We start from the raw sequence: 72,089 nt of genomic DNA on the forward strand, positions 1-72,089 counted from the left end.
GCTAACCGATCTACCACCACCTAGTGCTCTCATAACGATTGGACTTGGGCAGTGTTACAATGAAGTCCATGGTAATGCTATCCCAAGGCTCTTTGGAGATGGGTATTGGTTCTAATAGGCTCATGGGGTGCGGTTGTTCCACCTTGTCTTGTTGGCAGACTAGGCAAGTCCTTACATAAGCCTCTACATCGTCTTGAATTCGTGGCCAATAATATTTGTCTTTGACGAGGGTAAGAGTACAATTCATATCGGGGTGCCCTGCCCAGAGAGAGTCATGTCATTCCTTCAAGATGTCTCTCAGTAGGTTTCCCCATATTGGTACTAAGACTTGGTTGCTAAACATGAGGAGAATGCCATCATTTTCTCAAAATCTTTGGGTCTTCCTTTCCTTGGCTATTGATGACATGTAGAAATGCATGTCATCTTAGGCCTTTTACTTAGAATTATAAAGGTTGTTAGGCAGGATATGCGTCGATCATGGTAGGAATTCACGAGAATATGAGTTTGCGTCAATCAGTATGACGAATCTCAGCTAACCCGTCATTTTGCATTAATTATGCGTTCAATGTTCTATCTTTATAGCTAATGCAGGAAATGAACACAAACACGGAAACCGGACCACCGCATAGACGACCGCATGTGGAGAAACACTCCATCGCAAAGGCAAATGCATCGATCAAAACATGGATGTTGTGGTAATCAGCCGTATGCATCCATCGCATAAGAGTTGTGCTCGTCAAGCGATTGCGGTCATCATGAAGAGTTGTGGTATTAAACGAATGCGGCTACGCGACAACGCACACTAATGGATCAACACAAGGTAGGTGAAATGAACGCATCAACGCATCTACCTCGAGAAAATCCAAAGCTGATGTTGAATTTCACCTACCACGTCGTTAGTGGTAGAGGTTCAGAAAGGACGAACGCGCCGAACGTTAGACTCAGAGCAGTCCAATTAATGTTGTTGGCGACCCAAGCTCTATAAATAGAGGCCGATGAGTTGAAACACAAACCATCCGGGGAGGATCCTTGTGATCCGGAGATTATCCCTCATTCTGGGGGTTTTCCCCGCGATCCAAACGAACTGCATGAGAAGATGGCTGAGAGTTCTTCACCTCCTTCATCCATTACGAGTGACGATCGGAGCCTTCGATCGGAGCTAGATCTCGAGAGAGTCAGCTCCTCCACCCATCAATGGCACCACCGACAGCCTTGACGCACATCCGCTAGAAGCAAAGCTTTGCTTCCAGCCGGTCATTTCCTTTTCCTTTCTTTTCCTATATTGTATTGTATGAAATTTTATGATTATGGAATTAATACAACTTGCTTTCAATGCATTTCTCTGTTTCCTTCAACTCCATCTCCATCTTCTTTGCTTAGCATCTTTACTTTCATTGCAACACTTAGTGAGATTTCTTGGGTATTGCATACTTAGTCACGTGGATTAGGGATATGAAGCATGTAACAACCCATCGAGAGGTGTGCGTTGCGTGAGTGTGTGAGTAACCTTATTTGCTTAGTGTGAAGCTGCTGCAAGGCCTGTCTATAGGCTAATGCATTGCTTGTCTATGAGTAAAGTTAGCAACAACCAACTGCCTGAGAGGGTAAGTGGTTGGACGCGTTAAGCAATGTATGTATTGTTCACTAGAGATAGTAACAATCTTGCGTCAACCAAGTTCATGCGTTTTTCTTGTTTTATGTTGTGCTCAACACCCCTTTAGAGTTACTCGAGAGAGTGTCTAAAGAAAGAACCTAATGACTCAAGAGAGCTAGGTTAGAATCTAGACTCGAGAGAGCGATATTAGATTGACATAAACAAGAGATATGGACTTAGAGATAAGCTCTGTTTGCCAACACTGCATCGCATGCACCCTAGGAATAGAAATGATATTATTTGGTCGCCTTATTTGTGTGTGTGTCACTTTGTCATCGCATAAATAAGAATAGAGGCTTATGTGTAGAACCTATGGACTGATCGCATATATCGCATGCGTTCTAGCATTAGAAGCTTTAGCATTCGCACCGATAGGTGGTTTACTATTGTATGAGTGTTGCATGTTTGCATTGGCTTGCGTTGACTACGGTTGCCCTTGCGGTCACTCTTAAGGGTTGCAATGAAATCATTTCCGCATTTTATCTATTTTTCCATACATTTATTTCATGTCAAGGTCTGTCGTACCTCTACCTCTCATGCATATTCTCATTGTGTTGTCTGTTAGATAGGAGTAGGAGTAGGATTAACTTAGCAACATCCCCTCCATTCTTTTATTTAAACCGCCCCATGCACATCACTGCAAACATATAGCTACAAGTCCCTGAGTTCGACCTCGGTTTACCCAAGAAACTTACGTTTGCGTTATACTTGGCGTGAACGTAAGAAAACTTGTGGCAGGACGCATGGTCATCGCATACATCCGTTAACGCATTATCATTCCAACGTATGACCATCGACGCATGACTATCAATGCATATCTTAAAAACATGCATCACATACCGCATCCAAGGGAATTTGGTTGACGAGTAAAAATTGACTTTCAAATTTCCGTCACCAAGTTTTTGGCGCCGTTGCCAGGGACTTGGCAGCTAAATGTTTGTTAAGTTTTGTGTCTCTGCGAGCAAAATTTTTATCTTGGGAGTATTGCAGCTTGTGCGACTAGGTTGCAAATAATATTGAAGTGTAGGCGATACGCTGAAAAATCAATGTTGACCTCAAGGTAGAAGGTCAATCAGTCGCAAAAGAGCTAAAGGCAGTTCTAAGCTCATGGTGGCCCACATGCGCCCAACAATTGTCGGAAGTTCCAATGGTTAAGGTAACTTGACCCAAGCAGTTGAGAGCAATCTCCTACATGGAAGACTCCTTGTGGTGACAACACTCTTATTTTTCCATGGACATCTTCTACTCTATCTTTACATTGCTTTCTTAGTATAGGTTATTTATTTTATTTTTATTGTTATTTTGGTTGTTTCCTTGGTTGTGGTACGTTCGCTCTTGTAGGTGCAGCAATAAGTCTCCTCGGTTCGTAGTTCAACGGAAGAATTCCTTTCACCCTTCAACACAAGGCTTCGAACGCATAGATTCCAATGCATGGGTGCATGCGTTGTTCCGCCTAAGGTCTTTTCTTGCTGTCTCTTATACACATCTAGATGTGTATAAGAGACAGCTTCAACACAATGGGGAAACCCATGTTGATAAGAGTTAAGTTGTGAAAGGCACTTGCTCATAGTTGGATGTCCACATGACACACGTGGGGGCAAGCCAAAATGAAGGCAAGTTGCCAGGATCAATGCATTAGCATAACTCCTCTGTCTGGCGCAAGCCAAAACAAACGAACAAGAGTTGAGTTGAATATGGAACGCAACCGAAGTTAGATACCCGCATGACACACGTGGGGGTAAGCCAAAACTAAAGGCGTAACCAGTTTCGACACCGCATTTGAATAAGCCATCGCAAAGTTTTGAAGTATTTTTGAATGAATGCATTCTCAAAACCTAAACACAAAGTTGCGGTGAATGAATAAAAATTTTTGAGCAAAGGCTTGCCGGATCTAAACTAAGACAATATCTTTTTGAAGAAGCAGCCAAAATGGAGGAGAGCATTGCGATGATGGTCGAAGATGTGTGTAAATTATATTCTGAGAAGCTGATCATCACAAAAGAAAGCATGAAGGTGAGTTAGAATTTTTTGAGTATAACGAATGCTTGAGGACAAGCATGATTTTAAGTTTGGGGGTGTGATGACATGCAGAAATGCATGTCATCTTAGGTCTTTTACTTAGAATTATGAAAGTTGTTAGGCAAAATATGCGTCGATCATGATAGCAATTCACAAGAATATGAGTTTGCATCGATCAGTATGACAAATCTCAGCTAGCCCGTTATTTTGTGTTAATTATGCGTTCACTATTCTATATTTATAGCTAATGCAGAAAATGAACGCAAACGCGAAAACCGAACCACCCCATAGACGACCACCTGTGGAGAAACACTCAATCCGAAAGGTAAACGCATCGATCAACGCATGGATGTTGTGGTAATCAGCCGTATGCGTCCATCGCATGGGAGTTGCGCTCTTCAAGTGATTGCGGTTATCATGTAGAGTTGCAGTATTAAGCGAATGCGGCCATTGAATGATTGTGGCTACACAACAACGCAAACTAATGGATCAATGCAAGGTAGGTGAAATGAACGCATCAACGCATCTACCTCGAGAAAATCCAAAGCTGATGTTGACATTTCACCTACCACGCCGTTAGTGGCAGAGGTTTAGAAAGAACGAACGCGCTGAACGTCAGACTCAGAGCAGTCCAATTAATGTTGTCGACGACCCAAGCTCTATAAATAGAGGTTGATGAGTTGAAATTCAAACCATCCGGGGAGGATCCTTGTGATCCGGAGATTATCCCTCATTCCGGGGGTTTTCCTCGCGATCCAAACGAACTGTGTGAAAAGATGGCTGAGAGTTCTTCACCTCCTTCATCCATTCTGAGTGATGACCGGAGCCTTCGACCGGAGCTAGATCTCGAGAGAGTCTGCTCCTCCGCCTATCCATGGCACCACCGACAGCCTTAACGCACATCCGCTGGAAGCAAAGTTTTACTTCCAGCCGATCATTTCCTTTTCCTTTCTTTTCCTATATTGTATTGTATGAAATTTTGTGATTAAGGAATTAATACAACTTGCTTTCAATGCATTTCTCTGTTTCCTTCAACTCCATCTCCATCTTCTTTGCTTAGCATCTTTACTTTCATTGTAACACTTAGTGAGATTTCTTAGGTATTGCATACTTAGTCACGTGGATTAGGGATATGAAGCATGTAGCAACCCATCGAGAGGTGTGCGTTGCGTGAGTGTGTGAGTAACCTTATTTGCTTAGTGTGAAGCTGCTGCAAGGCCTGTCTATAGGCTAACGCATTGCTTGTTTAGGTTAGAATATAGACTCGAGAGAGCGAGATTAGATCGACATAAGCAAGAGATAGGGACTTAGAGATAAGCTCTGTTTGCCAACACTGCATCGCATGCACCCTAAGAATAGGAATGATATTATTTGGTTGCCTTATTTGTGTGTGTGTCACTTTGTCATCGCATAAATAAGAATAGAGGCTTATGTGTAAGACCTATGGACTTATCGCATATATCGCATGCAATCTAGCATTAGAAGCTTTAGCATTCGCACTGAGAGGTGGTTTAGTATTGTATGAGTGTTGCATGATCGCGTTGGCTTGCATTGACTAGGGTTGCCCTTGTGGTCACTTTGAAGGGTTGCAATGAAATCATTTCCGCATTTTATCTATTTTCCCATACATTTATTTCATGTCAAGGTCTGTCGTACCTCTACCTCTCATGCATATTCTCATTGCATTGTCTGTTAGATAGGAGTAGGAGTAGGATTAACTTAGCAACATCCCCTCCATTCTTTTATTTAAACCGCCGCATGCACATCACCGCAAACATATAACTACAAGTCCCTGAGTTCGACCTCGGATTACCCGAGAAACTTGCGTTCACGTTATGCTTGGCGTGAGCGTAAGAAAACTTGTGGCAGGACGCATGGTCATCGCATACATCCGTTAACACATTATCATTCCAATGCATGACCATCGGCGCATGACTATCAACGTATATCTTAGGAACATGCATCGCATACCGCGTCCAAGGGAATTTTGTTGATGAGTAAAAATTGACTTCCAAATTTCAGTCACCAGCTATCTTTAGTAGGCTCTTAGCCATCGTACATTATTCCATGCCTTCCTTGATTCGCTCAAGGATTTCTGTTGCAGGTATACTCATAAGAGGAGCAAGCTCAGCCTTGCAGCTGAGTGCATCAGCTAGTACATTGGACTGCTCTGCCTAATTCTCGAGTTTATAATCAAACTCTTCCAAGAAATCTTGCCATCGAGATTTCTTTGGGGTCTGCTTCTTTTGTGTTTGGAAGTAGCTCGTCGCAATGTTGTTGGTCATCATAGTAAACTGACTTCTAAGTAGGTAATGCCTGCAAGTCCGCAAGTAATGTATAATGACCGTCATTTCCTTTTCCTGCACAATGTCCCACCGCTCTATTTCATTTAGCTTGTAGCTCTCGTATACAATCGGATGTCCTTCTTGTATCAGAACACCGTCAATAGCATAATCGGATGCATTAGTGTGCACCTCAAACGGTTTGAAGTAGTTTGGAAGTATCATGACTGGGTCCTGCGAGACAGCTTCCTCGAGACCATCAAAGGCTCGTTGGCACTCTTCTATCAACTTCCATGGTTGATTCTCTTTCAACAGACTTGTGAAAGCAGTAGCTATGATAAACCGACAAATAATTCATAAAGGCCAAAAAGGAATGCAACTTAGGTATTTTGGAATTAGGTTTCCACTCTTGAATAGCACGTACCTTGGTTGTGTCCATCATCAACTTCCCTTCTTTGACCCAATGCCCAAGGAATTCTACCTTTGGTTGAGCAAACAAACATTTTTCTTATTTGATATAAGGCTCATTATCACTGAGTACTTGAAAGACTTGCCTCAGGTACTGTACATGCTCTTCGAGTGTCTGGCTATACACCATGATATCATCAAAGTACTCCACCAAGAACCAATCTAGGAATAGGTGGAATAGCTTATTCATGAGTGTACAAAAGGTAGTTGAGGCATTTGTTAAGCTGCTCGAGGAATTCGTATGCACCATTTGGCCTCACATGCGGTTTCGGCTTCATCTTCAGCTTTGATCTTGACTTTGTGGATTTATCTCGCTGAAATATCGAGCCTATCCAAGTTAATCACAGAGATTAACTATCAAGGGTATTGGGTACTCGTTCTTGATAGTGATCTTGTTGAGTGTTCTGTAGTCAATGCATAATCTCAAGGCATCAAGTAAATCCTTTAGTTTCTTCCTTAACTCCTCAAGTTCTGGAAGGGCCATATAATATGGAGCCATGGCTGGAGGCTTGGCGCCAAGCTCTAGTCCCATCTCATGGTCTACTTCATGCCGCTGGTGTAACTTTTTTGAAAACTCAGTAGGCATGATGTCTTCATACTTTTCAAGGACATTTTGTATGCATACTAGCATCGAGGACTGACTTAGGACCTCTTCTTTATCACCTCGAAGGTCCCTTACTGAGGCCAACATGTAGTTTTGGCACTTCGTGATCCCTCTTTTGAATTGCAAGGCAAAAACCATAGTGATTGATCTCTCCATGCTTCTTAAGGGAACCACACAGAGCTTGTGTTCATCTAGCATCACAAGGGACTTCGAGATAGAAAGCTAGACCAAGTACTACTTTGAAGTCATCCATGGGCACAACAGTAAAGTCTAGCATACCTTGTTAGTCACCGACTTTGGCTGGGACATTTTTGGCTATGCCCTTGATGGGTATGGCCTCCGAGTTGACAGCCTTAATGGTGCCTTGTTCCTTTGTGAGACTTAGATCAAGTCTTTTGGCTTCCTGCTCATCCATGAAATTATGTGTGGCACTAGTATCGAGCATGATCCTCACAGTCTTCCTATTTAGTGAGGCATCAATGTAGAGTAGATCATTATCTTTCTTTCTTTCGGGGAAAGGATCTTTGTAAGAGCGCCCAATTGTTGGAGTGACCTCATCATGGCTTTAGGCTCTCTTGCTCCCTTTTTTGTTTCATTGAGCTTAGCCACAAGGGCAATTGTGGCTTTATGGTTTGGAAAATCGCTTGTTCAATATGACCAATCACATATGAAGCATGGCTTAGAAGGTTTAGAGGATTGACCTTTGTTCCCATTATGGGGCTTTTCATGCTTTAGAAGTCTTTAAGCTTTCACCATCCCACTTATGATGATCTTTCTGTGGATGGGACTTGTCTCCCTCACTCTTATTCGGACCAACCCTCTTTCCCTTGTCTTAGGAAGAGTAATTGACGAGCACTTTAGCAGTAGCAATAGCACCTTCAAGCGTTTAGACATTTCTCCTATCCAACTCCACCCTAGCCCAATCTTTCAAGCCATCTTTAAAGTTGAAGAGGGTGTCCTTTTCAGAAAGGTCCTCTATTTCAAGCATGAGAGTGGTAAACTCCTTGACGTAGTCAAGCATGCTACCAGTTTTCCTTAATTGTTTAAGCTTTACTCATACTTCCATATCGACATTATGAGGGACAAAATGTTTATGAATCTCCGACTTGAATTTTTCCCATGTGCTAATGTTGCACATGCCATTCTCATGTTCAGTGTGTTTTGTTCGCCACTATAGTTTGGTAACATCCCATAGGTGTTGGGGTTGATACCCTAAATCTCGTAGGGTCCTGTAGTTTGTAATTGTATTGTACAAACATCTTATTTATTTAATAAAATATAAGATGTTTTATTTGACATTTAGTAGCATTAAACCCACAAAAAAATAAATTAACATCCAAGGTTATCATCTGTAGCTTAAACATGTATATAGAGACATATAGGTGGATCATGTTTAAATGATAACCTAAATGCTTTTTAGTAGATGGATAAGGCTGGATACTTTATCCTGGTAACACTACGAATGCGACCCGCTTTGTAGATGTTACAATTGTTGTAAAGTTCTACAAATGATCTGATCCTGATCATTCACGTGGAGACATGTGAGCGAGGGTATTCTATACTAAAAAGATTGTATAAGATGGACCACGAAATTACTAGTCTCATTATATAACGACATTCATGATTGAAACTTACATTTCACCAGGATAACCATAGGTGACATGACTTGAATCCTGAGTGAGTAACTCCTACCTATGAAGGCGGTCCTTTGATTTGTATTGGTGAGAGTGGCCAGATCACCAACTCAACAAGCATATCTTTTTGGGGATTCATCTGATTGAGGAGTTGGGAGCACAGCTACACAAGACGAAATTCACTTCTTCCCCAAGGTCGTGGTAAGTAGATAAATTACTCCCTTAAGGATTGATTCTGGGGCTTGAACAATGTGGCGCCACACCCTCTCCTAGCCCAAAGAGGTTTGGTCATAGTTGAACTATGACTTATTTTCATTAGAGGGATAAGTGGTATTTAAGGAGTTAGATGTAACTACAAGGGCAAAATGGTAATTTTGGCTTAGTTGTACTTACGAGCAACTTGTGAAAGGTCATCGCCCTGTTGACTGGTTATATCCAATGGACATAGAAATATATCTATAATGCGAAGAGTGCAACTGTTGGTCTTTTGTGAATTGCTCGATAGTTAATGGATGTTGAATAATTTAATTAAAGAAGTTTAATTAATTATTCAAGTTCCATTGGAGCTTTAAGCTACAAGTTCATGAGGTGCCCTCTGTAGCTCAACAGGGATTAAATGAGAATCAATTTTGGATTAATTTGAATTCTTCAAATTAATTGATGGAATTAATTATATGTGATATAATAAATTTAATTTAATTATATATGATATAATTACTATAATATATATGATAAATTATAATATAAAGTTTATTTGAGAGAAAATAAATATTTGAATATGATTCAAATATTAATTATGTGAATTGGATTCATATAATTAAATTTAATATAAATGAGTTTTATATTAAATACCATGCATTAATGAGACAATGAAAATTATAGGTTATATTGTATTTGATACAATATCAAACTATAGATTATGTGTTATATTTGATATAACATAAAGTTTAATATATATTATATGATCGAGTGGTTAACATATAAATATATATTAATTTCTTATTAAAATATTTTTTTTAATTAATTTAAATTTTTGAAAAATTATTTTGGGAACTCCCTCTTTTTCTCTCTACAACGTGCATGTATGAGTGGGGAGCAAATTTGTTCGTTTTCTCCTTTTTCCATTTTTTGAGTTTTACAGAGAACTCTAGGTGAAAAACTGACAGAAGATTTCCCTAAGAAGAGTTCTCAAGATCTCACCCTCTCATTCCTCTCAATCTTAATTTTCCTCTCTTCTAAAATACCAAGAGCACACAATTCCTTGATTTTCATCCTAGAGAATACAGAGGAAACTTTTGTGGTGGTGGTCAGTTAGGGTTCCGAGCACGTCACAATTCTTGACTTTTTTTGGAGAAAAGAATTACGTGAAGAAGATTAGATCTTCGAGGGAGAGTTTTCTATTTACATCTTCTTTCTTCTCTATTTTATAATTAGCATGTTATAATCTTAATTAAATGCATAATATTTCTGTATGTTTCTTTAGAATTTATGGTTCTGTAAAAATTAGGATCTGCTCCTACTGCGAACCTTCACCGGTTCTTTCAATAGGAACATAGGGCATTACTTATTTAGGCTCTGTCATCAAACAGCCTTAGAGCTTCAAAATATTGTTCAAGTCTGCACAAGAAGTTCTCTACTAGAATGGCACTGCGAGTGCCATTATAGGTGTCCGATTTGGGCATCTTGAGGCCAGAGGCACTATGTGTACCGGGGTTATTGCTAGTGGAAGTTGGGCCACTAGCATTTCAAGGTGTTCCACTCTCATTTCTAACAATGTTTTTTTCATTATGAAGGCCATGGAACTTACCTTCAACAAAATTGCAAAGATCAGCTACCTCAGTCACCAATGCATTGAGCTCCCTCTTGAACTATCGTCTAAACTCCTCGATCATTTCCTTAGCTACCGAGGTGATCTCGACATTCTCTTAGACTAGTGCTTCATAGTCATCGCTAAGCCTACCAACCGTGAGTCGAAAATCCTCCAATCCTTGCTCAAGGTTGGCAAGTCGAGCATCGGCATGCTCTCCTACTGCAAGACCCTTAGATTTTGAGTATTTGGTTGGAGAATGATGCTATTTGCATCTTCAAGTGCTTGATCCCTCGATGACTTGCTCTGCGGGTGAAGTATATCCTTCCTCAGTGGCCATATGCGTAGCAAGAGCGTAGGAGGTAACTAGGTCTTGAAACCATTGCTCTGATACCACCTATCACGTGGTTGTTGTTTGCAAGCAACCAAACATGCAACACTTGAGTGAACTCAGTAGCTAAGACACTCCAAGTAAGCTTTTAGAGGGTTTGAGCCTTACTATAGCACAAGAAAATTCGAAAAGGGACAAAAAAGGGTAGGCACACGAGTTTGAGAGAATGTGTTTATTGCTTGAGAGATTTCAACTGATGGTCTGTACAAATGAGCCCCCTAGGCTATATATAGACATGGACACCAACTCTAAGGGGCCTCCACCGACTTGGTGGGAGGTTCCAACTGCCCTAGAAGGTCGGTTATGGGCCTATCTAGGTGCTTCTACTTATCTCTTTGTACGTTCAAGCCTTCTCTAGAAGTTTCTAGACATATCTAGACAATGTTTGCCTATGACCGTCATTAAAGGGTCCAGAACATTCCAGAGTATACCACCATCTTCTAGTATGTCCTCGTGCCTTCCAAATGGGTCTAGGGCCTTCTAGAGGCTTCTGGCGTGTATGGGGCCGCGTAGGCTCTTCTAGACATGGTTGGGGCCTTCTAGTGCTAACTGGCATTGTCTAGGGCATTTCGGATGCTTGGCATAGGCATTGGCATTGTCGAGTGCCTTCTAGATGTTTTTGGGCTAGTCTATAACATCAATGAGGTGTCTAGGATGTTCATCGTGCGTCTGAAGCTCAGACGCACACATGCACACCTGCGACAGAGACACGCGCGATAGAACACACCTGGCATGGTACGCGCCCGTATGTTGTGCGCACAAGGGTCGTGGCTGCACATCTTTTGGACTTCGTGGAGCTCCGAGGCTCCCCCTTGGCTGATGCTAGAGAGCTTTTGCAAAAATTTTAGGGACTTTTTGTGGGGCATGACATTACGCTTTAATTAATATTTAGGATGTTTGCTTGGTTTAATTGAATGATTTGGCTGCTTGGTTTAATTGAATGATTTGGCTGCCATTTCGTCGATGAGTTTAGTTAGATCAAGTAAATAATTGTGCACAAATAAATCGAATGCATGTTGATTAATGGAAGTCGATAATAAAAGTTACAAAGGAATCCCACTTGCTCCTGAAACTAGATTCTCCTATCATAAGTTACATTTATCTGCTGCTTTTACATTCCTGCTTATATTTTCTCGCATATTATCACTATCCTCGCCAACCCCCTCCTCCCTATTTACTGCTCCAACTGGAGAATTAGAATAAGGAAAACTCATGCTAGCACTTCCCTACGGATTGATCTGACCTTGCCACTATTGCTATGTCATCATAGTAGTAGTTGTACAACTCGGTATTATAAATTTTAGTTGATTAATAGGGGTTTGCAAGCGATTGTAAATCTCTTATGTCAAATCATTTGCATACTTATTTAGAACTTCCCTACGACCTTGTTCTACTTTTCTTTTGGAATAACAAAATTCTAAGTTTAGGGTGGTGAAAAGCACTTAAAAACTGCTTTTATTTAACTGTTATTTAAAGTTGTTTATACTTAATCTTATTAGATTTGATGTTGTTTGCTAGTGAATTTCGGTATTTGAGCTTGAGAACACAAGATTTGGAGTTAAAAAGAGTTAAAATAGTTCAATTGTGCATAACTAAGACATACTGGGGCCAAATCTACGAAAAGGATGAAAAAAAGAGCAAAAACTGCTCAAACGAAGCAGCGAATAGTGTTTTTTTAGCAGAGTACTGAGGTCCTTGATGTCGAAGTTTATTAGAGAACGTGGAAGGGTCGATTCTACCGCAGAGACGAGACATAAAGCAAGAATATGCCCTCTTTCCCTTTGATATCATGGATTATTTTTTGTATATTTATGCATTAATTTTAATGTTGATTCTACCTAAGAAAGCCATGTTCGTTAAATTCTCATATATCACTACAAGAATTTTGGGCTTTAATGTCGGTTGGAAAAAGTGAAACCAGATGTATAATGTCGTTTTTGTTTTTTTTAAAAAAACGGATCTTTAATGTCGGTTTTAAACCGACATTGTAGGTATACCTTTAATTTCGGTTTAAAACCGACATTAAAGATCCACATTTCTTTAACAAAAAAAAAACCCATTCCCCCCATTTTTTCATTTCCCGCTTCACTCCCCCCCCCCCCCCCCCTCCCCCCCCCCCCCCCCCCACGGCTTCCCCCAATTTTTTTTTATTTCTTTTTCTAAACCCTATTTTCCCCATCAGCCACCTCCTCCCTCCCATTACCAGCCACTGCACCTCGTCCCGCCGCTCGCCGTTCCTGCTCGACACCATCTTATCGACTACCGCCGCACGCTGCACTCTCAAATCTTGCCGTGGAAGATTTGAGGTTGCTGGAGAGGAGTTGATGAAGTGGGAGAAAGTGAAGGGGATAAATGCTCCTGGAGAGAAAATTATTGTTTTAGTAAGGTTGAGACCCTTGAATGAGAAGGAGATTACGATGAATGAGGTAGCAGATTAGGAGTGCATCAATGATACTAGTATCTTGTACCGAAATACCTTACAGGAGGGGTCCACATTTCCAAGTGCCTATACTTTTGGTGAGAAATGCTAATCTCTCTTGGTTTTCAAAATCCTCTGTAAGACGTCTGTAAACATGTAACTTTTTGGGTTAGTATTGATGAGGATTCCTTTCACACATTTTTATTGAATGTTTTGATAGTTTCTTTTGTTTGAGCTTGAAGGATTTCGCTTCATCACTTGATGGTATTCTTATATACATGTTGTTTGTTATATGAATTATATATATTTTAGTGATTATGACGTTTTTTCCTGACTGTGGCTTTGTACATTAAATCCATGTTTCGAAGTATTTTTATGCCTGTACATTACGCTGTGGAAGGAGGCCATTAATATGAATATAATTTTTGACTTAATGATATTGTATAAGAGGTTTATTTAATTTTTTGCTCACTTTTTCCAGTGATAGATAGAGTATTTCGAGGTGATTGCTCTACAAAGCAGGTGTACGAGGAAGGAGCTAGAGAAATTGCATTTTTTGTAGTTAGTGGTATCAACTGTAAGTATACAATTCTATTCCAATTTGAAATCTAATATGTCAAGGCGTCTGAACTAGTCAAAACCTTACTCCAATATATATGCTTCCAAATTTCCAGCAAGTATTTTTGCATATGGTCAAACAAGTAGTGGAAAGACATACACCATGAATGGAATTCTTGAATATTCAGTGGCTGATATATTTGAGGGTGAGATAATTGTGTTTATTTCGCTACACTCTTTACCTTTACCGGAAGCAAGCTCTATTCTTGTCGTCTTTGTTTGTTTTATTTTCCTTGAAACAAATTTCAGCATGAAAAAAGAGCATTCATTATGAAATTTTCAGCTATTGAGATATACAATGAAGCTATTAGAGACCTCCTAAGCATAGATACTAGTCCTCTCAAGCTGCTAGATGACCAGGAGGTGAATATGTTGATTTTTTACGTGTAGGAAAAGAACTCCTATAGTTTTCCTATTTTGGCATTTTACCACAATTTTTGTTTGTCAACAGTGAGGAACTATTGTGGAGAAAGTCATCGAGGAAACTTTGAGGGACTGGAACCATTTAAGGGAGCTCATTTCAATTAGAATATGTGTTGGAGTGCTTTGGTTAGAGAAGGAAACCATTCTAAACATGTTTTCCATTGAAGAACAAATAAATCAACATCACGCCGGGAGTATCACTGAGAGTATTTTTCTGACAAACTTTTGGAGACCTACCAGTGTCTTTGCTCTTCAAGTGAGGCCCTAAAAGCTTCTGTTGTTCCTTCGGTTCAAGCATTTTGTTTCCAGAGATGGTTTTTATCATTAAGAGCTAAGGTTTTAGGAACTATGAGGAGCATACTGAAGCTGTCGGCAAACATTTCATATTGTATTAGTACTGATTATGGTAAGCTTGGGATAAACGATACCGCTGCCATCCATCAATCCATGAACAAATTTACTAAATTATCTTTAACGTTAAAGAGGTTGTCCCATGAATTTGATCTCATTGGAATGGATACCAAGAGTTCGAACATTATTTCAGCCCTTGCACTGAATTGCTCTCTGTTGGCGTTTTGTACTGGTTTTGCCTTTCATGTTCCAAACTTGGCTACAACTCTAATGACTGAAAATGTGGATGATTTTAGAACTAAATCACATGCAAAATCTGATTGGCAAGCTATGGTTGGTAGATGATGAAACAAGTAGAATGCTTGCACAACTTTTCAAAATCAATGGAGGACCGAATAACTGCTTGCATTTGGTTTCAAGAGGCAAAATATTAGATGTGGGGTACAAAGTAAGAGGTATCTTGACTCTCTGTAGGTATGTTGTTTCTGAGTTCATCCATTTGCAAAGCAAGTCAAACAGAGTGGATGAGGGGACATTTCTCCAGGTTATCAAGGATGGCATGCGATTTTTATCAAATATTTTTACACAGTGGATAAGCATTCCATTTCGAGTGCCCAAGTGCTTCTTTTGTGTGAGGTATACTTGCTGGCGTTTTCTTTTACCTCGTAGGCTAGCAGTTGAGTATTTATTTAATTTAATTATGTCAACTGAAATTCAGTAATTGACTTCAAATTTTAGGCCTTGCATTGGGTCTCAACTATTTGCCCACTACCAATGCTCATAAACTGGATGAAATATCTATCCCATTCGGCTTCCATCTATCGTTAAATATTTGTCTTCAACTAAAAAACATTGTGTCAAACATGTTAGTTCAAATCACCAAGATGTAGTGCATTTTGTATTGTGATTTGTCCTTCCAGGAACTCAAGCACAATGGTAAGAACATGCAAAAACATCAGGTCTTCCAATTACTTATTTACTACAGAGTTTTCTTGATCTTTGTTGCTCTTTGAGTGTTCATAGAAATGTTGGAAGCTGGAGCTTATCCTACAAACTATACACTCATAATCGTGTTGAATGCTTGTTGTTCCTTGCAATCTATCGAATTCGGAAAGCCGGTTCATGCATATATCATCAAATATCATATAGATCCTCCGATTTAAATAGTTAGTATCTAGCTCTATAACAGAATCAATATTTCTATTACATTAGTAACATCCGATTTAAATAGTTAGTATCTAGCTTTGTAAGCATCATTCTAATATTCGATTTAAATTATTTGATCATTCGATAAGCATCACTACAAGAATTTTTCCTTGAATGTACCATTTATGAACATTCCCAATAAACATGGTTAGTTGAATATGAATTCTGATAATATTTTCACTTTCAATCCTTTGTCTTAAACCTTTTTTATTTGTGTATTTTTTAGGTGTTTGGAAGGGGTGGGGAGGAGATGGATTTCTTGCAACAGCAAGGGATTCAGGTGAAAATTTTTCTTGGTAAGTGCATTTTTTAATGCTTGCAGTTTTAAGCACAGTTTCTAAGTGTTTTCAAGTGACTCTAATAATATGAAAATTCCTGTTTGAGAAGTTATAGTGTTCTTATTTCTCTTTGGACCATATTAGATTAGAATGTAACACTCGTTTATGACTCATGGGTACTATTTGTTTCTAGTTTAGATTTGATTCAAAGTGCTCGAGTTTGTAGGTCGCACTATGGTAGTTTGTGGATTATTCATGCACTATGGTAGTCTTTGTGACAACTTTTGAGGTTTGAAGTATATTGTGAGCTAAATTTGCTTATTGATGTATGTGTTCTTGAATATTCATTTTTTGGGAATTCTAATAGTTCTGTTGAGAACAAGTGGTTGTGAAATATTTTTGGGAGTGTGTTTCTTTGAACAGGTTCAAGGTAAATTTTTGGTTTTATTGTGGTAGCATCATTATGCTGCCGAAAATTTTCCATCGTCTTCATATCTCATATCTAGGTAACCAAGTTTCTCTTCTTCAAGATCTTGAAAAAGAAGATTCTCTCATTTATTCAACTATTGAGTTTTCTTGTTTTGCAGATGCAACAAAGGAGTAAATATTTGGTATCGCAACCTCTTTATGCTTTTTCTTGGGGAACTTTAGATCTAACATATTCACTACAAGAATTTTGCCTTGAATTTACCATTTATGAATTCTTATCACATTTTCACTTTCAATCCTTTGTCTTAAACCTTTTTTGTTTGTGATCCTTTGAACAACAATGGTCAGACAAAGATGCCTATAACCAAACACTGCTGAAGCTAGGGGGTTGGTTCAAGAAGAATTATGAAGGGATCCATACTTACCAAGTGGAGAGAGACAATAATCTCATAATGTTTGTATTACTTGTAATTTTTGTTTTCAAGACCTGAATTATTGTACAGTCTTTTAAATTATAATTTTATAGCAGAATTTGTGGATTAAATGTAATAGATTTACAATCCATACATGAATAATATGTCATAGCCACAACGTTCAATGATGATGTGTCATGTTATACTTTTTGATCAAAAAAATGGATTCGATAGAAATTTAAAAAAAAACGGATAGATTCGGACTTCAATGTCGATTAATAATAATAAAAAAAAAAACAGAGGCTTTAATGTCGGTTGGAAATTTCACTGAAGGTCTTTAATGTCGATTGCAACCAACATTAAAGGGTTGCAACCGAAATTGAAGGTTGTGTCATTAAAGGCAACCGACATTAAAGGACTTTAATAACACTATCTTTAATGTCGGTTGTCAACCGACATTAAAGCCCGAATTTCTTCTAATGTATCTAGGGTTAGATGGATTTTATGGAGTATTAATTGCTAAACACTTTTGTGGATCTTGAATTTAATTTACATCAATACTTTATAGCATTGCAGTTTTTAATGCTTTTGAATGTTTAATCAATATTTGAATAATTTCATGATTTAAAATCATGCTTTAACTTAGTTGGATAACGGTAGTAATTATTGATTAATAGTCTTAATGCTTTTCATAATTATCTAGTTTCAAACGATTAGTAATTAGTAATTAAGTGAAAGAAAAGATTTTTTTTTTTCAATAGGAACAATTGGAATAAAATGCTTCTAAATGTAAGTATTGTGTTAATTCATTCACGAGTTAAAGCAATTGAGTTTAATAATTCCATGGATGAAGTTTATTCCCTAGAACGTCTTTTTGCTAATAATCTCCATAGTTGATCACTTTTATTGCTTTCCTAACTTAGTTTATTTTAGTTGTATCACAAGTTGGTCCCCTAGATAAGAAACGATCTCTAAAATAGATAAAAGATTATCAATCCGATTTCCTGAGGACGATACTTGACCAAGGTCGTTTTAACTATATTATTACTTGATACGTGCACGTGCATTACACCAAATTTTGGGTGAACGAAGATGATGGAATTTTTGGGAGGTGGTGGCTAGAAGTTAGCCGTCGTGTAATTTTTGGGTGAACGAAGATGATGGAAAAAAAGCGAGTTTTGTTTGCGTGAGAATAATTTGAAGGAAGAAAACAATTGAAAAGAGAGACCAGAAGAGGTTTTCTACCGGAGAATCATCACCACACACTCTCTCTACCAATAGATTAAAGGATAATAAGACATTTTATTAGGCGGAAATTTCTTCCAAATTATTGGTTTTGAATTGTTCCATGTCTAATTTACTTCAAATGATACGATAGAAAAGAGCTCGAAGACTTTTCAACTTAGATCCGTCATTATCAAATATTGTCTTTGGAAGAAGACGCCACCATCACTTACACCAAATTTTAATTAAGACCTCATTTACTCACTCATAATGAAAAATGGTTTGAACATAATGGATTTTCGTTGATAAATCAATTGTAATGGAACTCAATCATAAAACTAATTAGATTGCTTTTGAATATATCTCCTTAACCATTTTGTAAAACGTAATAACTATTTTGTAAATGTAATTTGATTACGATTAAGGTTATTTACTTAACTATTTTTCAACAAAATTTTTATTTTATTTATCTAGCAAATAACATCCCAAAATTTTAGATTTTTTATGGATAACTTTTCGAACAAATAATATTCCCAACATTTTTAATTTTTTTGAAGTTTTTTTAACAAAGCCAATAAAAATCCCAAAATTTTGATTTTTTTTTAAATTTCTTGTTCATAACATTATCAAGCAAATAGCATAACCAGCATCCGATAGTGTTACCAGAATAAGGTACCTAACTTCATTCATTATCTATTAGATCATTTTTAACTATTTACTCGAACCAGATCCACTTTTATGTCTCCACAAAAAGTTCAAGTACTCAAATAATAGTCAGGGTATTTAGGTTATTGGATTTCTAAAACGAAATAAGCAGCACATATTTTCGATAACAACTTATTGAATTTTGAAAAATAAGTTTTATTTTTTACAAACCACGATTTTTAGACATTAAAACCCAACAGATTTAATCATCCAAAAAGTCCACAAAGATTCAACCTCTATGTTAAACTAATTTATGTACCTTCTTCCTCCGGCAACAATAAGATGGAAGAAAGGAAAAGGGTGGAAAGGGTACAACCAGGAAGGTTGAAAGGAAAGTGTTTCCATTGTAAACAGGTATGGATACTTAGAGAGAAACTATCCCAGTATTTGGCAGAAAAGAAGAAGAGGTCAAACAGGTAATGTGATTTTGTTTCTGTTTTTTTAAACTTGTTTTTAGTGTGAGAATGGATGATTCTACTTGGATTAATTGACTCTGGACCACTAACAATTTTGTTCTTCATTTCAGGGAATTAGTTCCTGACGACAAACTTAATGCAGGTGATAAATGATTATGCGAGTTGGAACTGGGCACGTCGTCTCAGTTGTGGCATGTGGGAGTCTCCAGTTATCTTTACAGAAATTTCTCATTTTGAATGATGTATTTGTTGTTCCTAATTTAAAAAGGAACTTAGTTTCTAACGAAGTGACTTTTAAAACACAATTACCAATTAAACTTTTCTTTTAATAAAGTGTTTATTACAAAGAATAGTGTTGATATATTATTTCTGCTAAACTGGAAAATAATTTGTATGTGCTAAGGTCGTTAGAAACAAATGTCCTCCATAACATAGAGATGTTTAAAACTGTCGTAATTCAAAATAAAAGACCTAGAATTTCTCCTAAGGAAAATGCCCAACTTTGCACCTAAGACTAGGACACATAATCTCAATAAGATTGAGAGGTTGGTGAAGAATGGACTTCTAAACGAGTTTAGAAGAAAATTCGAGTTAGAGAAAAATTCTTTACTTGTGTGTGAGTCGTGTCTTGAAGGCAAGATGACTAAAACACCTTTTACTGAAAAGGTCATAGGGCCAAAGAACCTCTGGAGCTAGTGCATTCAGACCTTTGTGGTCTGATGAATGTAAGAGCTTAGGGAGGTTATAAATATTTCATCACTTTTACTGATGATTATTCAAGATGGTACGTTTATTTAATGCAAGATAAGTCTGAGTCTTTGAAAAGTTCAAAGAAATCAAGGCTAAAGTTGAAAAGCATTAAATAGAACGATTAAAACACTTCGATTTGATCGAGGTGGAGAGTTTATGAATTTGACATTCCAGACCTATTTAATAGAACATGGAATTGTATCCAACTCTCAGTATCTGGTACACCTCAGCAAAATGGTTGTATCAGAAGAGGAGAAAATCGAAACTTGTTGGATATAGTTTATCTATTTATGAGTTACAACTTCTTTACCTAACTTATTTTGGGGTTATGTAGTGGAGACTGCAGCGTATATCCTGAACTGCGTTCCCTTCAAAGATGTTCAAATACCTCTGGAGTTATGGAATGGTTGTAAAGGTAGTTTACGTCATTTCAGAATCTAGGGTTGTCCAACACATGTGCTTGAGGCTAATTCTAAGAAACTAGAATCACATTCAAGGTTATGCCTATTTGTAGGCTACCCAAGGGAACGAGAGGTGGTTATTTCTATGATCCTAAAGAAAAAGTATTTGTATCGACACAAATGCTACTTTCTTTGAGGAAGACGACATAAGGGAGCACAAACCTAGAAGTAAAAATTGTGTTGAATGAATTTCCAAAGAAACTACCGAATCTTCAAACAAGAGTTATTGAAGAGCCTAATACCTCAACAAGAGTTTGTTGAAGTAGGTTTCATCTAGTAGGTCAAATCCACCTCAAGGGCTCTTTTGGATGTGTTACTCAAGCAAAACAGGGGACATGGTACCATTGGAAAGCTCTTCGAGTCTAGTTGCTGAAATCGAGAGCCTTTGGAAGGGAGATCTCACCGGAAAGAAGGCCGGAGAAGGAAGGAAGTGTTTGAGGTTCCATTTTGGGTGTTTTCTAGGCACTCGATGAAGAAACCTAGATCTAGACCGAACCGCTTGGATTTCAAGCCGAAACAATTAAGGTATTCTCATAGACAACTTTTTTAAGTAAGTTTGTAGAAAGAATCTTGGCAAGAGAAGGGCTATGGTTCGAATTATATATTTTGAAGAAGTTAAGCCTAGAAATTTTACTCAAGCAGGAAGTAGCAGTTAGGGCTGTCGAGAAAGATTCGAGGGCCCAGATTAAACCACAAGGAGTTTCTCACCTGAAACTTTAAGGTATCATAGGTAATGAATTCTCAATTGAGTGTGTAAGTTAGTTTGATTGTGTAAGTTAGTTTGTTTGATTGTGTAAGTTATATTGTTTCAGTTGATTAAGTTAGTTTGTTTATTACGATTGAGAATAATTTTGGGGGGTGGGAAATGGGGGTGTTTCAGTTGATTGTGTAAGTTAGTTTTGGTTGAGTTGATTGTGTAAGTTAGTTCGTTTATTACCAATTAGTTTGTTTATTACGATTGAAAATAATTTTGGGGAGGGTGGTATTTCAGTTGATTATGTAAGTTAGTTTGTTTGAGTTAGTTATTTTGTTTCAGTTGATTGCATAATCTATATTTAAATACAAGTATGTTTAAGTTTTAAGTTATGATTGAGTTGGTTTTTAGTTGTTGGGGTTATGATTGAGGTAAGTTGGTTTTTTATGATTTAGATTAGTTGGTTTTTAGGTTTGTTTATAATTTGAGATAAGTGATTTTTTGATTGGTTTATGATTTAGGTAAGTTGGTTTGTTTATGATTGAGTTCAATTCATTAATATTCTTAGTTAGTTTCTTGGTTTTTTTTGGTTTATTTATGATTGAGGTAAGTGGTTGTTTTAGTTAGATTGATAATAGTATATTGAGCATTAAACTTATATTAAATTGGTATTTGTAGGTACGTTGGAGATTTTTTATGAAGATGCATCTCTCGGCAAACGTATTTAAGTTGTAGATTTTTGTTAATATTATTTTGGATTTAGATTGTGCATCTCCCAATATGTACTTTGTTATCATGTAATGTTTTTTCAATTAAGAAATTGTGGATGTTCTAGAAAACTCTTGTAACCGCTCGGTTGTAGATTCAAACGTGTTTTCTATATATTATTAGTCTATTATGGACATTTACATCATTTGGCAATCTTATTTTAGTTTGATTGATATATGTAAGATTTCAAACAGGTATGCATTTAGAAAAAAAACAAATCTAAAAAAAAGAAAATAAATAAACAGATTTAAATAGTATATAAACCTATTTAAATTTGTTTATTTATTTAAAGAAATCCAACGGTTTCCCGATGGTAGAGGGGTCGAACAAAGAACTCCCGATGGTGACTAGACACTGTCGGGCTTTAAAGATATCTCCAACAATGGCTATAGACCATTAAGGTTAAGGATATCGCCCAAGTCCACGTCACCGTCCGATGAAAAGTAAAACACCTGACGGCACCCGCACTGATCAAGATATATTACCTCATCCCAACGGTTCAAAGACCATCGAGCTAATAGTACATCCCGACGTACACCGTTGGGGGTTCTGCCTTTTTTCCGATGACTTTCTTCAGGTCGGGGGAAAGGCTCATCTTTCTCCATCGAGATAATTCTTTTCCCCTATGGCAGGGCTTCCAAACCGCCACGAAAGTTTCTCGACGAAGTTTCCCCACGGTTCGGTCGACGACGTTTAATCCGTCGAGAAAGGTTATCTCAACGATGTTCTTAGTTTCTGTCGATGACCCCAACGTCGAGATAAACCCAAATTCGTGTAGTGTATCTATAGTGTTACTAGGATAAGGCACCCAGATTTATCCATATTACTATAAATCCTTTAGGTTATTACTTGAACATGATCCACCTCATGTCAACTACATATTGTTCAAGTCTCATGAAATAACCTTAGATTTTTACTAGAATGGATAATTCAATTATTGCATATTTAATAATTAAATTAAGTACTATATCAAATAACTAATTAATTACGAGGCTTTAGGGGTACAAATTCTAACAATATAGTATATCAGTAGTTCTTAAAATTTACATTTGTCCAAGTACATCGATTATATATCAACAACACATGTTCAAAAACCCGATTTGAAGTGTAAACATTAGCATGTAGCAATAGTTATCAACAAGTCATTCAAAATGGTTACTAACATAATGGACTGAACCATTATGAACTTATTATAATTGACTAGAAAAATAATATTCTATATTAGACGAATAAGGATTGAAATTTAAGTCCCCAAGCAATGGTAAATGAACAAAGCACTTCTTAATTAATAATATAGTATATGAGAGATACATTTGATATATCTATTGTATAACTTACATATTTATGTTCAGTATATTACTCACTTAATATACCAAATATAAAGTATATCAGATGACGATATATCATATATAAAGTATATCAGATATATTATTGATATACATGTTGTGTATATATGGTACACCAATAAAGATAAATTTGGAATAATAAAACGAAAATTGGTTTTTATGTTTTTTTTTTTTTTTTGCTATATTTATAAATTTGAAAAATCGTTTGGTTAAATTTACAAATTTGGCAATGTTTTCTTGCTATTCTTACAAGTATCCCTGTTGTTTATGAGAGCAAATTGATTTTTTATTTTTATTCTCATTACATTATGTGATTATTAAAGTTATCCATTCATAATCATCCAATCCATATACTTAAATATATCATATTTTAAAATTTATTGTAAATTTTAACTTGTCAAAATTTTATTTCAAATTATTGATAGAACTATCTATTTAATATTTTGTTTTGATACCTTGCATGTGATTTATTATTTGATAAATGATGGATATAGTACCAGTGTCTATTGTTGATTTATCCACTGCAATATTTTTCTTGTATACTAGAATTCGGGATTTTAAATAATAATAATAATAATAATAATAATATTGAAGCATACCTTTTTCAGCACTGAAGCCTAGTTTTTGAGCCAATCAAACATTACTAGCGTTTAGTATATCCCCTAAAAAATTAGGACTGCTTCTTCACTCTCATATTTGGTGAACTTAAAAAATAAGGTTTTTTCTATAATCAATTTTTAAAATTTGTTTTTTGTTTTTAGATTTTAAAAATTAACTCTAGAAATACCATGTGTATTTGTTGATTTGTATGTTTTGATGTCTACACTTTAGTAGTATTTTTAAAATCAAAACCAAAATTTGAAAACTAATTAGAAAAGGAGGTTTGAAAAAAATAAGAAAAAAACTTATTTACACAAAATAGCAAAATTTTAATCTTATTTGATAGGGACCGATAGATGCGGATAGAAGTATATCAATGTCTATTACTGGTAGAAATTTATGGAAGTCTATCACTAATTGGTGTTGACAAAAGTTTATTATTGATCGACATTGATAGAAGTCTATCAGTGTTTACCAATATTTTTTTGTTATTTTTGTAAATATTTTGACATTTTTTTCTATTTGTGAATTTTTCGATAGCAAAAGTAGTTTATGAGAACTTATTTTTGTTTTTCGAATTTAAGTAAGAATTCATATGTTTACATAGAAAGTATGAAAACCATGATCAAGAAATTTTGTGAAACACACGAAAAATATGTCGAGAAAGGACTATTTGAACACATGGTAGTCGCACATCTTAGTGTATACCATTTGAATGTTTTAGGGCAAAGGGTATAAGGTTTTTAGAGTTTTTAGGGCATATAAACCAAATAGATATAGCTAATAGTTCATCATTATCTGTCGCAATCCATCATATATAGAGTGTGATATTTTGCTATTATTTGTAAATATTTTTATTCGTTTTACTATATTTAAGAATGATATATTTAAAAATGGTAACCAAAGAAGTTATGAAAATAAAATTTTTTTAAAAAAAAAAAAGAAAAAAAAAAAGTGAGTGCGTCTATAAAATACAGAAAAAGGAAGTAATTCCAAAAAGAAAAAGAAAACGCGGTGAGTGCTAGAGATGCAATCCGTAAAAGACACGAAAAAAGAGAGTGGTTTCCTTTAGAAACAAACTGACGTCCATTTAGATGGACTTAAAATATATATATATATATTTCAAAAAATCATTTTTATTTAAATTATTTTGATAAAAATATATTAAAATACATTTAGAAAGATATTTTGAGTGGTTGTCAAACACTCTAATTTTCTTCTAAAATGATTTATTTTTTAAATTCAATATTTGAAAATGTATTCCAAACATATCCTAAATTCAAAAAGTGGATTTGCTTTAAATTATTTTATAAATTTTACCAAATTATAAAAACTGTTAAATTTTCATATAATCACTTGAATCTCATACAAAATTAATCCCAAAACTCATCCCAAATGTCTATATAAACTAATTTTAAGGGAAAAATACTTCTCTAAGTTTTGCATCTAGTTTTTATTTGATCTTTAGATTTCAAAATATTACAATTTAGTACTGAAATTTTGAGTTTAGTTTTAATTTAATCCTAAATCTCAAAATATTATAATTTTACCCTTGAGATTTGAATTTTATTTTCATTTGGTCCATAAGCTTCAAGCCTTTATATCTACTTTAATTTTTCATTAAATACTCACTTTCAATCAATGTCTCTTAATTAAAATAAATAATTATGAAGTAAAATTTTAAATTTAATTTTAAACGTGATAAAAATAGTAAAACTTAAATAATTATAATTATATTAATTACTATAATTTATTAATATACATTAACAATAAAGATGAAATGGGTTTTTAGTGAAAATCGAAGTTAAAATGGTAAATCTTGAAATTTATGGACCAAATTGAAACAAATACAAATGTCAATAGTACAATTGCAATATTTTAAAACCTATGAACTAAGAAAACTTAATGACTAAATGTGTAACATTTTAAAACCTAGATACGAAATAGAAATTAGAACCAAAACTAGTGATCAAAAAGATATTTTTCTCTAATTCAAATAATAAACGTTTTCATTAATTGTATCATTACAATTTATAAAATAAATAAATAAGGATTTGTTTGATAACCATTTTATTTATTTATTTATTTTTGTTTCTCAAAATTAAGCTAGAGACACATCCATCTCTAAAATTTCTTATTTTGTTATCTACTTTTTATCAATGATTTAAAAAACCAAGCCAAATTTTGAAGAAAAAAAAAGTAACTTTTAAAAACTTATTCTTGTTTTTTGAATTTGGCAAAGAATTCGAGTATTGTACTTAAAAAGATGTAAATCATTGTAACAGATAGGAAATAGACTTAATTTTCAAAAATAAAAAATAATAAAAATAAAATAGTTACCAACAATGAAAGATATATTTATTTTTAATTTAATTGAAATGTGGGCTTTTATGTTAAATTAATATATCATAACTTGAAGGGAAAGATACTGATCGTGGCATATACATATATGTGTGTTTCAATATGTATAACATTTTGAAATATAAGAATCTATCTTCCTTCCAAGTCCTTAAGTTGAGAGAAAACGATCCCCGACATTCCTTTATTATACACAAAACTTGAATTGTTGTTGCTGGTTGTGCTCATTTGAATATTGTTACTCGACATCCCTCCTCCAAAGAGCCAATCATCAACATTGTCGAGGCCACTAAGCTCAACATTTTCATCGTTCGAACTCTCTTGTAATTGGGATGCAAACTCTAGGCCTCGCATCACATCGTTCATTGATGGTCTTTTGACTCCCTCTTCTTCAATGCAACTCACCACAATTTGAATGAATTTTCTAAAGCATTCAAATCTAATTTCATCTTTGATTTTTGGGTCAATGATTTGAGTAATAGTCTTTTCGCGAACGTTTCGTTTGACCCATTCAGCTAATAAAATATGCATTTTGTCAGCAGTGCATATCAGTGGAGGACGAGCACACAATACTTCACACAGAACTACCCCAAACGAATATACATCTGATTTTTCAGACAATTGGAGGCGTCGACAGTACTCTGGGTCCAGATAACCAAAGCTACCTTTTACCATTGTGGTGACATAATCTTTGAATATGGTGGTGGCCCCAACTTTCGATAATCCAAAATCAGAAACTCTTACAACCCATTTATCATCTAGTAAGATATTAGTGGTTTTAACATCACGGTGGATGATGGTATGCTTGGCACCCGTATGTAGGTATTGCAACCCTTTTGCTGCTCCAATACAGATTTGGAGGCGTTGCTTCCACGAGAGAGGTTGTCGTTCATCAATATTGTTGCCATAAAGATGACTTTGGAGGGTTCCATATGACATGTAATCGTAAACTAGAATCATTTCATTGTCTTCGTTACAGTACCCGATCAGGGAAACAAGATGGAGATGACGGAGTTGCGAAAGCATCTCGATCTCTGTTCTAAACTCCTGAGCTCCCTGTTTTGATCCTGCCTTCAACCGTTTGATAGCAACTTGGGTGGCTCCATCATCTATATACCCTTTATACACATTGCCGAAACCGCCGATGCCGACGATGAAAATGTCGTCAAAATTGTTGGTGGCCACTCTCATCTGTGCAAGCGAGAAGTAACGACATAATTCAGATGGAAGTTTTGAGGTGCGAGTCTTGATTCTGTTCCTCGACAATTGGGAAGTTCCATCAGAATCGGAGCTTTGATCTTTAAATTTTTTGCAGCGCCAAAATACAAAGAAACCCAAAACTAAGATGACAACCACAAGCGGCACTACAATGGCTATTGTTTTAATTTTTGAACTCTTCGACTGCGAGATTGGCCATTGAGGAAGATTGCTTGGGATGGGGGAATCGGTTAATTTGAAGATTTCAATAGCATTCAAGATGACATTGGTGAATCTAGTCTTACTATCATCTGGATTTGCTTGGAGCTTCACAGAGAGATTTACCTTCCCCTGTTCGTCGCTATTAGGCATAAGCAAAATGTAATCCTTTCGATATGGAATTCCTCTTCCACCAGCCCACTGAATCACATCCGCGGACTCCTCGGCCATCATGTCTGCGATGTGAATCAAGAACACTCTGTCACCTGGGTCGGCGACTCCATCCTCAAACTCACAGAAATGAAGTCGAAGTATGTAATAGAACCCAGGATCTACAGGGTACGCCCATGTGAGGTTGTAGCTCTTGTTAAGCGTAGCATTTGGTCCCATTGTTCGAGCAGTGCGATAGACATCTCCCGGCGCTGTATATGGCGGTATTTTACTATAATTAAGTTGGATAGATAAGTTAGCAGCTCGAGCATCGTATAGATATCCATCCAACAAATTACTTTCCTCTGTCCAAGTCCGAAACATTCCAGTGTCTTCTGTTGGGAAGATGACCCTTCCACCAATATTCTCCCTAAAAACCACTTGAGACATGTAGTTATCAATTAGTGAGAACTTGATACTCTCACCGATGTGCTTCAATCCTCGGCTACCTTGGTAGTTGGGTTTCAATGGTGTATAAAAAAGATTGTCGGGCATGGACACAATTTCAATCCCATTGATAAAAGCATAAGAGTCTGGATTCGCCGGAGAGAATGTAATGTTAAGCATTTCATCATTTCCATCTGCGTAAACACAGAACTCGCGAGTGATAGTGCCGGAATTAGGATCATCGCCATTAGCGGAAGCATTGAAATTAGAAAGGAGGGTGTAGAGAGAAGTTTTGACAGAGAAAACAGCTTTGAAACGGTCGAAGTCAGAGTAGAAAGCAGAGTAGAAGTAAAGGCGAACGAATTTCGAGCCAGGACCCAGCGGAAAAGAGTAGGTGAATTCGGAGCGGGAGAGGCGTGCTGTTGAGTAAGGGACGTCGCTGACCGAAGAGGATTGCGTCTCGGCTCGTGAAATGACTGATGCGCCATTGTGATTGTAATCGGAAGGGAAGAATTTGGATTGAACGTCGCTGACCCACGTGCGTTCGTCCCCCAATGAAGATAAGTTTTCAGAGGAACCACAGTTAAGAAGTATGTAATCGGTGGGATTGTAGGGCGCCGGCGAGTCGCCGGAAACAGAGAGGGAGAGATAACGGAGATATAAGAAAGTAAATAGTATAGTTGGCAAAGAAAAATTGATTATGCACTTTTTCGCCATTAGAGCACAAATTTCTTGTAATTCCAGAAATAACCTACATATTTCTTTTATCATGCAAGGTTTAAGAAATAATAATGGTAAAATAGTCAACAGACAACAACTATTATAATTTATGGTTGGAAGTCATTATCATGGAGACCAATTTGTTTTATTAGCGTAAGAGAGTGCATGCGTTGAATTGTTTGTGATGAATGAGTCTTAACTTTCAAAAGTCACCCTCTCTTTTGCAGTCCATTTCTTCCAAAAGAAAAACATAGAAATAGGCTACGCTCAATTCGCACAATTCGCCCCGACTATTTTTGTTCGACTACAATTGGATGTAGGGCATTCAAACCATACACCTCGTGGTTATATATACATTTTATTCCATCATATTTCATTTTTGGATAAATTCTCTTGACTTTTTTTAAAATATATATACATAATTTTTTTAAAAAAAAAAGTGCACATATCTTTGTGTCGTACACGAATAAAAACCTACACATAATTTGTCATGTGGCAAATTTTTATAATGATATATAAACCCTACTTCTATTTATTGGTTTTTTTTTTTTTTCGTCCATTTTTAAGAGTATTTTGATCAAAAGGCAAGTTCTCAAAAATAATAGAAAAATTGTAATAAAAAAATATTAAACAATATTCATATCATATATATGGAAAATGTTTGATTTTAAATCTCTTACCATGCAGTAATAGTAAGCGTCGTTAGGTGTGATAAATCGCCTTGTGATCGAATTATACTAGGGAAAGTAGTCGTCTGATACAGCTGGCTCATTTGTTAATTCTCCATGTGCACAACGATCATGTCGTCCATGCTAGTAGGATAAATCCTCTGCATGGATTCGACGCCAATCTTGGTCGTGCTTACCTCTCAAATCGATTTGGTGTAGTGCTAGGAGTGTATAGGACAACGAAGGTATCGTTTGTCGCAGACCGAACTGTCTCAACACACAATCTGAATGATGCCACTTTACTATATGAAAACATATAAGAGGGCTAACGGTCAACTAGATGTCTTCACCATCACGACAATAATCAGGTAAGGATGACTAAATCTGTGTGTATGGCATCCAAATAACCTGAAAAATAAAATAATAAGTATACATATAAAATGTTTTAAATATTCATTTATATACACATTTACTATCTGATTGTGCATCAGCATGTTGAATATTTTTTTGTACACAAACAATATATTTGTTGACTGTTCAGAGGCAGCTAATACATCACTCCATCTAAAATTATAAAAATACAATTAATTTATATTCTTACATAAAATGGTAATGAAATAAATATGTAAATAAAATAATATCTGGCACTAAGTGGACGATGATCTAAGGCCTGTGGTTGGACTTGTGGTGCTATAATTGGAAATCATACTTGTAATAGTATTAGTGGCCCCGCTATTTCCAACGCTTGTGCATTGAAAGCCCGATAAAGTTCTCTATACAACCATGCAAGACATGCACCACCCCACGAGTACAAGTATATAAAATATATAAGTAAAAAAAAATACACCTAATGACCCGAAGACGACGAAGCACCCAGTGTACGTTGTGGACAAGTGCGTCTGTTATGTCATTCTCTTTTGCAAATTGTACATCACACTTTTTGGCTTGCTTCTCTCAAATCCATTTCATTATGAATGCGCGTACTTTTTGGCCGACCTTGTTCTCTTAGTAAGTCTGCATTTGGACAAACTTCTGTAAATGATAATTCTGGCCAATAATCTGGGTATTGAATTGGATGGAAGCGACCTTCATAACAATGCTTGAAATTGGACAATTTGTAGCATTCATCAATAAGTGGTAGGTATGTCATACGCATGTAATTACAAACTGCAATTATATGAAAGCATGAAATCTTGAATGATTGTCACTTATTGCAAGAACATGTCCCTTCTTTCAAGCTCAAAACTTGGGTGTGTTGTCCTTTATAGGGAGAAATCATACTTATGCCAGTTTGTACTTCGAAAGTTTGACTTTCCCTGTCAATGGATGTCACCTTATGTGCCGATGCTTGTTTTTTCCATCTCTTCAGTTTCTTTAGGGCATATTCTGTATATATGTCCCCACGATCGAGTGCTTCACTGATTTCTTATCTCCGACGTTCATAGTATTGTGCGATAGAATGTTAGCCTAACCAAAGAAGTAATTGGTAAGATTCTAGCACCTTTGAAAATACCGTTCATACATTCAGCTGCATTGCTTGTCGTCAACCCATAGTGGTACCCACCGTCGTGTGACTGTGTCCATTTTTCCAAGTTAATGTCTGAAAAAATTCAAGACATTCAGGGCGCAATTGTTTCAATTCTTTCATGCACTGAATGAACTTACGTCTTTGGTGTTGATATCCGACCTTAAACACCAAATTTTTTACTTGCTTTGATTTATATCATGGCGAAGACAATATCAATGGTACGCTCTGGGTTCACTCCAACCAATTTTTTCATTATTAATTGCAGCAAGAATGCCCTTATGTCTATTAGAATTCAAGCAAATACCCTCTCTTTGGGCAACATATTCACGTAATACCCACAAAAACCATGACCAACTGGACGGATTCTCACCTTCGACGATAGCAAAAGCAAGGGAAAATATATATCCATTTGCATCAATAGATAAGGCTGTCAATAATTTCCAGAGATGAGTTCCATTAATCTGGATTAATGGCCCACAACGGTTTAACCCTTCTCTTGCAGGACCAAAAGACCAAAAGGAAAAACCAATCTATTCGTGTTCCTAGATTGTAATAAGCAAGAGCACTCAGCCAATACGGAAGCTCCGAATATGATTTCTCCCAATCGCCAAACACAGCAATCAATGCTTTTATCTTGGCTTGCCACACCTGTCTATAATTGACATTATAGCCATATTGTTTTTTAATGGCTTCTTGGAGTAGGGCCACAGGTACTCTAGGATCCGCTCTAACCAAATTTTGAATTTCAATACTCATAAAATTTGAATTAAGTTGTGAATGATCCTGTGTCAATTCTGAAAACAAACATGAAATCTAAGATTTATAAACTATATATTTAAATCAGCCCAAACAAATAAAAAAATATAAGATCTAAGATTTAAGATCTACGAACATATACATATAAGATCAGCCCAACAAATACATATAATATTAGCCCAACAAATTTATATATTTCTAAGTTTAACATACATATATTTCTAAGTTTAAATCAGTCCAAACAAATAAAAAAATATAAAATCTAAGATTTAAGATCTACAAACATATACATATAAGATCAGCCCAACAAATACATATAAGATCAGCGCAACAAATTCATATATTTCTAAGTTTAACATGCATATATTTTTAAGTTTAAATCACCCAAACAAATAAAAAAAATATAAAATCTAAGATTTACCACAGAACTAGAGAAATAATTTTATTGAAAAAGATACATAAAATATATTGAAAAACATACAGATCTAAAATTTACCACAGAAATATAAGATCAGCCCAAACATACATATATTTTAAATTAAAATATATTGAAAAAAAACTCGAGAAAGAATTTTACCACAGAAGCGTTCGGACAATTTTGGACGGACGAACAAATGGAGGACTCGGTGAGGAAAATGGAGCAAAATCAGATTTTTGGAAGATTTCGGTGAGGAAAATCGAGGACTCGGTGAGAAAAATCAGCAAGATTTTGGAAGGCAGAAAGCAAAATGGAGCAAAATCATTTAAAGTTATCGGTGAGGAAGAAGAAAGACAAAAGGTCTTGGTGATGAAGAAGAAGGGGCGGGTAGCGATTTAATAGCGATGAAGTCGTGTACCGAGCACACGACTTAAGGTAATCGTGTACCAGGTATACGATTTCTTCAGTCAACCCTGTATGACTGCCACAGCAGACTGCGCATGCCAGATGGTCAGGGACTCGTGTACCCGGTACACGATTTAAAAACCTATTTTTGGGAATACTTTCCCTCCAACCCTATTTTTTTTCATTATTTATTAAAAAAACATTATTTAAAAAAAATTCCTTATATTTGTGAATCTAATAATTGATTTTTAGATCTGCAGATACAGAAATAAATTAAATTAAAATTTCCATTTTTTTACTAATACTGATTTTACCCTCTCATTGGTATATATGAGTAGTGTTTCTGATATACTTTATCATTCTTTGATACCTCCTGAAAAGAGGTATCTTTCCCGGCTTTATTTGTGTTCGTTCCATGGATTTATTGGATTATTCCTTGCTTTTTGTAGCTTTTGAGCATTGAGGATGTAGAGCGGGCCATCGGAGTTAAATCAAGGCTAAAACATGTCCAACGGAGCTCTAGAAGCATCAACCAAATGAAGAGGTAAGAATAATGAAAATACCTCTGTGGAGTAGTTGCCCATGTTGGGTTATATGTCCTAAAACTCATAGTTTGTAATACTTAAACATATTCTATTTATAATAAAGATATTATTAAACTTTATTCAATAAAGTTATTATTGAACGTGTAAATTTCACTTGTGAAGACTAAATCCAATGAACTAATAAACCCCTGGCTATAGCATAAATACTTAAATTTTATGTGAGACATAAAAGAGGATTAGGTTTGAGTATATAGCCAAAACAATCTATAAGTATAAAAATAAGGTTGAATACCCTATCCTGGGGACACTATAGATGCGGTCTGTTTTGTATTTGACACAAACGATCTGATCCCAAAATTGTTCATATAGAGATATGCGAGTGGGAAAATCCTATGCAAAAGATGTTTGTATAAGACCGGACCATGAAATAGTCACTTTTCTTTATAACGTTGTACTTTACTATTAAAATTGACTATTTCAATTCGATGACTTAAGGTAACTCGATCTCAATCTTGAGCTAACTATGAAATCCTGTTTATTTGGGATTATCCTTTAATTTGCATGGGTGAGAATGACTCAACATCACCGCTAAGCCTCCCATTTTAAGGGTAAGATCAGATAGATAGATGAGGACATAGTCTTACAAGATGAAGTTCCCTCCTACCCACTTTAGAGATAGTAGATAGGTTGTTCCCTTAAAGTACATACTCCTAGTCTTGAACAGGGGGCCTCACCTTCTCTATGACTAAGAGGGACTCGGTTTATTGGTAGGACCATAAACCAGTTGTTTATTAGTGGATCAGTGGAGACTTAAGGAGCAAGATGTATTACAGGGGTAAAATAGTAATTTTGACCAAACTATTAATACAAACAACTTGTGAAAGATTGACTTGCTAATCATAGCTAAATCAAGTGAACAAAAATATATCTATAGTGAGGAGAGTGCAGTTATTAGATTTTAATGTAGTGACTCGGTAGTTAATGAATATTGGTTAATTCAGTCAAAAGAGTTTAGCCAATTAATCTCGGATCGTTCATGATCTATAGGTCCATTAGGACTCCTTACTAGCTCATAAATGGACTAAACCTTAGAATAGTGTGATGAGAAAATTTGAAACGTTCAAATTCGATTTAAGAGAATTGTTAATTATATATGATATAATTAAACATTTAAATTATTGAATTAAACAGAATTGGAGTATTGAAAAATATTTAAATAAATATGATTTAAATATTTTATACATTAATAGGGATTCATGATTGTGAAAGTTGTGGTTTAATAATTTAATATTTTATATTAAATTATTTTTAATTAATTATTATTTAATTAGTCAATTAAAATTAATTATTTGAATTAAGTTTATCTTAAAATTAATTTTACTAAATTAGTGGAAATTGTGGGAAAATCTCACAAATTCCGTTTTCATAAACATCTATCAACCCACTCATTTAACCTTGCTTGGTGTCATATTAAGGTGAGTTTGATTGGAATGGAAGAATTTGATAAATACAAAGTTTTATTTGAGAAATATGGGCATGCAAAATCTGAAAATTTGATGACGAAATTGGTTCTTCAAAATTTCTCACCAAAAAGAACACTCCAATCAAATGATTCCCTTCATTTTATTTTCATTTTGGATCCCACAATCTAATATAAGGGTAAAAGATAGTAGCAAAGACACTTGTGGTGATCTACAAGCGATTGGAGAGGAGAATCAAGCTAGAGATTGGAGCTTTGAAGAGGTTCTTCAGAGGTAGTGAGCTTTGAAACCCTACTTTTATGTTAGTGACCTTGCATGCTTACTTGCTAAAATTGATGTAGTTAGAGTGCTTAAGATCCTGAATTCTTTTGCTTGTCGAATGTCAACACCAACAATTGGTATCTGAGCATGATTTAAGCACTCAATTTACGTTAATTTTAGCTTGGCAGGTGTTTTTTCATAAGTTGTATGAAATGGGTACTGATATAGATATTTTCAGTTTTGGCATTAGATTTCTCTTCAAGTATGTTGATATTGTTGTAATTGACTATTTGTTTATGGGCCTTAATGTGTGATTACGAGCCTATAAATCTATTAGAGTCAATAGAGTTGCAATTAGATTGTAATTGGAAGAAGAAGCAAGCTTGTTTAGTAGCTAAAAGTAGCATTTTGCGATTGCCCTCGTAGTGTTGCAACGCTGCTCATAAAGCATTGCAACGTTGTTCATTAGCAAGCCCACATCAGGTGCGCGCGAAAGTCAGCAGTCCATGTCTGTACTCGTTCACTTATTATTGGTCCAATTCAACCTATTTACTTCATTGGAGGTCGGGTTCAGCCCCTATGTAGCTTGGAGATCCAGTTTGAGGGTTTTGGAACTGGTTCGGGGTGGTTTAGCAGCGGTCCAGACTAGTTATAATTGTTCTTGTAGTACTTACCTTGTTTTCTTACTTAGAATGTCAAAACTAGTCCATATCAGTGTATGTTTAGTTATTTATGCATTTGATATATGTTATAATTAAATTAAATCTTGTATGTACATAAAGTATGTCATGTATATTTAAAATCTCACCTAGGAAGCATGTATCATGCATTGAAAGTATGTTATAATTTATTATAATAAATAGTATGCATGATTTAGGGTCTCATGTGTTTATTATAATTTGTTATATTAAATTGTGACATGTTTGATCAATGTTATGGATTGGATGCATGCCCATATTTTATAAATTGTTATAAAATAGATTAGACATTTAAAATCTATAACAAAGATAAGATGCATGCTCACCTAGGGTAAACAAATAACGACTTATTTAAAATACTTAAAATTGACGGAACTCTTATCAAAGAGCACCTCTGAGCGGAAGCAAGATCGTTTCAAACTCATTGTGACAGAAATACCGCATTTACAATCAAACATAAAAGTTATGCATTTAACAACAAATTTCGGCATGCTTTGAACTTTAAACAACAAAGGAGCGAGATACATACCAGTTGAAGAACTCTTCTTCACTTTAAATCTCGCTCTCGTCAATGGATTGCACCTCTCCCTGTCGCTGTGCAAACCAAGCCAATCGTCCACTAAATCTCGCTGTCGTCTACCCCAAACGGACTCCTCACGAACAAGGCAACAATGGAGGACACAACCACTCGAAAACCTTAGTATTCTTGTAGTGAGAATCTAGGAGGTGTGGGCTCTGTTGGATTTGGTAGAGGGAAAGAGGAAGAAACGATCGTTTACCAAGACCAAGAAAGTGGGAGAAATCAAAAGTCATCGTATAGACGACTGCTTGATCGTTTAGTAAAAAGTGCACGATCGTGTAGTAAACTGGGGCTGATCCTATAGACGATTGTTTAGTAAAACGCTCGGGCGCGCGATCGCTTAGAAAAAGCTAGACGATCGTTTAGGAAATGCAAGCATGTACACGATCGTTTAGTTAACTTTGAGCTGTCATGTATGCTCTCAGTTTGTTAGGCGATGGGCAGTGTACTCAATCGGTGAGCGAATATCTGATTACTTGCAAAATGAAAACCATTTTCATTTTATCCTTCAGTTATGAAAACTAAATGCAACCTCCCACTATCTCATTCGGTTACGGAGAAAAACCGCCAATAATTATCCCATAATTGTTTAATTAAAAATAAATAAATATAATCATATTCTATTTATAACGAAATAATCTCAATTTGATGACAAATCCGGTCCTCTTGGTTTTACCTATGGTTTAATATCACATCACATGTAACATATGAATCGTAGTCCTTTTTCTCCTCCACTAGATATAAATCATACTTATATCATTTTCCTTCAATTAATATATCTCATACATCATGTCAACCATATCATATATAATTGATCAGTTCAATCATATCATATATAATCGAACTCCCTCTTGTGAATTTAAACACTTCAAACTAACCCAAAAATTGATTCTCAACTTGAATCCATTGAGCTACCAAGGGGACCTTATGGACCTTTGGCTCGAAACTCCAATGGTAATTGAATAGCTGACTAAACTCTTTAGCCATGAGATCCACTACCTATTAACTGTCAGGCATTCCACTAAAGACCAACAACTGCACTCTTCTCACCATAGATATATTTCTGTGTCCATCGGATATAATCAATCAACAGAATGATAACCTTTCACAGATGCTCGTAAGTACAGTTGGGCCAATTTGTCGTTTTGCCCTTGTAATTACATCTAACTTCTTACTTACCACTGATCCCTCTAATGAACAATATAACATAGTCCTAATATGTGTGGACACCTCTCGGACCATGAGAAGGTGTGTGGCGTCACATCGTTCAAGTCCGAGAATCAGCCCTTAAGGGAGTAATCTATCTACTTACCTCTGCTTCGGGGAAGGAGTAAATTCAATCTTGTGTAGTTGAGTTCCCAGCTCCCAAATCAGACGAATCTCCAAAGTGGTAGGTTTGAGTCGGCGATCTGGTCACTCGCACCCATGCAAATCAAAAGACCGCCCTCAAAGGCAGGAGTTCCCAACTCACTCAGGATTGAGATTATGTTACCTATGGTCATCCTAGTGAAGTGAAGTCACTGTCATGAACAACGTTATATAACGAGAATATAACATTTCGTGGTCCGGTCTTATACAAACTCCTTTGTATAGGACGCTCCGCTCGCATGTCTCCACATGAATGATCAGGATCAGACCATCTTTAGCAAGTCACGACACTTGTAACTATTCTACAAAGCGGGCCGCATCCATAGTGTTACCAAGATAAGGTTTCCCTCCTATATCCATATACTATAGACCATTTTTGTTATCACTTAAGACATGATTCATCTGTATGTCTCCACATAACCAGGGATCTTAGTTTATTGGTTTGTGATAAAGCAAATAAAACATCCAATGTTCCATAGACAACAGTGAAGAAAATATCATATATTATTACATCACAAGTATTTGTTCAATACAGTGTTTACAAACTACATGACCCAACGAGAGTTTAAGGCATCATCCCCAACAAAAGTATGTCATTATTTTTGTAAAACTTTGGTTACAAACTCACCCGAGCTAAAATCCTGCCTAAGGCTGAACGTACTTAAGTTGACAGTTTACGGAAAACCTGCTACCTGGGGATTTTAACCATTTTTTGAGCGTTGTTAACCTGATTTTATGAGGATGCGTGAGCCATGTGAGGTAATAAACTGGTTTATCACTTATACATCATAGTTTAAACACAAATATAAACGTTATACTTGGCAACCATCATAGATTAAACCATGAAACTACACAAAAATGTGCAAACAAATATCCATATTTTTCAGTATGAGCGAATTTAAATAAATACACATGTAGTTCAACGATTTGAATATCCTTTCAAACCATGAAATCATTTGTGCAATAGAATTAATACATATCTATTGATTGTTATATGGATAATTTCACCAAAAATATGAGAAAATATATAACCTTGTAAATATTAGCAATCTGAGCTTGAAGACTTCAAGTTGTCTCTTTAAAACAATTTTACTCACTCTAGTGCTTGGGTTTCTTGAGTAATTGTTTTCTAGGATAGAACAACGCCTCATTCACAAGATCCAATGAACTATACTTTGTGGAAATAAACTGATCTTGAACCATTTTTTTTAAAGGGAGAAATATTTTTATGAGAGAAAAGTAATGGTGAAAAAACTTCTTTTTTGCAATGTGAAGAAGAGGCATATTTATAGACTATTTGTGATCATTCAAATAGTCACGTCTTTTCTTCAAGTTAGTTAATTACGAGAAGACATGTTCATTTATGAAATGATATAGCTCTACACAAATGGTCACTACCATTTATTCCAATATAACTTGGCCTTTGAATTTTATACTCATCACTTAGTCTTCAAAACTTGGTGTATCTTGTATTGTATCTACTCACATTGGAGAAATTGTTTTTATGTATTAGACATAACCAAATGTGTCATGTAAGGAATTACAAAATTTCAATTATGAAATGAAACTTATGATAATATAATTTTCTTGATATTTTATTATATATATCTCGAGTATGTTGTGTAGCTATCATTTAGGTTTTGTTAAAATATCCAATCATTTTACCTGATATTTGATGAGTATTAGTGAAATAGCTTTAGCACCGCCATTAATAATAAAAACTGGCTAATAATGGTCATTATGACATTTGGTATTATATAATTAACCAGAAAAGGATATAAAAACTTTTAATAACATAAAGAAAAAAGCAATAGAAAATCTCATAATATTGCATAAAAAAGAATTATAGAAACTTATAATAGCTTCAAAAACATGCTATTACAAACCTTATAATAGCACCTTTTATTAGCTATAGAAATTTATTATAGCTTTAATAAGTAACACGATTATATATTTACATGGCAAGGTAAATATGCTATATTTGTAAGGTTTTTAATAGCATTCGATATACCCAATAAAAAAATGTTATAAAAAATTCTAGACTTTTAATACATCTTCGGAAAAGACTATAAAAGATTTACTACAATATTGTTGATGAGTGAAACAGAAACTTAGTCATGAAAGTAAATCGACACAAGTCATGTTTGAAGCTTAAATGGATGAAATTGAAAGTTTAATATTAAAATCAATATAGTTTGAGATTTAAATTCCTTAAATTCAATATTTAGATCAAAATTGATACAACAATACAAGTATGAGGTAAAAATATTTTTTTTCCCTAAAACAAACACAGGAAAGCAATTTATTATTCTTATTATTATTTTCGCAATATAAAAAAGCAAATGGAATGAATTAAACACACAAAACTAATTATAAATATTAAATTCTCAAACTTACAATTACAATTTTATTTTATCTTTTTTGTACATTAGATATTTGAAAATTCGTCCCACATACTTGTTGATGGTCATTACATATTTATACTAATTCAGCTAAATTCATTTTGAGGATTTAATTTGATCGGACGTTAACCATAACTAATTGGGGTTGGTGGGTCCAATTTGCCTAAGTGATTAAATCAGAGATGGTGACATTTTTGGTCAATCAAAGTCTTACAATGACAAGAAATTAAAATAATAAAATTATCATCAACTGACAACTTGTCGCATAGGCAATTCTTTGGTCGAAGAAGACGAAAGAAATACTGTACTAAAAGAAAAAAAAATCAAAACATGGTTCTCTCTGTCTCAAGCATTAAAAACTATAATGCTTAAGAGAATGACATGTACACCTTTTTCTCCATCTTCTTCCCCACCTCCTTAACTCACATTTATGATTTACAGTTCTGCTGCCCGCACTTGTCTTACTGTTTCTGTTCTTAAACCTTTTTTCAATTCCTATCTCCAAAATAATAATCTTCTTTCATTAACGATAATCTGTATCTCCTCCAATGGCGGACTGTATAACCAACCAAGTTTCTGCAACTACAACTCTCCTTTTAGCTCTTTTCTACCTCCAGTTTGTCTTCCTCCTCGGTGCCGGTGACTCCTTGCCGTCGTACCAACCCATCGACAATATAGCCCTTGATTGTGGTTCCAATGACAACTCATCTAACTATAGAGAAAACAGCATATGGGTCGGCGACATCGACTCAAAATTCTTCCTTTCCGATCCCCAACAAACCGACACATCGGTGACTTTAGAGGCAGATATGCAGTCCACTTCAGCCCCCGCAGTCCCTTACACAACAGCTCGCCTTTCACGCTCCCAATTCACCTACTCTTTCCCGGTAAGTCCCGGCCAGAAATTCCTTCGTCTTTATTTCTACTCTGCTCATTACCAAAACTTCAACCGCTCCAACGCTGTCTTCTCTGTTAGAGCTGGTCTCTTCACTCTCCTTCGTGATTTCAACGCTTCTGTTAATGCTGACGCTTCTGGTCAGAATGATATTTTTCGAGAATTTTGTGTGTATGTGGATGGAAATTATCAGAAATTAAACCTTACATTTACACCCACAGATCAAGACTCGTATGCTTTTATTAGTGGGATTGAGATTGTATCCATGCCCTCTAATCTTTATTATACACCATTAGAGTTGAACGACGAAAGCGGTCGGGGATTGAGGCTGATCGGCCAAAATAATAAGTTCTTCCCGATTGAAAACTACACATCTCTTGAGATGGTATACCGAATTAATATTGGTGGAAAGTTCATCACCCCTGCTGAAGACACTGGAATGTTTCGGACTTGGTCACAGGAGGGAAATTTTTTGAATCAGTATCCGATGAACTTCTATGATGCTCGACCTGCTAACAATGATATCCAACTTAATTACAGTAGTAAAATTCCACCTTACACTGCGCCAGAAAACTTGTATCGAACTGCTCGAACAATGGGACCGAATGCTACTGAGAATAAGAGATATAACCTGACATGGGAATACCCTGTTGATCCTGGGTTCTTTTACATGATTCGTCTTCATTTTTGCGAGTTTGAGAAGGAAATTGACGCTGTAGGAGATAGAGTGTTCTTGATTTATATAAGAGACACGATAGCTGAGCAATCCGCTGATGTGTTCCGTTGGGCTGGAGGAAAAGGGATTCCATATCGTAGAGATTACGTTGTGCTTGTGTCGAAAAATGGCCAAAAGAAAGTGAATCTCTCTGTTATGCTCCAAGCAAATCCAGATGACTTTAGGACTAGATTCACCAACGTGATCTTGAATGGAGTCGAAATCTTCAAATTAAACAATTCGGATGGAAACCTTGCTGGCCAAAATCCTGACTCAACTGCCACTACCCACACCCAATTTCTTCCACCGCCCATCTCACGATCAAAGCATAATTCGATTAGTAGAATGGAGGCAATTGTAATACTTGTCGTGGTTGGAGGTGTGGTTGTGATGATATTGGCTCTGGGTTTGTTTGTTTTTCGGCGACGTAGAACGTTTATGGATCAAAGCTCTAGCGACGGAACTTCGTGGTGGGCTCTTTACTCCTTATCAACGAACAAATCTAGTAAGTCTCGCAATTCAAATCTCCCCTCTGATTTATGTCGTTACTTCTCATTGGCGGAGATTAGAGCAGCCACCAAAAATTTCGACGACATTTTCATCATTGGCGTTGGCGGATTTGGTAACGTCTACAAAGGTTATGTTGACGATGGAACCACTCAAGTGGCAATTAAACGGTTGAAACCAGGTTCCAAACAAGGAGCACACGAGTTCAAGACAGAGATTGAGATGCTCTCACAACTTCGCCATCTCCATCTTGTTTCCCTAATTGGATATTGTAACGATGGAAATGAAATGATTCTAGTATATGATTACATGTCTCATGGAACCCTTCGTAATCACCTTTACGGTGATGATGATGTGTTACCTCTCCCATGGAAGCAACGCCTCCAAGTCTGTATTGGAGCTGCAAAAGGATTACACTACCTCCACACTGGGGCGAAACACACCATCATCCACCGTGACGTCAAAACCACTAATATTTTACTAGACGAGAAATGGGTCGCGAAGGTTTCTGATTTTGGGTTGTCAAAAGTCGGGCCAGCAGACATGTCTAAAGCACACATTAGCACAGTAGTTAAAGGTAGCTTTGGTTACCTAGACCCAGAGTACTACCGCCGACAACGATTGACTGAAAAATCAGACGTATATTCATTTGGAGTAGTTCTCTGTGAAGTGTTGTGCGCTCGTCCACCATTGATGCGGTTGGCGGACAAGAAGCAAGTGTACCTAGCAGAGTGGGTCCGACAATGCAACCGTGACAACATGATCGCTCAAATCATCGACCCAAACATCAAGAACGAAATCTCACCGGAGTGCTTGAGGAAGTTCATAGAGATCACAGTGAGGTGCATCCAAGACGACGGAATAAATCGACCGTCGATGAATGACGTGGTGTGGGGATTGGAGTTTGCTGTTCAATTACAAGAGGCGTCGAAGAAGAAAGGAGTTCAAGATGATGTGGAAGGCGGTGGCGATGACGATGACAAGAGGGAGGGTGGGGAAGAAGATTGGTTGATGGAGGAGTCATTATTCAGTAGTACCAATGATCGAAATCATAGGTTGGAGTCTGGCATAAGCAGTGATGTGACGACAAACAATAGTGATGATTCCAGTTATGTGTATAATAAAGGAATGTCCGGTACTATTTTCTCTGAGATTAAGGACCCTGCCGGGAGATGAAGTACTTATATATATACGGTGGAAGAAGATTATGAGAATGGTTGTTATTTATAAATCTTTTATATCTTCTAATTCATTTAAGATTGAAGAGTTCTCAAATTTGTAGCCTCTCCACTTACATAAATTTTGTATTAATTATTTCTAACTGAATGGTTGGATTACCTCACCCCAATGTTGCCCAAAACAAATATAGTAAAATATCATAATCTTATCTCGATATATTAAGTTAAACTAATAATATATCACAATATATCGCAAATAGACAGTAAAATTTTGTTACATCATGTGAATATTTTATTTCATTTTGTTATATTTGTCCATTAGAACTTGTGGTGCAGTGAAATTAATAAAATGTTTTGGGGTTACGTTGTCCCAAAAAAAAAAAAAAATGGTGTTAGGTATGTAAATCAAAAGTAAAATATTGAAGGTAATTCAAATATACAAAATGCCTCTACTTTTTATTTATTTATTTATTTTTTATTTTTTTTTAATTATTATTATTATTATTATTATTGGAGATCAAATCAATTAGGTGGTGTTTGGATTCCAAGTTGGATTAGGTTGGGTAGGTAAAAATAACCCACCTATCGTTTGATTCACCAATTATTAAAAAGGTTTATTACTTCTTCGCGTTAACTCACATTTCTCACATCGTTATTCACATCAACTCTCCTAATTACTCTCCTCCTATAATAATTATCAATTCAACTCAACTTAATCTTGCATGTCAAACGCTCTATTAGAGACTTAAATCATCGATTCAAAAATTTAAGTCAATAAATAAAGATAAATTTAATTGTAATATCTAACCTAGTTAAATTACAAATGAAGCTAAATTTTGCAGGTGTAGCAGAATTTTTAATTTTTAATTTTCGGTTTTTCTGTGTTTCCATTTTGCCGTCAGTTTTTTTGTTTTTCATATTTCTTCTCCTAGATGGATTTATATGAAGTTGTTTTTATCGGCAGTAGAAAAGTTTTTTTTTTAAATATTTAATAATAACTATAAGTTACAATTAAAATTTAAAATATTATCATTTAATTTTTATTTTTTTTTTATTTCTTATACAGCAATATCGAAAGACATTATATAGGGAGGGTAATATGGACATGTTGTAACATTTTGGTCACAATTGAAAATTTCACAACTCGGTTACTCCTTTCCACGACACGATTTTTTTTTTCTCTCTCTTTTTAATTACAAATTAAGTTAATTTGATTTGAATTTTGGACGGTTTCAATTTAATTCAGATGTTTTTAAAAATTTTAATTTAGTCTCCCTAATTTTTTGAAACCAGCTCATGAACATAATTTTCCTGAGGTAATGGCTTGATTTTATTTTTCCTATTTGGCTAACTTTATTTATTTATTTTTTTAAGTACAAATGTGAAATTCTTAAGAAGTCAAGGGAAAAAACAAGAAAGTGAACAAAATATAAATAAGAGATATATAAGTAAAATAAGTGTGTTTTATTTTATAAGCACAAAATTCTAATAATATTGACAATATATCAAATATATCATACATCGATCAATAACTATTTGAAGTAAGACATGAATGTATCGACAATGTATTGAATAATAATCAACATTCTTAGTATATTAACAATTTATTTAACAACAACCAACATTCAATTTATTAATTGGAATTAAAGTATGTGTATTTTCGTTTTACTAAGTGTATGATATTTTAACTATATCAATAGTATATCAGATATAAGACATGAGTGTATATGACATCATTAAGTAAATATTTGAATTAAGACATGAATGTATATCTAACAACAATCAACTTTTCTTGTATATTAGCGATGTATCACATATCAATCAATTTTAAGTATATCAACAATATATCAGTAGTTTATTAATTCATTTCAAACAACTTTCATGATTGTAAATAATATATAAGCAGTATATCACATATCCATCAACATACTTTCAAGACTATCTGTAGTATATCATCGGTATATCATATATCAAAAATCTTTTTTTAGTACGACAACTAGAAGTGGGGGATTGAACCTTCGACCTCTTGATACAGAGGTCATGCCAATACTACTGAGTCAAGCTCACTTTGGCAAATATCAAAAGTCTTCCAAGTCTATCAACATTATTTAGTACATATCAAATAGCTTTCAAGGATATCAATAGTATATTAGTAGTATATCGCATAACAATCAATTTTTAATTGTATCAATTGCATATCTACAATATATCAATACATATCAAACAACAATAATAATGTATTAGCAGTACATCAAATATTAAACTGTTGGGATGGTGTCCTAAATCTCTCTTGCATTCTTATAGTTTGTAAACTTTGTATAAACTATTTGTTATTATTAAAATAATTGTTATTTTATGAGCATACAGTCAATCCCATAAACAAAGATCATAGGTTATTTTATGTAATTTAAACATGCATGTAGAGACATATACAGGTGGATCATGTTTAAATGATAACCTAAATGGTCTGTAGCAGATGGATAAGGCTGAGTACCTTATCCTGGTCACACTACGGTTACGACCCGCTTTATAGATGTTATAAGTGTTGTAAAGTACTACAAATGATTTGATCCTGATCATTCATGTGTAGACATGTGAGTGGGGGTATCCTATACAAAGATTTTGTATAAGACCAGACCACGAAATGACTAGTCTCACTATGTAACGCTGTTAATAGTAGAGACTTACATTTCACCAGGATGACCATAGGTGACATTACTTGAATCCTGAGTGAGTTGTGAACTCCTGCCTATGAAGGCGGTCCCTTGATTTGTATGGGTGAGAGTGGTCAGATCGTCAACTCAATATGCCTACCATTTTGGGTATTCACCTGATTGGGGAGTTGAGAACACAACTACATAAGACGAAATTCACTTCTTCCTTGATATCGGAGTAAGTAGATAAATTGCTACTTTAAGAGCTGATTCCGGGGCTTGACCATCGTGGTCACACCATCTTTTGGTCCGAGAGAGATTTTGTCATAGTTGGACTTTGACTTATTATTCATTAGAGGGATTGGTGGTACTTAAGAAGTTATATGTAACTACAGGGGAAAAATGATAATTTTGGCCCAGCTGTACTTACAGGCAATTTATGAAGGGTCATCGCACTGTTGACTAGTTATATCCAATGAACATAGAAATATATCTGTAGTGCGAAGAGTGCAGCTGTCGGTCTTTAGTGGAGTGACCGACAGTTCATGGATGTTGGGTAATTTAATTAAACGAATTTAATTAATTATCCAAGTACCATTGGAGCTTCAATCTATAGGTCTATAAGGCCCCATTTGTAGCTCAACAAGGATTATTGAGAATTAATTTTGGATTAATTTAAATTATTCAAATTAATTGGAGAAATTAATTATATATGATATAATTAATTAATTCAGTTATGTTGATTCAAATACTAATTATATGGATGAGATTAATATAATTAAATTTATGATAAATTTGATTTATACTAAATACCATGAATGATTGAGAGAAATAAAAACTATAAATTATGTGTTATATTTGATATAACATATAGTTATATATACATATAATAAATTATATATATATATATACTTTAATTTAATGTTGAATTAAATTAATTGAGAGAGTTATGAAAATAACTCCCTCCCTATCTTTTTTCTCTATCAATCGAAAAAAGGGAGGAAGTTTTGACAATGGTTTTTATCTTCTTCACGAGAAAAAAGAGTAAAGGAGTGAGTGTCTGTATGTGATTCACTATAATTTCCCAAGAACACATAGAAAAGAAAATTTTTTTCTTCTTCCTCTCTAAAAAATCCTCTCCCTCTTCCCAAAAGGATAACATAGCCCACACCTCCTACTAATTCTCATTTCCTAAGGAGAATACAGGAGGTTCCTTTGTGGTGATGGCCATTTGGATTGCTATGGGTTCTTTGGAGATCAAAGTGTTCGTGACTGGATTGAGAAGGATTTCGTGAAGACCTTTCAACTTCAAGGGTAAGTGTTACTTCTTCCCTAATTCCTTCTCCAAAGCCTGCTCTAAAATTTTCTTTATAATGCATATTTTTTTATTCTGTAATTTTAATTCTATGAAATCTAAAAATTGGAAATGATCCCACTTCCACTGCAGACCTCACTGTTTCCTTCAATTGGTATCAGAGCGGCATTTTTGGTACCAAATTTTCCTGTTCTTTCCAGAATTAAAATTTAGTTAAATGGTGTGTGTTGCCTTCTGTATTTTTCTTCATGTTGATGATGAATGGATGAATGTGGTTTGTGATTTATGGATGTTTTTGGGATTAGGCATTAGATTTACAGTTTTCTTTTCAAACTTGATTTGTAAAGGCCAGTTGTTTTAGGCATAATTATTGTTATAGAGTCTGTAATTCATTAGTCTTGAGTCGTTCGTGTTGTTCCCGACATTTTTCTAGTGAAAATGAGGCCTAAAATTGGAGAAGAAATGAAGGAATTCGCGACTGTACAGTAGGCAACTGTATAACAACATTGCAACATTGTGCCCTAGTATTGCAATGTTACAAATTACAACACTCTGAAACAAAAAAAAATTTCCGGTTCATACGCGGTTCGGTTCGTGGTTCAGCTGGTTCGCGTCCGGTTTGCTTGGTTCGAGTGATTTGTGGTGGTTTAGGTCTTGGGCGGTCCGGTTCGTGTGGTTCAAGGTCCGGTTCACCTATTTTGAACCGGTTAAGCTTATTTATGTAATAGTTAGTTTTTTAATTAATTAAATTAATATAAATGTTATATTAATTTAATTAATGGTTTAGGACTCCAATCTCGGTTCATAAATTGCAGATTAAATTATGCATTTCATGTATGGTTTAATTTTAATTATATATATCATAATGTATTCTATATAGTAAAATCCCCTCATTAATTATGCATTTTTCATGCATCATCTATATTATAAATGTTATTATATATAGTTGCATGATTTATTTTATAGCATGCTCATGCATCATATAATATAAGTGTTATACTATATGTTTGCATGCATAATAATATTGTCATGCATCATTTATATTATAAGAGTTATAATATATAGTTGGATGTATGTATGAATTTATTTTATTTCTAACTTTTAGTATATATAAATGTTATGTATGTTAAGTAATGAAATAGAGATTGTATGAAGCATGTCATTACTTTAGGTAATTTTATAAATGTTATAATTTTACAAAGTATGATATCAAATGCAATGTATGGTTTTAATTTATTTTATAATTGTTATAACTAAATGAAATTAGAAATTAAAATTGTTAATTCAAAACTGCACGCAAACTTAGGTTAAAACATTTTTCAAAATAATTTTAGAATATGATTCACATAAACCTAAAATCACAAAATTTCTAATGAGATTAGAAATTAGTTTAATCTTTTTAATAAGTTTAATAGAATTAAATTAGTTTTAATAAAATATTAAAATTGTAGCAAATGTATCTATAAGGGACGTTTGTTTAAGGCAAATTCTGTCTAGGTTGGGGTATTTAAACTGATAGAAACAGAACACTCCTACCTAGAAACTGACATGGACGTTGAATTAGATCGATTTGCTACAAACATGTAATTGTTGACTAAAGTTTGTTAAAATGTTTAACGAACATCAATCGAAATTCTTTAACTATCCGAAGTATTATTGTTGGGAAAACTTAAACAATCATTTAATAAAAATAATCAGCCGTATTTTTCTTAAATTAAATAAACCCTAAGTTTTTTTTTTTTTTTTTTAAATACTCAGTGGGAGGAAAAGATGTATACAATACGTCAATTTTTCACTCACGTTTCTCCCTTAATACTCACATCGTGAGACTCATGCTTTGTCACGAGGTGCCCTGGTAGTGTCTCGCTACAGATGTGTTTACATGGGTCAATATGAAAGTGAATGGAGAGAGTATTTATAGTAAGTGGGAGAGGGATGTGTGTTAATATATCCTACGGTCTCCTTCATTAGTTAGCAACATGAGATCTTCTTGCACGACCTTGAGGCACCCTAGGAGCGTCCCCATTCGAATGGTTTATGTATTAGGTTAATATCAAGGCCAACTATAAAAATGGATTGGATCGCTTTAGTTTTTGCCTCAATTGGTTTTTCCTTCGGTTGGCTCATCGGGGCGAAACTCTAGGGTCTGAAATGAGGGGTTGCACTTATGAGAAATTGTTAAGATAGTTAATGATTTCTTGACCAAATCAATGATGTCTAATTGTTATTGGAATAAGAATTATTCTGGTATAATAATTGGTTGATAGTGTCTCATTTAGTGAAGGGACAACTGACTACCCTTTAGTGACTTTTGTCCTAAATCATTGAAGTATCAATGTAAAAAAAGAAATGTTAAATGGGGTTTATTGCTAAAATTGATTGGATGTTTTAGCGTTATGCTAAAATCTAATGTAGATCAATTTGTTTCTTTTCAGCAAAAATGTCAAATTGTTTTTTTCCTTTATTTGCCTCTACTTGTTTGACCGATTTTAATTATACGACTTACAAATATTCGATTAAAACTTTTTTCCATGGTTAACGATATCAATTTCGTCCTGACTGAGGATTATTCTCTAGTCTCAGTCCTTGATGCAACACAAAATGTTCATGATGTATACAAAATATGGACGAAGGCTAATGATAAGGCCCGAGTTTAAATTTTGGCAAACATATCTAATGCCTTAGCCAAAAGATTTGAGATCACAATCACTACACATCAGATCATGCAATCAATGCAAGAATTTTTTGAGCGAAATTTCTAACAATTCAAGCAAAGTGGGGTTGATGACAATGAAATCAGTAATGTCAGCTCCCTAGATAAACTCCAGTCCATATTGAATGTCAAGGGACCAATAGAGAAAAGAAATGTTGTTGAATTTAGTGAAGTTAATCAATGAGGATTGTCCTCTGAGATGAAACTTGGAGTTTATGATATGGGTTATGGAGCTGATCCCACTACTCTCTAGAAAAGGAAGAACTCCGAAGAAAATAAATTTGATTAATTTGTCTTGGAGACGTACTTAGTAATGAATAATGATTTTTCCTGAATAGTTGGTTCAGAAGCTACTACTCACACATGTTCTTCCTATCAGGGATTTAATTCCTGAAGACAATTGGAAGCTGGAGAGATGATTCTCAGAATTAGTACTGGTGAAGTCGTTTCAGCTGTTGCCATACGCATGCTTAAGTTATTTTTGGACAAGAAACGATATATGTTATTGGATGACGTATATGTAGTTTCTAGTATGAAGAGGAACTTAATTTATGTTTCTTGTCTGATTGAACAAAAATATTCCCTATCCTTCTTTGAAAATAAAGTGTTTATTTTTTAGAATGGAATAGAGCTAGGCTTTGGTTCAATGGAAAGTAACTTGTATGTACTAAGGTCATTAGTTAGAAAAGTCGTGCTAAATTTTGAAATGTTCAAAACAGTAACAATTGTTAAAAGACCGAGAATTTCTCCTAAAGAAAATATCCATCTTTGACATCTAAGGTTAGGTCACATTAATCTCAATATGATTGAGAGATTGGTGAAAATTAGTCTTTTAAATAGTTTAGAAGAAAACTCTTTACCTTTATGTGAGTTATGCCTTGAAGGAAAAATGACAAAATGAACTTTTATTGAAAAAGGTTATAGAGCCAAAGAGATCTTGGAGTTTATACATTTAGATCTCTGCGGTTCAATGAATGTTAGAGCACAAGCTGGGTATGAATATTTCATCTCTTTCATAGATGAATATTCTATATATGGGTATCTATACCTAATGCAACACAAGTCTAAAGCACTTGAAAAGTTCAAGAAGTACAAGACTGAGGTTAAAAATTTATTAGGTAAAAAGATAAAAACACTACGATTTGATCGTGGTGGAGAGTATATGAACTTAAGATTCCAAACTATATAATAGAACGTGAAATTACGTCTCAACTCTCAGCCCCAGATACACCTCAACAGAATGGTGTATCGGAAAGGAGAAATAGAACCTTGTTGGACATGGTTCGATTTATGATGAGCTATGCTCAACTTCCTGACTCGTTTTGGGGATATGCAATAGAGACTGTTATTTACATTTTGAACAATGTTCCTTCAAAGAGAGTTTTTGAAACACCTATTGAGTTATGGAGAGATCATAAAGGTAGTTTACATCACTTTAGAATTTGGGGGTGTCCAACCCATGTGGTAATGACAAATCCCAAAAAGTTGGAACCTCGTTCGAAAGTATGCCTATTTGTAGGCTACCCCAAGTGAGAATAAAGTGTTTGTATTGACAAACACTACCTTCCTTGAAGAAGACCACCTGAGGGACCATAAACCAGGAAGTAAAATAGTTTTAAGTGGAATTTCTAATGAATCTACTGAGACTTCAAAAAGGGTTGTTAAAGAGGCTGTTACATCAACAAGAGTTGTTGATGGCGGTTCTCTAGTCATTCACATCCATCTCAAGAGTTGAGATTACCTTATATAGTGGGAGGGTTATGAACCCACCTATACGCTACATGGGTTTAACAGAAGCCCAAGACATCATAGCTGATGATAGTATTGTGGATCCATTCTCTTATAAACAAGCAATGGAAGATGTTGACAATGATGAATGGATTAAAGCCATGAATCAAGAAATGGAGTCTATGTACTTCAATTTTGTCTGGAAGCTTGTAGATAAACCTGATAGGGTAAAAACTATAGGTTGTAAGTGGATCTACAAGAGAAAAAGAGGTGTAAATGGAAAGGTACAGACCTTTAAAGCTAGACTTGTGGTAAAGGATTATACCTAGGTTGAGGGAATGGACTATGAAGAAACTTTCTCACCTGTTGCCATGTTAAAGTCCATTAGAATTTTCTTGTCCGTAGCCACATATTATGACTATGAAATTTGGAAAATGGACGTCAAGACTGCTTTTTTGAATGACAATCTTGAAGATACCATCTACATGAATCAACCCAAAAGATTCATGGAACAAGATCAAGAGCAAAAGGTTTGCAAGTATAATCAATCAATTTATGGACTGAAATAAGCATCTCGATCTTGGAATATAAGATTTGATAATACAATCAAATCTTATGGCTTTGATCAGAATGTTGATGAGCCTTGTGTTTACATGAAAATCATCAATGGCTAAGTAGCTTTCCTCGTGCTGTATATGGATGATATCCTACTCATTGGGAATGATGTAGGTTTTCTGACTGATGTAAAGAAATGATTAGTTCCCAATTCCAAATGAAAGATTTTGGAAACATCCAGATCATTAGGGATCAAAAGAACAAAAAGTTAGCCTTGTCTCAGGCATTATATATTGACAAGATACTTATCAGATATTCAATGCACAATTCCGAAAAGGATTTATTATCTTTCAGGCATGTATTTGTTGATAGGATAAACAAGCATAAAGCGGAGCAAACAAAATCATTAAGTACTCTAATTACAGTTAATTTGAGTTCAAAAGCATGCTTAAAACAATTTTCATAGAATGAGGGTTTCACAGTGTATACCTTTGTTGATTCTCTTCAAATCCTTGCTGAATTCCACGAATTGGATCTCCAAATCCTTAGTAGACCACCAAGATGAGTTTCTTTACTATTCTCAGCCTTGGATTGAGTGGTGGAAACTAAGAATTGAGGAGAATTGATGTGGGTTTGGAGAGGCATTTGAGAGAGATTTCAGAATTTTTAGAGAAACAATTGCATAAGTGAAAAATCCTAAAAATTGGAGTATTTAACAAGTTTAAGCATGCAAGCACTTAGATTATCAACTAATTGACACTTCAATTAGTAGTAAGTGAGTGGGCAAGGCATTGTATGGATTAATCAACTTCAAATTGAAGAAGTGGAATAAATCCACTAATTCATCTAATTTCCAATTTCAAAATTTAATTAAATTAAAAAAAATTAAATTTAATTAAATTAACAAAACTCAATTTCCAAAAATGAATTTTTAATTTGAAATTGATTTATTTTAAAAAATTACTTAAACAAATTTAATTAATTAAATAATAATTTAATATCAAATATTAAGTTAAACACCTAATTGAAACATGTAATCAATATTTAAATATTTTGAACTCTTTAATTATATTTAATTTCAATAAATTTAAATGTTAATTATATCAAATATAATTATCGAAACCCTAAATTTTAATTTGTACATTTCACATTCAAAACCCTAATTTCGAATTTGAACACTTCAAATTCACTCAAGTTTCTAATCCAAGGTGTAACATTTTACGAGCTAGTAGAGAGACCTTATGAACCTACAGATAATGAGTTCCAACAATTTGTGATTAATTTGTTAAACTCTTTAATTCGAGTTAATCAATGTTCGTTAACCACCAAGACATACCACTATAGCTCGATGGTTGCACTCTCCTCACTGTAGATATATTTTTGTCCATTTGATTTAATCATAATCAGTATGTCGATCCTTCATAGGTCGTTCGTATTTATAGCTAGGTCAAAAATATCGTTTTACCCTTATAAATGCATCTTACTCCTTAAGCTCCTACTGATCCTCTATTGAAAAATTAGTTTATATTCCAATTAATAAATGTTGTCCCTCTCGACCATGAGAGGGTGGGGCCCCTTTGTTCAAGACCAGAAATTAGTACTTAAGGAAAAACCCTTTCTGCTAACCCTAAAATGAGTAGGAGTAAATTCCATCTTGCATGACTATGTCTCCAGCTATTTATCCGATCTTATCCCCAAAATGGGAGACTTGTTGAGTAGTGTTGTTGAACTACTCTCATTTATGCAGATCAAAGGATAATCCCGAATAAATAGGAATTCATAGTTAGCTTAGGATTAAGATCAAGTTACCTTAGGTCATCGAATTGAAATAGTCAGTTTTAACAGTAAAAGGTCGTTATAAAGAAAAGTGACTATTTCATGATCCAGTTTTATGCAAAAACTCTTTTGCATAGGATGCCTCTACTCGCATGTCTCCACATGAATGATTTTGGGATCACATCATTTATATCAATATACAAAGTAAGGCCACATCCATAGTGTCCCCAGGACGAGGTACCCAATCTCATCCATATACTTATAGACATTTTTGGCTATATACTATAATTTGATCATCTTTTATGTTTCTACATGGAGTCATAGTATTCATACTATAACCATGGATTCGTTTATTGGATTTTATAATATAATGCAATTTCAATAACAATTTTATTGAATAAATGCTTCAACAATACTTTTATTGATAAATAGAATATGTTTCTTGATTACTGATATTACGAGTAATCCTCAAGTACTTTCAAAGGATGAGAGACTATATGCTTGTGTATAAAGATAAGGTTTTGATCATTATAAGATACATGGACTCTGACTTTTAGACTAATCGGGATTCTCGAAAATCCACATCAGGGTCAGTGTTTACTCTGAATGGAGGAGCTATAGTTTGGCGGAGCATCAAGCAAGGATACATCGCAGACTCCATTATGGAAGACGAATACGTAGTTGCTTGTGAAGCTGCTAAAGAGACTGTTTGACTTAAGAAGTTTCTTATTGATTTGGAAGTTGTTCCAAATATGTCTTTGCTCAGCATATTTTATTATGATAAAGGTGGTACTGTGGCAAATTCTAAGGAACCTAGGAGTCATTGAAGAGACAAACACCTTGAGCGAAAATATCATTTGATTCGGGAGATTATGCATCGAGGTGACGTGATTGTCATGAAGATTGCTTAAAACACAATGTTGTTAATCCATTTACAAAGGCTCTCACGGCTAAAGTGTTCGAGGGTCATCCAGAAAGTCTAGGTCTACGGGATATGCGACATGTTGTATAGGGCAAGTGGGAGATGTTATTGGGTATAGTGTATGCCCTAGTTTATTGTATTTTGTACTTTATTTGTATTGTACATTTGGCTCTCTAAGCTTAGAACAAATGAGAGATTGTTGGGATTGCTGTCCTAAATCTCTCTTGTATTCTCGTAGTTTATAAACTTTGTATAAATAGTTTGTCATTATTAAAATTATTATTATTTATGGGCATACACTCAACCCAATAAACAAAGATCCTAGGTTATTTTATGTAATTTAAACATGTATGTAGAGACATACAGATGGATCATGTTTAAATGACAACCTAAATGGTCTGTAGTAGATGGATAAGGCTGGATACCTTATCCTAGTGACACTACGGTTACGACCCGCTTTATAAATTTTACAAATGTTGTAAAGTGCTACAAATGATCTGATTTTGATCATTCATGTGGAGACATGTGAACGAGGGTATCCTATACAAAGAGTTTGTATAAGATCGGACCACAAAATAACTAGTCTCATTATATAACGCTGTTAATAGTTGAAACTTACATTTCATTAGGAAGACCATAGGTGACATGACCTAAATCCTGAGTGAGTTGTGAACTCTTATCTATGAAAGCAGTCTTTTGATTTGCATGGGTGAGAGTGACCAGATTTTTGACTCAATATGCCTACCATTTTGGGGATTTGTCTGATTAGGGAGTTGGGAACACAACTGCATAATACGAAATTCACTCCTTCCTTAATGTCGGGATAAGTAGATAAATTGCTCCTTTAAGGGCTGATTTCGGGGCTTGAAAAATGTGGCCACACATTCTCTTGGCCCGAGAGGGATTTGGTCATAGTTAGATTATGGCTTATTATTCATTAGAGGGACTAGTGGTACTTAAGGAGTTAGATGTAACTACAAGGGCAAAATATTAATTTTGGTGTAGCTATACTTACGAGCAATTTGTGAAGGATCATTGCACTGTTGACTGGTTATATCCAATGGACATAAAAATATATCTGTAGTGCAAAGAGGGCAACTGTTAGTCTTTAGTGGAGTGATTGGCAATTAATGGATGTTAGGTACTTTAATTAAAAGATTTTAATTAATTATCGAAGTATCATTGGAGCTTCAATGTACAAGTCCATAAGGTCATCTCTATAGCTCAACATAGATTATTGAAAGGATGCTTGTTCGTGTTGTTGTGTTTCTCAATTGTATCGTATCCTTACTTGACCTTTTGCTCTCTCAAATATTAGTCTTGATTTCAATGTGTACCAGACTCTATATTTGAATATGTACGTTCCCTCACAACACCACCCTGAGTGTTGCTTAGTCTCTCCTGACAATTAATTTTGGATTAATTTGAATTGTTTAAATTAATTGAAAGAATTAATTATATATGATATAATTAATTAAATTAAATATACGTGATATAATTAATTATATGTGATATAATTAATATAATGTATTTGATACCTTATAATATAAAGTTTATTTTGAGAGGAATTTAATATTTGAATATGATTCAAATACTAATTATATGGATGTGAATCGTATAATTAAATTTAGTATAAATGCGACTTATACTAAATACCATGAATGATAGAGAGAAATAAAAAACTATAGGTTATTTGTTATATTTGATATAACATATGTTATATATACATATAATAAGTTAGTTATTATATATATATTTATATATTTATACATATTAAATTAAATTTATTTTGAATTAAATCCTATTTTTTCTCTCTATCAATCGTGTGGCCAAAAAGAATGGGAAGAAGTTTTGACGATGGTCTTCATCTTCTTCACGAGAAAAAAGAGCAAAGGAGAGAGTATCTCTCTTTGATTCACTGTAATCTCCCAAGAACACATAGAAGAAAAAAGTTTTCTTCTTCCTCTAAAAAAACCCTCTCCCTGTTCCCCAAAAGATAGCAGAGCCCACACCTCTGTTAATTCTCATTCCTAAGGAGAATATAGGAGGTGCCCTTGTGGTGGTGGTCATTTGGGTTGCTATAGGTTCTTTGGGATCGAAGTATTCGTGACTGGATCAATGAGGATTTCATGAAGATCTTTTGGCTTCAAGGGTAAGTGTTACTTCTTCCCTAATTCCTTCTCCAAATCATGTTGTAAAATTCTCTGTATAATGCATATTTTTTTTTTGTAATTTTAATTATGTGAAATTTGAAAATTGGAACCGATCACGCTTCCGCTACAGACCTCATGGTTTCCTTTACAAACAATTTCAGGCTAGGTATATCTTTTAGAGTTCATAGTGGAAGTCGTCAGGAACTCTGATAGTCTTGAAAGGGTCGTCGTCTAGGAAGATGATCAAGTGATAAGGCTAGAAAAATGGCCTCTACATTTTGAGGAAGTCGAGGTTATAGATCGTGGGGATGAAGATGTCGAGCTCATCTTTGAGAAAAGGAGTGGGAATGGGAGTGGATTTGGTTTCCGTCATTGTAACATCCCGAAATTTCAGATAATTTTTATTAAATTATCTTAAAATATTTGGGTATTATTTTGATAAATTGGGGTTAAAAATTTTAATTTGAGAGACAAGATAATTAATTTAAAATATATTTGTAAAGAATTGAAATTTTCATTCAATTTTTAATTTACTTGGAAGAAGTGTGATCTTAAACTGATTAAATATTTAGAATGATGTAATTTATCTCAACTATTGGATTGTATATTCTTTTTAATTTTGTTTGTGGAGCCAAAATTAAGTTATTTGAAGAAGTTAATTGCTTTGAGATTAATTTGATAAGAAATTTGGATTTTTGGATTATTTTGGATAAAGATTTGAAAATAAAGAAAAAGAAAAGAATTTAAATTTTGGAAATTAAAAGAAATTTAAAATTTAAGAAGAAAAAAAAGAAATTGTGGTTTTAAATTTTCTGTAGTTTTGGAGTTTGGATCAAAATTAGAGAAGATAATTAATTTAAATTGAGTTGATAAGAGAAATTTAGATTTAATTTAAATTAATTAGATTATGAAATTTCTAATTTAGTTAGACTATGAAATTTCTAATTCAATTAGAATATGAATTTCCAAATTAATTAGATTATGAATTTTTTAATTAAATAAAATATGGATTTCCTAATCAGAGAAAATGTCTTATTTAAAAAGAAAATTTAATCTATCTTACTTTAAGTTATGGAATCCCAAATAATTTAGGATTAAGATTATTTTTCCTCTATAAATACAATCAACACCTCATTCCAAACCATTCACTTCATTCCAAAGTGAGACTAATTCGAGTTTTATCTTCAACTAAACTCATATTCCTTGTATATTCGGGCATTAAATTGGAGTTATAACGGACATAACGTGCTGTTCAACGTTATCAAAGATTGATTTTTGAGATTTTTGTAAGTCTTTATGATTTTTTCTTGAAAAGATTGTGGACTCCCATTATGTTTGGACTAAACTCATGTTACCCATGTTGTCTTGGATTTAAATTGAAGGTTCGAAGGGATTTTTTAATTAAAAGCAAGTTGTTCAATAATTTTAAGGTCAATTCTGAGGTAATTTTCATATTGAAGATTAATTTGGGAATTACACCAAGAAGTTTCTCAAGCTAAAAGGGTTGGATTGCTTCGTTTATATTAAAGCAAGTGATTTTTCTACTTGAACACTCTTGAGTTGGACACTCAAGTTAAATAAAAATGTTAACTAGATGGTACAGTAAAAGCATGCTAAAGATTAATTTGAATGATTTGCTAAGCTATTAATTTTAAACTACATTATGAGCATGTTGGGAAGCCATGGACTATGACTTTATGTTTAAGCCTCTTTCACTGTTATGTGCATGCTAGACTAAGGGGTGACTGTTAACTCTCCTATCAGGTTGTGTACATTCTATGTTAGTGAGCCTTCAGATTCACCACTTATGATTGTTTCGGTGTCTCTATAGGATAACCATATTGCTATGATTTGTGTTCCTTCGGGTTCGCGTTTATGACTAACTTGTTAGCCTTCAGGTTCACCACTTATAATTGTTTTGATATCCCTATGGGATCACCACTAGTGCTATGATTTGTGTTTCTTCAAGTTTACACTTATGGCTGATTTGGTGTTCCTACGGGAACACTACCTATGCCATGCCATGCCATGTTATGCTTGTTGACTTTTTGACCCTTAATCTCAAATTAATTAATTTTAATTAATTAATTAATCAATGTTTTGATGATAACAAACTCAATTTTTAATTACTGAAAATCTTAGTGTTTTAATATGTCCATAGCGTAGAACTCGGAACAACGATTCCAACACCTCTTGAATCACTCAAATCGGAGTTAAAACAAAGACGATATGACCGAAACAAGTCTATAGAGAAAATACCGTGGTGGATGACGTGACATAACCAGACCATTTGCATGTAGATATGTGGCAGCATATTGGTTGAATGGTGGATCATTAAGAGATTAACATATGATGGACTTTTGATTTTTGGATTAATTTAAAATTAAAAAATTGAAATTTAAAAGAAAAATAAATTTAATATTATTTCATGTTTGTGTCTAACGGCTATTTTTTACACATGGTATGTTTTTATTTTTGGATTGAATTTAAAGAGAATGAATTTAAAAAGAAAATGAATTAAAAGGAAAATGAATTTAATATTATTTTATGTTTGTGTCTAACGGCTAGTTTTTGACATATGATATGTTTTTTTTACTTTTTGGATTAATTTTAAAATGAAAATGAATTTCAAAAGAAAAGGAATTTAATATTATATTTTGTTTGTATCTAACGACTAGTTTAGTTTAAAATCTCCACCATTGATTTTTCTTTTCCAAAATCCAATGGTTCAAATTAATTGTGGTTTCTAAAAATTTTTCCATCTCTGTATAAACCATCTTCCTCTCCAAATTTTAAACCAACAAATTTTACATTTCATAGTCCTCCAAAACTCAAAAGTTCCATTGTTGCTCTCTCTAAGTTCTCATTTTTTTTTCATCTTATTCTTGAGAGAGTGTTATTGTATTGCGAGGATAAACTTGTTGAGTGTTTAAACTTGTAAATCCACTCTAGTGAGAGTTGTATTGTGTTCTTCAAAAAATTCCAACATTTGTAACGGTTTGATCCTAAACCGTGGAAAGGATCGAGTTTGATCTTGAACGAGCGGTGGTGTAACGGTTGGGCTCTAATTCGTGGAAAGAGCTGGAAAGATTTTATTCAAATTCCCAAGAGGTGCTTGGGAGTGGAGTAGGTCGAGTTTGACCGAACCACTATAAAAATTACGATGTCTTCTTCTCTAACTCTTTTCTTTTTATTTTTGCAATTAATTTAAGCAATTTATTGTATGTGTTAGTTTGTTCTTATTTATTTGCTAAAATTTGATAGAATTAAATTATCACATTTTTTTCATCTTATTTGTTGCATAAATTGAATTTTTCTTATTATTTATAAAAAGTGTATTAATTAGTTTAATTGGATTAATTTAGAAAAAAAGTTTAATTAAACCCTATTCACCCCTCTCTAGGGTTGCCATATTGATCCAACAATGCTATACTATGCTATGTTATGTACATTATGCCAATGTTATGTTGGGTTTAACAGTTCACCCAAATGACCCTAATAAGGGATCACTTAGTGAGTATTTTTATACTAAACATTTCTTAATTTATGTTTTTTAGGTAAAGATAGGAATGGCCGGCGAGTGATGAGGGGGACCCGTGACCATGTCATATGGGACATATAAATTGGTTCTGCTCAGTTAATGTTTTCAAGCTATTTAAAAGTTTTGATTTGAAACTCGATTTTGGTAAAAAAGTTTGTACAAGTCTTATTTTCCTTAATTGTTTTAGGGGCCCCGAACAAAAGTTTTTATTATTTTATATTTATTAATTTTCTAGTTTATTTTAGAAAACTATTTTTATTGCAATAATGAATTTTACTTTAATGGTCAAAATATTTTGAATGTGAAGGTGTAATTATGAGTAACGACCCTTGTCAGAGTACTCGAAAGGTCGGATCGTTACCGTCATTGTTGAATGTTGATGAAGCTTAACTGAAGAAGAAAGAAGAAATAGAGAGACATTTGATTTTGGGACAAATGGAAGAGAAGGGAAGCGGGTGAAGAATTTGAAGGGAAAGAATACAAATATGCAAGACGGCAGGTGGCACGTGCGTGAATATAGAAGTGTTTCGTTAGGAGGTAGCCCAATGATTTCATAAGAATTTTTTTTATTTGTTTAAACAAACATTTTTTTGTTTAAAAAAGTCATTTGTTAGAATAATAATAGGGTAGCGTCGCTGTACTCCAGATTTTGATAGAATGAAAGCATCGTGCATGCGTGACCAATTAATGGAGAGCGTCGTGTTGGGCGCAGCAGTGCTCGAGACTAACACTTCGCTAAGGGCAGTGAGCGCAGTTGCACTCTACCTCAACGCAGCTACATTACGCGTCTGTTTATAAATATACTCTCCGTTTTTCTATGGTTTCTTATGTGAATTTTCAATGGAGACCAAGGTCTCCCCAAAACTTTTTCCTCTCCTTTGTAATTCTTGCATCTTAACTTAGATTTTTAATTTTCTTTTGCGTTGTAGATATGGATTGAAGCTTCTTTCTTCATCTTTCTTTGTCCATGAAGATTTTGAGTTGAGGTAAGTACATTTCTTGTTCTTGAGAGTAAATTCTATGCAATTTCTTTGAGAATTATTTTGTATGAATTTCATATTTTGATTTACCCTCTTTCAATTTGTTTTAATGTTTTGTGTATGTTTCATGGATGGATCAACGCACTACCCTCGAATGTATGTCGTATGCTAAAGATTTTAGTCTTGCACGATTCTTTGATGTTCGTCTATCTTAAATCGACAAGTAGCAAATTATTGAATCTACTGTACTAGGGTTTATTGGCTATTCTTGAATCCTACAATTCATGATTTGATTAGGTTCAAAGAAAATTGGTTAATTAAGTAGGATTGATTGCTTAATCTTACAATGTAAATTGATTCTATATGACCACTCAGGATCGAGTAGGACTGATTGCATTTAGTTTAATTAGGGCTTTGGTTTTAATTATTATTAGGTTGCTTGCATGGTTTGGTCCTTGCTAACTGTCCACCATTGAAGAGGCTAGTTCGATCGCATCAAGCAAGTTGTTGTGCAAAGCATGATCGAATATGAATTTAATCAAAATAATTCAATCATAGGAAATTACGTATGATTGCTCTCAAAAAGAGCTAAATTTATATCCTTAACTCTACCATATTCTTGTATTTCTTATGCATAAAAGATCCATGTTGTAGGTACAATGATCCCAATAGTCAAAGAAATCATTTGGAACAAAAGTGAGCTAAAGATAAGTTAATTTGGAGAATTGGAGCATCAATTATGAAGAAGAGCCAAAAATTACAAAATGCCACTCCGAACAGCGTAGCAACACTCCATTAGCGTTGAGTTACGCTGAAATGTATAAAGAAGCTAATCACATGCAACATCTTGACCTTAACACTACATGCATCCTACACTAGAAGATAGAATGTTGAGATGCAGAGCAGCGTTGCGATGCTACACTCCAAATATTGAAAAAATTCCACTGTGCATGTGCGCCTGCCCAAAACACATAAGAGTTGCAACATTTGGCCTACGCTTGCCTTACACTTGAGGTTTGATGTAGCAACATTGTTGCAACGTTTTACTCAGCGTCGTCATACTGCGACCTAAGTATATAAGCTTTTCCACGATTTTCGCACAAAAGATTAGATAATTTCACTCGATTTTCTCTCAAGAATTCAATTTCTGCATTTTTCTCTCTCTTTCACTTACCTTCAATGATTTTTCTATAATTTCTGATGTAAATTCTTGATTTCTTTGATAAATTCTTGTTGTAATTCATTATTGGATATTGAATAAACCTACATTGGATTTAGAATCTTTGGCTAATTTTATTTAATTTAATGAATGCTAGAATTTAAACATGTCAATATGTTTAATTTCAAAGAACAAAAACTAAAGCATGCTTGTGTATGATTTCAGTTGCTTAGAATAATTTTTCTCATAGCATTGCATGATTAGTTAAATTCAAGAATAATTGAATTCGTAATCTAGACTTTCCGAACTACTAATTTGATCTTAGTCAAGATTACCTCTTCTTAATGCAAATGCACGATTAATGTGGACGCTATCGAACCAATTAATTGTGGCATTTAGGATTGATTAAATTATTTAACCATGAAATTAGGTTATGCAAACCCATGCTTTTAGATTGCATAGGTGAAGTGTATAATTAGCAAGAAACTTTATTTGTTTAAATGCCAATGAGTAACCAAGAAAATTAGGAGGATACCTAAACTAGGCTAGATCATCTTAAAAATTGAGTTTCTATCTTTATGTTTACACATTTACATTCTTGCACGTTTTTTGTCATTTTTACAACAAACCCACCTCCATTTACCACTCGAATTCAAAATTAGGTTAAACAATCATTAGATTCTCTGGGGACGATCCCTTTCTTATCATCTATGCTACATATTAGTATAGGTGGTTAGATTGGAGTTATAAATATATTTGGTCCTTGGAAGTGTGGTAATGACACGCGTTTCGGGGTCGATCAACATAGGAACTCAATCTATTCCCAAGACTAGAATTTTTAATCCTTAGTTACATTTACTCGTGTTTATCTTTATTTCCACATTTTATTTTACATATTTTATTTCTATCGACACCAACCTCCCTCTCCCCCAATTTACCGCTCTAATTAGAGAATTGGGTAAATGAAACACATTTAGCGCTTCCCTAAGGATCGACCATGACTTGCCACTATTGCTACGTCTTTGTAGTAATAATTGCAGAGTTCGGTATAATATAAATTTATTTTGATTGGTTCTTTTTGGGAATAAAACAACACTGGAAAGTGATCACATCATCGACCTCGACCTTGGCCTATGTGCCTAAGTTTCAGTTTAACATATGTCTAATAATTTGTTATTCTTTGTTAAGGATGAGCTCTCAGGTTGCAACCAAATATCTTAATTGCACAAGAATGAAAGTTTTTAGTGAAATACCCAAAGGGGAGCTTAATTGAATTACAAGTGTTAATTTCCCTATCTATATTTTATTTTATTTTTGCAATTAACGTGTTGATATATTTTATTACATGAAATTAATTGATATATTTATCAATTATTATTTTTAATTTTAGAAATTATTTTTTTGTTATAATTTGTGATTAAAGTTGCTAGAATTATTTCGTAGTAATTAATTCCTCATATTTGTTTATATGGATTGGTTTAGTTTAAATTTTGCATATTTACTATTTTATGTTCATTTTAAATAGAGTTTCTATGCCAAATTTTAGACAAAGGAAAGTGTATCTGACCTTCACATGACACCAACAGTGAATTTATTCGAAGAGGAGAAAAACGTGGCCTGCAAAAGAGAAACCCTACACTGGTGTGGTGCTTGCCACATACACTTTGATGCTTAAGTTAGAGAGTGAAAGAATGTGGAAGCCAGAGAGTTTGAGAGTAGGACTCTAGTTACCTCATATGAAGTTATAATGTTGAACTTACAGAGAAAGTGGAGCCAGGTAGTTCCCCAGGGTTTCGAAATTGCTTTAGGATAACTAGATATCCTACCAGATCAAAGGGTGTGCCTAGTTTCATGTTTAGTTAGAATCAGCCTCGGCCTTGGCGAAGGTTGAACATCTTCCTTAGGCCATATTTTAGGCCTAAAATGTTATCTTGGGACGGAACATGGGATATGCCCCATTAACTATTTTGGGGCCAAGGCCGGGCACATAAATATGGGGTTTAGCACAAACTAACCTTCTCTTCTAAGCTCATTTTCAGCTTAATTAGAGTGTTACGTTTTGCCCCAACTTTGTTATTTTCTCGACCTTTTTCTTCAATTCTTATTTTCTGCCAATTACACCCTTCAGTCCAAAATCACCTATAACACAGAGTGTGTCGCAATTGTTATTATCTAACTTCTTGTTTATTTTAAGGGCGAGTTTGATTGCATGAAATATGGTTTGAATTGATTGTTTGTAAAAAAAATGTATTAATTTAGTTAAATGAGTCCATATTAAGGAATCACTTTAGATCAAAATACTATTTTAACCATAGTACTTTGAAGTTTATTTAATTTAGTCCATGTACTTTCAATTGTTCAATTTTAGTCCATGTACGTTCAATAAATCTTAAACATAGTCTTCACTGCTAGTTTATTGTTGGTTTTATTTTTAAAAAGAGTTTTTTTTGTTATCTATTAACATTTCTACTATAATTTTTGAAAACATATTCACATATTATATTTCCTTGCATGAAATTATTATTATTACAAAACCAACTTCGGTAATAATTAACTTTAAAGGACTAAATTCACGATTTATTGAATGTAAAGAGACTAAAATTGGACAATTGAAAGTATACAAACAAAAATTGAACGAACTTTTTCATCTCTTTTGGACTGTATTTGTTCTTGATAGCTCTCCAAATGAGCTACCTTTCTTGGATTAAATCGTGCTAGTTCCGGTGAATTTGTTTATTATAGTTCTAAGATAGGTTATCGAGCATAACAAGCCATAGGAATGTTTTAGATGCAACTCAGGCTAAAACAGAGTAATTAACAAGCAACGAGAGGCAAAACAATAGAATTGTGCAATCGGATGCATGACGCCACACAAGCGTTATACCGCTGGTCCACAGTGCCATTTATAGAGGTGGTATGCTCAATTTTAGTGGCAAGACTAAGCCGATCTGCAGGTAAGTGGGAGGTGTGTTTTGTTATGTTAATTTTCTAGTTATAGTGGTAAATGAAAGGGGTTTAGTATGGATAGAGATAAATTGCATGAATACAAAGAAAGCGGGTAAATGTAATCTAAGATAGGATAACATAGTTCTAGGAGCAAGAAGGGATTCAAATGTAATTTTGACCATCAGATTCTCTTGAATAATCGTACATTTAATTTATGTGTGCACAAGGACTTGCTTGGCTTAACCAAACTCATTGATGCTACAGGCAACCAACTTTTGTGGTGAAACCAAGCAATCACTCTAATTATCAGTTAAAGCCTAAGGCTCTAATTAAAGTAAATGCTAGGGGTATTCAAATAACCAGAACAACTCGGACTACCCAACCCAAAATATAAGGGTTGGGTTGGGTTAGTTTTGTTTTTGGATGAGTTGGGTTAAACTTTTTCTATTTTTGTTGAGTTCAGTTGAGTTGGGTCGTGGGTTGGCTAAAAAGAATTTGGGTTGACCCAACCCAACCCGAATTATATATATATAAATAAAATATACTATATATATTTTTCTTTGTTTAAAATTTGATTACTTTGTATTGATTAATTTATGAATTTTAAATATTTTTCTTTTAAAATTGTTATGATATTTGTCTTTATTTGAAGTTTGCAATAAATATTTTAGATATTTGGTATTTAGCATTTGAATTTTATGAGATTTTAGTTATTTGTCATGTATTGTATATAAATTTACATATTTTTAATTAAAAACAAAAAAAAAAGTTATGACCAAACAACCCAACCCAACCAAACCCAGCCCGAATTGTGTTGGATTGGGTTAGAGACTTTATTTGGATTCTTTGAGTTGCCAACCCAACAAACCCGAATTTTCGGACTGGTCCAAAAAATACCTTCAACTCAACCCAACCCATGTACACCCCTACTAAATGCTTTTGTCATATTGGGTCCGATAGCGGCCATTTAGAACTAACACATTTACATTTAGGATTAGGATTCTATTATGTGATTAACCAATCAAGATAGCCTGATTAATTAACCAAGTTGCCTTTGAACCTAGGTTTAACATGTATTTTAAGGTTTATGGTTAGACTATATTCCTTAGCATATAGGATTCAATCTTTACTATTGAGCAATTTAAGCTAGACAAGCAAGAAGGAACGAGCAAGCCTAAAATCTATAGCTAAGACATACATTCAAGGTAAGGGCATCAATCCATACATGAATATATATCTAATGAAACATGACTCTAAGAAAAATAAACCAAGATGCATTAGTCCAGTCAAAAGAAATCTCATGAAATTACATGATTCCTTGCTCAGAAAAACTAGAAAATCCTTTTATCTCAACAATCTGTAAACAAGATGAAGAAGAGAAGGAGCAACCAATGTATGATCACAACCCATAATATAAAAATCCTAAGCTAAAAGGAGGAAGAAAAGCAAAGGGAAGAACATAGCTCTCGACCTCCATAAGTCCCCATAGTTCTTGACCTCTATGAGTCTCCACCTAAAAAAAACCCCTAGAAAATGAAGTTCCCTTTATAAAAATCATGGTAGCGTCACAGTGCTCTAACCTTCGAGGCCTTTCTGCCGCAGTGAAAAATATTTGAAAAGTGCTTTCTTTGCTTTTTATTTAGAGTTATTTTTATTAGATCTAATGTGTTTTCTAGAGTTTTTTGCTAGTGTTTGTTAGAGAACTATCAAGAAAACAAGTGTCGGAAGTCAAAAGAACTAAATCGGGCAAAATTTCCAAGGAAAAGTAAAGAAAGAGTGAAAGTTGCCAAGAAAATAGAGCAGTGTTGCGATGTTGATCTTGTCACCTAGGATGGAAGCTATCAAAATTGGGCATTGTGCAATGCTGCGATGCTATGCACTAGTGTCGCGAAACTCTATTATAATGTCGCTTGGCGCTGTGGCAACCATACATGGTTGAGGGCCTTCAGTAGGGAAGCGTCGTGGCACTACATTAGAATTCCATGATGCTAGATTTCCGTTTTTGAAAGATTTAACAGTTTTGAAAATTTTCCTCTATAAATCCTAGGATTTTTCAACAACTTTCATCACAAAATTCCACAGCCCTAAAGTGAGTTTTTGCTGCAAAAGAGAGCAGAGAGTGTGAGGAATTTATTTTGGGGTCCGTTCAAGTTCTTGAGGTGAAAATCAAGAAGTCCTTGTAGGATTCAAGAGACAACGAAACGCTTCGACAATAGTTTTTCCTCATTTTCGCTATTTTCTTTAATGCTTATACTTGCAAATTTGTTTGAAAATATATGTTTGAGAGCTATGAGTGGATGAACTCTTTAGTTTTAGGGCGTGGATGAATTTACTTATGAATTTAAGTTAATATTTAGTGCTTTCATATATATTGTCAAATAGTGTGTTTTTCAATGTTATTATGCCTTAATTCCTATTAATTGGCCTTCAATGAATGTTAGTTAGATGTTCAATTTGATGGATTTCATGTCTAACTAGAACTATAACATTGAATCATTGTTAATATCTCATGAAAGTAGTTAGGATAATAATGAAAGTTGTTAACGATGTTGCTTAATGCCATGGTTCATAATTTAGTTTCAAGAAATTAGTTATCATTTAAGTTGCATGAAAAAAGATTGTTTTTAATAGAAGATAAACTGGATTTTAGTTTCTAGACTTAAGCATATTGTTTATATAAGATTCCATGAATAATCTAAGTATGACTTAATGAAATATGTAATGAAATCTACACCCTAAAACACTTTATCTTGAATTTTAACACTTGTCTTTTAACTATTGTTTTCAAAATCAAAATTTAAATTCAATTTCCAAACCTAAGCTAGAATTGACACGATTCAAAAATATATAAACAAAACGTTGACATTTAATCCCTAAGGACAATGGTCGATCCTTCAAGATCGTTTACTATATTATTATCTGACGCATACACTTGTGCTCACATCAATAGCTCTCCAAATGAGTTATCTTTCTTTGCCTAAATCGTGCTAATTCCCGTGAATTTAATGTTTATTCTAGTACTTAACAGGTTATCGAGCAGAAGAAACCATCTAGATGTTCCAGATGCAATTCAGGCTAAAATAGAGTAGTTAGCAAGCAACAAGAGACAAAACGATGGAATCATGCAATAGAAGGCACGACATTGTGTAAGCGCTACAAAGCTGGTCTACGATGCCATTCACAGAGGCAGTCTGTTAAAAATAGAATTGATTATATTTAGTTTCTTGTTGCTAGTCTTTAGGGTTGCTATTCTTTGTGCTAGTCTTGTGCTATTTTTTTTGGGTTGTTAGTTTGTTATTTATGGTGTACTTTGAGCCTATATAAGGTCTAATTGGAATGAAATTCAAGTACTAAAGTTTTATATCACTTCCTCTCTTTTACTAGTTCTCTCCATTTTTTTCTATCAGTGGTATTAGAGCCCGGTTGTGGCATCTTTTTTCTTAGCCATTAAACCAACTCTCATTCCTTTATCTTCTACAATAGCTAGCAAGCATAGACAATAGCATCAGACAACTATGTGCAACCAACAATTCCTTGCTTTGATGGTCATTATGATCATTGAGCATGTTGATGGAAAATTTATTATGGTGCAAAGAGTATTGGACCATTGTTGAAGCATGAGTTAATCAACAAGCTGCTGGAGTTGTCTTGTCAGAAGCTGACTAAAAGAAGCTAGAGGAACGGAAATTAAAGGATCTCAAGGCAAAGAATTATTTATTCTAAGCCATTGATCGTGCCATCTTGGAGACTATTTTGAAAAAGGATACATGCAAGAAAATTTGGGACTCCATGAAGAAAAAGTATCAAGGCACAATGAGGGTGAAAAGACAGTAGCTTCAAGCTCTTCGCAAGGAGTTCGAGATTCTTAAAATGAAGCAAGGTAAGTCTGTGGATGGGTATTTCTCACGGACCTTGGCTATAGTAAACAAGATGCGTATCCATGGAGAGAAGATTGAAGATGTAGCTGTGGTTGAGAAGATTCGTTAGTCGATGGATTCTAAATTAGCATATGTATTTTGTTCAATTGAGGAATCAAAAGATATTGATACATTATCAATTGATGAATTACAAAGTTCTTTACTTGTGCATGAGTAGAGAGTGACGTCAAATGCAGGTCCAACCGAAGAACAAGCTCTGAAAACTTCAGCTCATGGTAAAAACTCTGCAGGGAGAGGATCAAATAGAGGACGTGGTCGAGGTCGTGGAAGGTGGCAAGGAAGAGGATGAGGTGGTGGACATGATCCACACAAGCAAACATCCAACAACAACTCGAGACTTGATAAGTCCAACATTCAATGTTATCGTTGCCATAATTTGGTCATTACAAATCTGAATGCACAACCAACTTCAACCATGAAAAAGGAGAGAAATCAAATTTTATAGAGGAAAAGGAGCAAGAAACTCTATTGATGACATGCCACCACAACGAGGAGCTTGGAACTAACATGTGGTATATAGACACTGGATGCAGCAATCATATGTGTGGTAACAAGTCTCTCTTTTCTCATTTGGATGAAATTTATCATTCTATTGTGACATTTGGTGATAATTCTAAAGTAAAAGTTGTGGGTAAAGGAAATATTCAAATTAAGACCAAAAAAGGCAATGTTGAAACCATATCAAATGTGTTTTATATTCCTGATTTGAGAAAACTGAGTGTTGGACAGCTACAAGAGAAATGTTATCTCTCAAATATCAAAGAAGGCGCCTGTGAGATATATGATCCAAGAGAGGATTGATAGCTCGTGTTGAAATGGCCTCGAACAAGTTGTTCCCACTCAAACTAGAAGATTGTGAGTTATGTTTCAAGACCAATGTAGATCAAGACCCCACATTGCTTTGATATTTGCGATATGCCCACTTGAATTTTAAAGGTTTGCAAGTCCTTTCTCAAAAGCAAATGGTGGTTGGCCTTCCCCAAATTTTTCCTCACACAAAAGTGTGTAAAGATTGTGTTGTTGGCAAACAACATTGTGAGAGCTTTCCAAAAGGCAAAGCATGGAGAGCACGTAAATCCCTGGAGTTGACTCATTCTGACATATATGGCTCATTAAACCCAATATCAAATGGGAAGAAAAATATTTTATTTCTTTCTTTGATGATCTTTCCAGAAAAACTTGGGTTTATTTCTTGCAGGAAAAGTCTGAAGCATTCTCAATTTTCAAGAGCTTTAAAGCGGTAGTTGAAAATGAAATTGGAAGAAAAATCAAAACCCTTCAAACGGATCATGGAAGAGAATACATGTCACAAAATTTTTTGTGCTTACCATGGAATTCGGCACCAGTCGACAACAGCCTACACACTTCAACAAAATCGTGTTGCCGAAAGAAAAAAACCGTACTATCCTCAACATGGTTCGAAGAATGATTGAAAATGGAGAGTTCCAAAGAAATTATGGCCAGAAGTAGTAAATTGGGGTGTTCATGTTTTGAATCGAAGTCCGACTTTTTTGATGAAAAACATGACTCCTCAAGAAGCTTGGGATGGGCGTAAACCATCAGTTGATCACTTTAAAGTGTTCGGGTGCATTGCATATGCATATATTCCTGACGAGAAGAGAAGGAAGCTAGATGACAAAGGTAAAAAATGTGTCTTTCTTGGCATTAGTGAGCAATCAAAGGCTTATAAATTGTTCAATCCAATCACAGGTAAAATTGTAATTAGCCGAGATGTTATATTTGATGAACTAAACACTTGGAATTGGATAGAAGATACTCTAGAGCAATAAACAGTACCTGTGAATTTTGAAGACAGTGATGAATCTTTGTCATCTCAACTTGAAAATCCAGTACAACAATCAGTTGAGCTAGAGGCTACTAAGTCTCAAACAGGATGTGCAAGTTCTTCAAGATCACAACGAGTTAGAAGGAGACCAACATGGATGGAAGATTATGAGATTAGTGGTGATCTTTCTGATGAGGCATTTGTCCATTATGCTTTATTATCAAAATGTGATCCATTAAATTTTGAAGAAGCTGTCAAAGATATAAAATGGAAGTAGGCCATGGATGAAGAGATTAAGTTGATTGAGAAAAACAATACTTGGGAGCTATCAGAACTTCCTAGAGGGCAAAAATTCATTGGTGTTAAATGGGTTTACAAGACGAAGCTAAATAAAGATGGCCAAGTAGACAAATACAAGGCTCGTCTTGTTGCAAAAGAGTACAAGCAAAAAATTGGCATTGACTACA

The 72,089-nt window shown here is 34.5% G+C and overlaps 2 protein-coding genes across 2 annotated transcripts; one reads left to right on the forward strand and one right to left on the reverse strand.

The window, feature by feature from the left end:
- Positions 1-26,345: 26,345 nt before the first annotated feature.
- On the reverse strand, positions 26,346-29,070 carry LOC120085981 (receptor-like protein kinase FERONIA). The gene has a single exon (XM_039042351.1). It carries the CDS (start codon positions 29,046-29,048, stop codon positions 26,451-26,453), a length of 2,598 nt encoding a protein of 865 aa, XP_038898279.1. The 5' UTR covers positions 29,049-29,070; the 3' UTR covers positions 26,346-26,450.
- Positions 29,071-40,451: 11,381 nt separating this feature from the next.
- Positions 40,452-43,535, forward strand: LOC120085975 (receptor-like protein kinase FERONIA). Its single transcript, XM_039042338.1, has one exon. The coding sequence runs from the start codon at positions 40,710-40,712 to the stop codon at positions 43,452-43,454; it is 2,745 nt and encodes a 914-aa protein (XP_038898266.1). The 5' UTR covers positions 40,452-40,709; the 3' UTR covers positions 43,455-43,535.
- The last annotated feature ends 28,554 nt before the right edge of the window (positions 43,536-72,089 follow it).

Source organism: Benincasa hispida, chromosome 1 (assembly GCF_009727055.1).
Source record: "Benincasa hispida cultivar B227 chromosome 1, ASM972705v1, whole genome shotgun sequence".
In the NCBI taxonomy this organism is placed as follows: domain Eukaryota; kingdom Viridiplantae; phylum Streptophyta; class Magnoliopsida; order Cucurbitales; family Cucurbitaceae; genus Benincasa; species Benincasa hispida.

Coding starts and splice junctions, on each gene's coding strand:
- LOC120085981 (XM_039042351.1), bottom strand. CDS start 29,048: ATGGCGAAAAAGTGCATAATCAATTTTTCTTTGCCAACTATACTATTT.
- LOC120085975 (XM_039042338.1), top strand. CDS start 40,710: ATGGCGGACTGTATAACCAACCAAGTTTCTGCAACTACAACTCTCCTT.